At 38.8% G+C, this 72,089-nt stretch overlaps 2 protein-coding genes across 4 annotated transcripts in view; one reads left to right on the top strand and one right to left on the bottom strand.

Annotated features, from left to right (window-relative positions):
• Window positions 1-35,898: 35,898 nt before the first annotated feature.
• Window positions 35,899-58,881, bottom strand: LOC143710646 (apoptosis regulator BAX). The gene is made up of 6 exons (XM_077201639.1): window positions 58,419-58,881; window positions 51,771-51,819; window positions 50,970-51,131; window positions 48,605-48,737; window positions 42,912-43,016; window positions 35,899-36,643 (listed from the first exon to the last, which is right to left on the bottom strand). The coding sequence occupies exons 1-6, from the start codon at window positions 58,483-58,485 to the stop codon at window positions 36,545-36,547; spliced, it is 615 nt and encodes a 204-aa protein (XP_077057754.1). The 5' UTR covers window positions 58,486-58,881; the 3' UTR covers window positions 35,899-36,544.
• Window positions 58,882-66,397: 7,516 nt separating this feature from the next.
• ano1a (anoctamin 1, calcium activated chloride channel a) overlaps window positions 66,398-72,089 on the top strand; it is a 60,739-nt gene continuing 55,047 nt past the window's right edge. Inside the window, exon 1 of one of the 3 annotated variants that reach the window (XM_077201718.1) lies at window positions 66,398-66,536. In XM_077201718.1, coding sequence (XP_077057833.1) covers window positions 66,524-66,536 — 13 coding nt within the window. In that variant the 5' untranslated portion in view covers window positions 66,398-66,523. Of the gene's footprint in view, window positions 66,537-70,227; window positions 70,507-72,089 lie in introns of those variants that run through there. The other 2 variants (XM_077201719.1, XM_077201717.1) reach the window with 2 other exon arrangements.

Raw genomic sequence — 72,089 nt, 5'->3', positions numbered from 1 at the left:
TGTTGGGGGTAAACTCATTACAAGTAACTTGAGTTACGTAATCAGATTACTTTTTCAAGTAACTAGTAAAGTAATGCATTACTTTTAAAATTTACATAAAAATATCGGAGTTGTTTTCCAATTTACTGACTGCCAGCTCTCTTGTCCCCATGTTGAGACAAATCGAAGTGCAGAGGCGTTGTGTAAACATGATGGTTATTGTAGTTCTAGATGTGAGAGTGCCTTTACTCATCTCGCAAGCACAAATAAAAAGATTCAATATTCCTCAAACTGAATAAAATCTGTGAAATGCAGAATCAGAATACTATTGTTACGAACTGCTCTGAGACACAAAGGTTGAGGATCCAAATGCAGTTTATTTGAGTAATCCAGAATCATAATCAAACACAGGCAAAGGGTCAAGCACAGGAAGGCAGTCCAAATAAACAAACAAACAAACAAACAAACAAGGGACAGAGGCAGAAAGGGAGTCAAAGAAACTGGCAAAAATCCAAGAACAAAGAGACAATGAAACCAGGGAGAATGCTCAGAAATGCAGTATAAACACTAAACAAGACTTTGCAGATAATGAACAAGAAAACCAGGCTTATATGGGGTGAGCTAAACAAGATAATGAGACGCAGGTGAATGTGATAATGGTTAAAGAGTCCGGGCAGTGAATTATGGGAGATGTAGTTTGTGAGGGAATGACAATAGTCTGATGTGGAGTGCCCTCTGGTGGCTTTCAAGGGCACTCCAGCTTCATGCAAACCTCCTATAATTAAATATGTTAAATAAAACATAATTTTTTATGCATTTAATCTAACTTTATTGGCCAATGTACTTGCGTCTAACCTTCGATGATTCAGTTAAACCATAAGTAAAAATTACTTTAGATTGTTTTTGTTCTTCTGTTATCCATAATGGCAGCAAAGCTGAAAGGTTTGCTTGAGCTGCGCCCTCTACTATACACACATGAATTTGCATTTCTTTTAGCCTGAGGTTTATTATTTTACTTTTGGTGTGAAAGGGTCTTTACATTTGCCCAAAAATATAACTTTTTTGTTATAAAAATAAAGTGGAAAAAAAGTAATGTAAAAGTAACGTAACGCATTACTTTTTTAAAAAAAAGTATCTAAGTAACGCAGGTTGGTAACTTTTTAAGGGAGTAACGCAATTGTAATGCATTACTTTTCAAAAGTAACTTTCGCCCACACTGTTGGCGAATACACTTCTGAAAACATGCACAGATTGTTCTATAGAGTTGGTGGTTTCTTCCTGGACAATATTGACGATAGGCACTTACTTAGAAATCAAGAAATCCATTTTTTTCCTACATGCCTTATCTCAATGAGAATCTACATATTTGAATAAGTATTTGCAAGGCCTGAATCTTTAAGTACAGTTTTAGAAAGCAATTTTTACTTTAGTATTCTGCATAATTTATGCATTTTATATCAAATTCTCTAGACCCTGTGAACCATTAATCACTTGTTGCAATGCTAAATACACTCTATGCAGACACATAGCGAGGGGCAACAGCAGAGCAGAGGTTTTGTCTCCACACCGGCCTGAATGCTGGCTTTGAAGAGGGGGATTAGGATTAACATTGAATTCACTTTTTTTTTAACAAAGACTTGACCTAGAACTCTTGTAGGAGACATAACCACTTGTCAAAACTATAAGAATGGCTAATGCTGCTGCAATAACTCGCTAATTTACTGGCAAAACAGGAGCTTAATTACAGAAAATAAATGACTGTATAATGTGATAGTGAAGAAACTGTTCTCGTAACATTCAGGTACCCAGACAGAGACAACCTGTGTGATACAGTACGCCTTACCCCTCCTGCCTGATCACCATTACTTCCTTGGACACGGCCCTTAACCCCAGGTTGCTCCAGGTCATTGTCCCTTCACTTTGTGCACTTCAATCTATTTCAGGAAAAAGTATTTGCTTAAATACTTTGCCATTTATAAATTAGGAAACGATAACGTTTGAGGAAAATAAAGCATCTTACTGACTTTTAATTGCACTGCATGATGATAAATTGAGAAAATGTGAATACAAAAATGCATCTAAATTTGCAACGCCCACAGATTACTTGCTTTGTTGTATGTTCACAGTAGATGTCATTTCTACTAAGTAGATTTAATATTCTACGACTCTTTGCAGAACTAGACACGTTAGAGCCGACTAAATAAACAAACAGAGCTGGTAAACTCGGCCGGTGTCACCTCGCTTTGGCCTAAGTGGTGCTGAGGGCATGGGAGCTGGATGCAGTCAAGCTGTCTTTTTGGGCAGTGAATAATGACACAATTGTTTGTCAGTCAGACTAAGAACAGGTGTTATGGAGCTGTAGACTGTAAAGCTAGAGGCCAGTGGCCTTGCTCTCTGGTTTCGAGACAAGGGGGGGGTTTAAAATCCTCTGATACCTTTGACATGCTGGGTGGTAACCTTAGAGAATGTGTTTGTGAGTGCTAACTTGCAATCCGCCCATTTTGAAATGGACCGCAAAGCTAGTTTTTCTATTGCTACTTTTACTGTTGAAGAATCTGGAAACCAGGTTTAACTAAAATTTCATTTTAAGCTTCTGGAAAAAGTATTATATAATCTTTTCCCATGCAGGGTTTTAGTATGAATAGCCTGATTTCACCAAGTGCAACATGTTCCCGGATCAAGATCTTTGCTGAACAACATTCCAATCAAACAATCAGATTTGAGCGTCAAGTTTACAGTTTATGTCAAGTTTAGGTTTACAACAGTGTTGTTCACGTAGCGTTTCCCTCTGATTTTAGGGATAACTTATGGGAAGGGTTATCTTTAGGGTTTAAGATTAAATTGCAGGATCAACAAAATCTGTTGACCCAGGAACGTGTCAAACTCAGCAAAATCAGGATGTGCATCAGAAACAGCACATAAAGAGTTAAACTGATCGGCTTTTATAATGACTTTGGAAATAGTATTGAACTCTGTTAACCACAGGAATGCAAATGTTTTCCAACCCCAGCTCTCATTAATTATTTGTCACCAAACATTGGGTTATTCCCCCATATGCCTCTTGGAGAGGTGTCTGGATGTTTGAGTAATTAAATGTGACATTGCAGTCATGGCAGAGTTTGACACGAGAGAGAGAGAGAAACGCAGAGCCGGACATGTTGGAGGAGGCTTTACTTATTGCTCTTTTCCGCTTTGCGTGACACCACGACTGAGAGGAGGCAGGGAACCGTTGTCGACATCAGCAAAGGTGAAGGGTTAAGTGTTGTTGGTTCACCCCAAAAATAGAGTCTGGGACGGAGCCTTTGTATGGTATGAGACTGCCTCTTACTTTCAGCACAATGCTCTATTTTTCTTTCTTTGCCACAACCACAACAACTTGTTAGCCTTGTAGCTTGTCTTGCTAGCCCTGCGCAATTGTGTGCTTTTTTATATTCATTTGGGTATTGCTTTCTGGTACATCTTTGAGTGTGTCCATTATACAAACAGTGTCAGTTTTCCTCAACCTTAGACATCAAAAGACTTTGACGGTGCCATACTTGTTGAAACCGTTTTCACATGCTTTGTTCTCTGTGAGAAAAAAATACTTGGGTTTCCACAAGACATTTTGCATTACAATGGTGTTAGTGTGTGAAGTGCCCCAAAGAAAAACCCGATGCCATTTTATTGAATTTAATATTCCCATATATCAACAATTGGACTGTATGAGCATCAAAATCACACATTTACTTTTGGAAAAAGAATGGATATATAAACCAAAACCAGATTTCCCTCCTATTACTCGACCCCCACATCACCAAAACAGACCCTCTCACACACACAGGGACCAACACACACATACACACACACATATGTGGAATGCTTTTTTTTTTTTTTTCACAGACAGAAATGAGTTGAGTTGAAGGGTTGGATGATGCTGGGTGGTGGGGTTAGCTAATGAAAAGCAGAGCTCTTGTTCAATGAGCCATATGCTACTAATCCGTTTTTCAAACTCCCAGTGAGGAAGTGTGATGCTGTAATGCTTAGCATACTCCAATAAAGTCCAGGACATCCTGTTTGAAGACTCTATTCCCATATCAAACTGAGCTTGGAGCACCGTCTACACCTCCATGAAGGGGTGCTTGCCGGCAGGAGCCATCATCCATGTTTGTCTTGTGTTGATTAGTGTCTCTGGGAACTGGTGGTTTTTAGCTAGTAACTATTATAATGGGGTTACAGTGAGAGCAGTAGGAGCAACAGAAAATCCAGACGTGGCCTTCGAAGGTCCAACGTGGCACGCAGAATACATTTGGTGTGATAAACAAAATGCTAACCTTGCTAAAGAGATCAGCATAGCGGGATCCTGCATGTGATTTGTATGCTTGTGTGTGTCAGTACTCCTACCTCGCTTCTTAACTAGCTCATGTTTATCACTATTAGTATTGCTCATACTTAGGGTTAAAGATTTGAACAAACTCCTATTACTAAGTATTTAACTTTGGTATGGCAAATGATAAAATTAACGAACAATTCCCTTAAGGCAGGAACACACCAAGCCGACGGTCGGCTGTCGGGCAGTTTTTGTGCGTCGGCCGACTAAGTTTTCTCAGTGTGTTCCGCACCGTCGGCTGAAATTGTTCCTCGTCGGCTTTGTTTCATTCGATTCGACATGTTGAATCGGTGTCGGGCCGTCGGTGAGAGAGAGAACTCCGATTGGCTGTTCAGCTTAGTGAACGAGTCAGTGCACGAGAATAATAGCAAAACAGAGAGCAAAGAAGTCAAAACGGTACAGATAGAACGCTGCTATTATGTTACGTCATCTTACATGAGTGTTCCTTGGCAAATATTTAAATATTAACATGAGTGGAGTGGAATAAAGAAAGTGTTTAACAGGATTGATATTCAAAACGGTAAGCACGCACTGCTTTGTTTATGGTTTGTGTAACGTTGTATGCAGCCTGCAGCGTCGGTTTCTCTTTTTGAATGTCGAATATAGATGAATATATCTGCAGAAATAGACAGTTGTCTCATTCACACGGAGGCGCAGAATGCGCATTCTAGCTAACAGTCAGCAGTAGTTCTCTCGTTGTGTTCAAATACAGCTTTTAACCCCGACGCGAGGCGACAACACAGTCGGCTTTCATCAGCGCTAGTTCGTCGGCGTCGGCTTGGTGTGTTCCTGCATTTAAACTTGTGTTGCCGGTACGCTTTTTTAACTTGACCTAGTTAGTAACCACCCTAGATACTCTAGCAGCACTCTTGCAACCACCCAAAACACCTTTATATCTTGATGGAGACTTTTGCATTTGCAAGTACTCATATTTTCTTCAGAAAATTCAAAAATCTACTGCTTGTTAAAAAGTCACCACTCTCAAAAAAATGTAAATATTGTACCTTAGGGATACTACAACAGCTTGTCAATGGGGCAGTACTCTTAAAAGGACATCTTATTTGCCTTATTTACCCCTAAAAGGTTCATAGTAGTACCGTAAGATACACTTGTAGTTCGGTTTGCTTGGATCATTTGGTCTCCGGACAAAAACAATAACAATTACTCCTGGTCTGCTAACCGTTCACATTGGTATTTTAGCACCGGACCTAAAGATACCGAACCTAAAGGCATAGGAATATGTTCACAACCTGATTGGCCGGCTTTTATATCGTATATTTCGCAACAGAACTTACCAAACTTAACAAAAACTATGCTGTGTGCTGGGATAAATGCACTCGTTGTATGTGCGTAGTCTACACATGATGGTACTTTTATCAGCTGAGAACTTGTGAAGTAAAATATAAAATGTGGAAAGGAGTCAAAACAGCGGCAGGAATCCCTCCGTCACACAAACAAACGAAGATCTGCAGCGAGGAGATGCAGTTCTGATGCCTGAACCGAACTGTGGTGGGCATCACGATTACCACGAGAATAAAACAGTATGCTTGAGCATTCTGTCCTTAGGGTCGCATCTTGTGTCATCATGTCCTGTTTTTGGGTCGTTTAGATGTCTTTGGTCTGTGTTGCGTTCATTTTTCAGTCGAGCCACTCCAGAGTTCATTTGGAGGTGGACCGAGACTCTTCTTTTCAGGGGTCTCGGTCCGCTTGTTTGGTGCACACAAGGGTTCGGATGGCAGAGTTCACATTTATTCAAATGAACCGCACTAACATAGCAATCACATTAGAGTTTGTTTTAATTCAACCAAACATGCCAAGTGTGAACACACCCTAAGATACTAATATGCACCTTTTAGGGGTAAAAAAGGTACAAAGATGTCATTCTAAGCGAACTGCCCCAGTATCAAGCTGTTTTACCCCTAAGAGTGCAACTTTTACATATTTGTCCCTGAGAGTGAACCAGAGTTTGTTTGCTTTGCACGACTGTGCCAAAATCCGGTTGCATCCACTGAGATAATAAAGTCATCTGCACATGGTAGAGAATGTTATTTGATAACCTGAATTAAATCAAACCTGTTCCTGCTGGTACAATTGTACTACATCACACCTGGGGGGCACATTTCAAATAAAAGACTGTCATCGTTGGAGAGACAACCCATAGTGAGAATGTGTCAGGGCTCCATTACCTAAACTAAATGGGCTCTTTTAGCTAAACTGTGGCATACTAAAAAAATACGCCACAGTCTGTGTTGGTGTAGTTTGTTGTCTTGTGGTCCTATGGTAAATGGACCAAAATGTCCAAATGATTGTCATGCAGAGGGCAGTAGCTGGGAGCAGCCAGGCAGGTGGGTCCGCCCCTCAGAAACCGAATAGGACTCGTGGGACAGGGCTTTCCTTTTGGGCCAGCTCTGCTCCAGAGGGCCTGGGCCATTAGCTGCCTTAATATTCTGCATTACCTTTCCAGCCATTTGTTGCCCCTTTGTTGTGATACCTACTTAAAATATCAAAGCCAGTGAGAGCCTCAATGAGACATTTGAAAACTGAGAAATGCGGGTTTTATGTGTCAGCGCTGTGTCCCCTCCCTCTGTCCCTTCTCTTTACACAGCTCCATGCAGGTAGTGCTGGATGAAAAAGGAATCAAAAGGGGAAAGAAAAAAAAGGTTTGGGTGGGACATCAATGGCTGACATGGTTGAAACAGAACAAAAACTGAAAGCTATGCAGGAGAGAACAGAATGAGGCAGCAAAAGAATCAAAACACACCAACCGAATGGGAGAAGGGAGAATTTTAAAACTCATAACAGAAATGCAAAACTTTCTTGGGGATTCAGGATGGAAAAGCTCCTATTCTGCCTTAGTTGCTTTCAGGTGATTGACCAGTTGAGAAAAAAGGAACCAGTAAAGGGTTTGAATAGTGCCCGTCGGCCATTCACAATGCCAGCCTGACTCCAGTTTCAAAGCCAAATTCATTTCCCTCCCCAAAGGCAAGTAGAACTCCTCCAGGAACCACAAGGAGATCCCAATTTTGTCTGCTTCAGCTAATTACTGTGCTACCCTGTGATTATCATCACATTATATATTGGAGCTCGAAACACAAGGGTCCAGATTACTCAACTGATCCAGCACATCAGCATTTGAAGGTGTGTTGTCTAACAGGCCTTTGTAGTGGTGACATGCCGAAATGTGTTGTACATCTGGTCTCACGTCATTTAGTGACAAAAGAGCTGAGTGGTTTCCATAGTATCGCATTCCTGGGAGACTTATGAACTTTGTGTGAGCCGCGTTAGTTTGTCCTATAATCGCTAGTATCTGATCTGCCACTGGCCTTAATTTTTGCTAGAATTTGACCCACTTCCCAATCCCGAATATCTCACTTGATTTTATGTCACAAAATTCACAGTGGAAAAACTTTTTAATACCATTTCTCCTGGAATGATCTGTAAGATGCGTTAACCTTTTTTTCCCCTCGTTTGACAGGTGGCTCAAGTTTTTGATTGTTATGTAAAGAGTCTCACCTGTGTCTCTTCGTTTGAGTCTGTAGCGGTTAATCAGCCGCTTGTTGTTTGATGATGTCTGTCTCCATTGTACGTCTGTTGACTGTTGAAATGAGCTGTGCTTGATGTGGTCAAAACACGGCCGAAGCACGCGTTCCTTGTGTCTACAGCACAGAGTGCATTATAATGCACCAGGATGTGCAAGGCTATGACTTATATCTTTGATTTTCAACATTGACATCTAAGTATGTCTCCATCAAAACATTTTTTGTCACTGCTTTGCGTGAGGCTGCTGTGGCTTACATTGGACAGATATGTGTGTGTGATGTGTGTGTGTGTGTGTGTGTGTGTGTGTGTGTGTGTGTGTGTGTGTGTGTGTGTGTGTGTGTGTGTGTGTGTGTGTGTGTGTCAAAGTGAATAGGTCCCTTTGTTAGCTGTAGCCAGTGAAGGGACATAGCAGAGGGGGCAAGGACAGAGGCTAAATATACCTCTTGGTATGGTATGGCGGGTAGCTTGCCCTTAACCCCATGCCCACATGTTACCTCCATTGTAATCCCATTTACAGGCTGCTGCTCATAACCTGATAAATGACTAAAGGCAAGGAACGCAAAGCATGCATTGTCAGTCGGTTTGATTGTATATCAATTGAAATTTCTAAATGGAGAACTACTCAAATGAAGGCCTTCACATACACAAGCCATTTTTAATTTTTCACTCGAAAATGAGGGTGTATGTGGGGGGGGGGGGGGGGGACTCAATTCAATCAATTAGAGTAAAAACATTCTTACTTCTCTCATGAATACTGATGAATTCTCATGAATACACCAAGAATACCTTGCTGTGTTTAGGTCTGTCCCTCACACAAAACATACAATTTCAGAAGACATTAAATATAGTGCCAGGCCACTTTTATGATATTTTTATGATAGTTTTTTATGCAATTTAGGAGCTTGACAGCCCTAGTCCTCATCCATTGTCATTATTTTGAAAAGAACTGCCAGGATGTTCTTCAGAAATTTAAACTTTCCATTTTCCAAAGAATAAAGCGTCACGTAGAGTTGGTGTGACATAAAGGGTGAGTAAATAATGACAGAATTGACCTTTTCCTTTCATATTTGAAAAATGAATCCATGTCTTCGCTTAAAATCATCCAGGTGTCTTAATGATGCTAGTATTCAGACTTGCAGTCTGTATGAATTAATATGTTGATGTTTGCTCAAATGCACCTGTAATCTGAAGACTGTAACATCACAAACAGATATGAAAGTGACAATTGTATCACATAAGCATATTACAAAGAACAATTTTACATCAGTCACACTGTCATATCAGTACACAGTGTCATCTTAAGCGCTGAATTCATTTAATAAACAACATTAAATATAATTTTTTCGTCAGTAGTGTCATCTTCAGGTTAAATAAGGCTTTGGGGTTCAGTGATAACCTGCCTTTACATGTAACAGCGCTACATATAGGCATCAAAAACAGTGTTTTTTTAAGCCGGGTGTGGCGGCATGAGCAGAAACCAGCCGACTGTTTGAAGTTCTGAACTTTTTTCAGGCAGCGTTGTTTCGTCTCTGTGCGGCAGGAGTGGAGAGACAGCCACTGCAAACAGCAGGTGTGGCTTTTGAACGAAGCCATGACATGGCAGGCTCTTTAGTCTCCATCGCATGATTCTTGTTTTCATCAAAAGAAGAAAGGCCCTCCTTGCTGTTGTCTTTCATCTCCAGGAGACGGCCTCTCCTTCATTTTGTCCCTTTTGTTTGTGTGTTGTCCCTGGGCTGCAGCTTTGTGGCTTTCAGCAGGTGTTACTATTTAGAAGTATGGTTGAACATAAGAGGTGGTTCAGGACTGCCACACGGCCGGGTTGAAGCACTTAATATTAAGTACCGAGACCAGGAGTGTTAAAGACATTGATCTCCCTGAGTTCTTACTCAGGTGGGCCCCATGTAGCACCATGGGAAGGGGGCGTTAGAGATGTGCAGACATGGCTATAAAGATATTGCCCATAGGAGACATTAGAGCTCTTTATCCTCTATTGTGAGAGCCTTTTGGAAAGTCTAAAGAAGACCAGCTTGGCCCTCTAGAGGAAGATTTGGAGATGGACGAGTTGTAAAAGACTGCAGGCAGATTTTATAAATGCTTTAAATGCAGTATCTCTTAGAGGAGGGCCTTACGCTGTTCAAAAACACTCCCTGGAGCAGACAACATGCATGCCTCTGTTGTGACAGTACCAGTTCTACCTGTGTGTTTAATGCTATGCAAACAAGCTGTCGTGAGAGCTACTGACAGATTTATACGCTTAAACATCAGCTATACATAGCTTTTGCACTGTTATGTTATATCAGATCCAAATAAGGCACACTCACAAATTAGAAACCAAAACCACCTCAGTCTCATAGTTTTGGTTTCCATACAGCAACTTTATTGGAAATGCAAAAACTTCAAATACTCTTCTTTATATTCTAGAAAGGTACCTTGAAACACACTAAAAGGCTCTCAACATAATTTGCACAATACGTTTAGATATTGTAAGAGTATGTTTGTTTCTGAATGTTCCCGCTGCACAATTGGTAGAACATTGTGGTCAAGGCTTTGATTCCCAGTAAACATGGTTACATATGCAAACATAATGTTCCACCTAGCTTCAGTTCAGTACACTACTCGAGGGCTTGTGATGGTTTTTAGTGGCTCTATCAACGAGTCCCCTTGCTCAAAGAGTTAGGCACAAAATACTTCTCTCGGCCACACTCAATAGAAACATTTACCAATGCTATTTATGCCAAATGGGTGCTTTTACAAGGAAACCACAGTTCACAACAACCCTTTCCAAAACAGACATACTATTTAATGTTTGCCTTCATGATGCCATGGATTCCACAGATGATTTGTGCCAGACACAACTACAAGACACGAACAACTTAAAGAACAATTCGGCATGCATGTCCAATGTGTCAAAAAGACTGTGGGCATTCATTTGGATGACTCTTTATCTTGCCTCCTATATTTTTGTGTCCTTGTTTTAATTTGGTTGTTTTACTGCAGCTTAAACAAGCTATTACTCCAAAGGGCACCCACCGAGAATAAAAGGTGTGTAGGAGACCTGAATAGCTCAGACATGTAAATGGATTCAGACGTCACAGCCTCATTGGGTATCTCGTGAGTCACTTGCAAAGAGTGTCAAAAGATCAGGACCTGCATTGTGAGAACTACTTTTTAGAGGAGATCTTTCACTGAGTAAAATGCCAGGTTGTAGATGATATGTGGGGTTACCTGTATTTTGGCTGCTTTATACTTTCCATTGCCCTACATCTAGAATTGACTTCTCTTCGTGAGCGTAAATGAGGTGGGGCTACCTTGCCTTGCAGACAGGGCTTGTCCTCGATGTGGCCCTTACCATTTCAAGCCATTCTGTAATACAGAAGAAATCAATCCACAACTTCAGACTGGATTTGGCCAGTCTAAAAGGGATAGCTGTTTCTCAGACAATTAAATCACATCCCACTCCCATCCCCCTGCTAGGACCCAAAGTGAAATGGCTGGGTTTAGATTCCACCAGTTATACTGTTCGATTCCTGAGACAGTCAACACACTGGGATCCACATTTCTCAAAGGCCCCAGAAGCAATACATTCCTGTCTGGTCCCCCTCAACCCCACCCACTCTAAGAATCACATCAGTGTGGTTAGGGTATGCTGTTTACTGTCTGCATACTGTTTCTATGCATCTGTGCCGTTATTTTCATTCCTCTTAGTTGAAGTGACGACACAGACTGTAGCTGCCTCAGGGGAAAGGGTGTCATGCTTCTCTTTTTTCGTGCACTAGGTAAAATAAAACATGACTAAAGGAAAAATAATCCCTTTTAACTACTTTTTTGTAAGCAGTCTAAATGTACAATTTTTGGATTGACATGAAATGGGACTAGGGTTCAATTCCTGATCTTACATGTAATGTTTTTTTAACTTAACAGCAAAGAGATTACCATGTATTTTTATTACATGGAAAATAGTAGGTACATTACAAATCTGAGGCAAAAAGCATGACGCTTCTTCTCGGGAGCATCAATGTGCCCAAATGACTCACTAGGTGTGCTCATATTCGACCATCACAAAACAGGTAAACTAACACACATACTTACACAATACTTTGATCTTGAGGTAGAATGTATTTTTTTCCACACAATAAAAACTATAAACTAGCCTTGTCTATGTCAAAATTAAATGCTTATAGTTCAGAATCTCTCACATGGTTGTCACATTAAGCCAAAGGTTATTTATAACCTATAAATTATATAAATGTTATAACCTACACATTTAGGTTATTCCTACTTCACATTTTCGACTTTCAGCCTTATGACATTATGTGGTAACACTTTATTTCGATAGTCCACTTTAGATATTCTACTAACTAGAAGTAACTTTGCAGCTACATGTCAACTAACTCTCATTAGAGTATTAGTAGACTGTCTGCTTAATATTTGCTAACACTTTATTTTGTTGGTCCCCCAGTAGACATTCTACTGACTATAAGTAACTTGGCAACTTCAAGTCAACTTATTCTACTAACCCGAACCCTAACACCTAACCATAACCTTACAGTCTACTGAAAGTTTACTAATACTCTAATGAGAGTTAGTTGACATTTAGTTGCAAAATTACTTATAGTATAGTTTACTATCAAAATAAAGTGGAACCCATTCGGTTGTTCAATCCTCAGAAGGTGATGGATAAAGAATCGAAATTGTTCCCATTTATTTTGTAGGTTTTATTGTCAACGTCAATGTAACAACTTAATTTATTGTGAACTTAATTAAATATTTGTTCTGCATCTCGGGGATGAAAATCTCCATGTTGGAAATCTGCTTTCAAGTTCTGTTTCAATGCACTTTTCCAAGTAAAAAGCTGGACATTCTGTCTCTCTGGGTTGAATATAACACTAGCATAATGTTTTCTCTAACTGGATATCATACATCAAGACAACACAAGCACATTGCGGGGATGTATTAGACCATAAAAACAATCTTTCTTTAAACGACTTTTTGTCCAGGACGGACACCCTTCTGAAGGTGTACTTATTTGTTTACCCTGCTGAAATAAAAGACTCATGGGTCTTTAAAAGCTAAGGGTAAGCGGGGGAGGGATCAAGGATCTTTGGAGCATCTATGGATAAATGTCTCAAGATAAGTGGACACAAAGACACAAAAGGACAAAAGCAGCCGAGGTCGGGAACGCTCCATCACCAAGAGGCAGCGTTATCTTAGCCAGTAGAAAGAGGAGAAAGACACCTCTGCGTGTCAAGCTCTTAACCCCTCTGTCACTGTTCACCCCCTTCTCTTTATTTAGGTGAGGATAAGACCGCCGACAGAAGCCTCTAGATAAGACAGCCATTCCATCCCTAGTGGAAAGTGTCGCCTGTTAGCAGGTATTCAGATCACTTGACCTCAGTCCACAAGGCTACGGGATCTTTCAGTGGGATAATTTAGACATAAGCCCTTAATAATGTTGTGATTTGTTGAACACATTGTTAATCAGGGTGAAAGAGTTTGGTTTACGGTGTCGGATCTGGGGGAATGCACATCACTCGCTTGATTCAAGGTCTAAGAAATGACATGAGGAGACAAGACAAGCCTCTTGTGTTCTCTAGGGCCCCAGTGGATTGAATGATCCTTTGGTATCCTCTTTCATTCAGTTTTTCTGAAGCTGGAGGTCTGTATTCTTAGCTCTTAATGGGTCTCGTCTCTTCACCAGTTTGTAGTCCAACATTGCAGTGCAGCATTGCGCAACAAAAATGTACAAGACTGGTCACTTAATACAAGGACATGAAAGAAAAATCACAAACAAATTGCTTTGAAGTCTCAATTGTTTCTGCTATTGAGAAGTCTCCTGCTTCTTCTGTCTCTTCTAACCAATGTCTAACACTGTGCTAAAAATTTGTCAAGAATTTTCGATAAAAAATGTCAATATGAACTAGTCGATATTCATAGTCATCAAAATGCTTCTAATACCACATTACCTAAGCTATGCTATGCACATTAATTGTAGAGCTCTATACCTTTAACTAATGTCAACAATTGTCTTAATGTCTTTTTATTTCTTTTTAGGAATGTAAGTAGTTGCTGAGAATTACATTTAAGTCTCTAGTCTAGCACAATACAAGTGAAATCTTTGAGCAATATAATTTTCCTCAGGGCGTTTTCTGAGCTTATTTGATTCCTTGTCATCTTTTGCATTTTCTCTCTCTCAATACTCTGAAAACAATGTATTATGCCACCAGAGACAAGTGGATTTAGTGCTGGCTTCTTAGATCTGCGCTACGCCACATTTGAGCTGGTACTCTGCCAAAACCAGAGAAACTACTCGACAATTTGAAAACATCCAAGTCCCTTTGGCCCCTCACCACAATCTAGAAATGTGCCTGGCACTTTCACATGCAATTAAATCAAGGGGAAAAGTCCCAAATATAACAGCCGCTAAATGGGAGGAAGGTTGCGAGGTTCTCTTATTCAGATTGCAATTATTGCTAAGTCAGTTTTCCCGTTTATGCCATGTGTCTGTTTATGCAGGCCATAGGCACACATTCTTGTTGTCAATATGTTCCATCAGAGGGTGTAATTTTGCAGGGAACTGGTTATCTACACAAATGCTGCTTGAAATGTTGCACGCAAACAAGTCTGATGGCTAAACCATTGACATCTGTTAGACCAGTGGGCTGGGATTTGATTTGCAAAACATGTTTTCTCACAAACAGCAGCCAGCAGCGCTGCTATACATATGGTAAAAGGAGAAACAAATGTTATGTTGGGAATAGCATGACTATGCAACCCATATAGTTTTTGAAGTATGTATACTATGCAAAATATTAAAAAAAATTGTGTTTGCATGGAATACCTGGATGACTTGCTACATTTGCCAAAATCTGTGGTATACATCCAAAGACACAAATTGTGTCCCAAATGATACACTATTTAAGAGGTCTCCAACGAGGTCCACAGACCTCCAGAATTTACATTCAAATCTATTTAAGCACATGAACCAGCTAATTGAGGTTTTCTGGGTTGTTCAAAATTAATCTTTTGGCTATCAAATCTTGAAAATGGGTTGTTCAACAAAATGGGTTGTTAAACAAAAAAAACAAAAAAATCTGAAATCTGATTAGATCACAAAATCCAATCTTTGTTTTGAGCTGGATCAAATGTCCTTTTGTTTTAGTACGATTGGGATACCTTTGATCCAAAAATCAGGATTATCCTAAACCCACCAGAAGAGAGGATTTCAGGAACAAAAATAATACAATTTTAAAACAAGTTTAATAATTATAGATTGTTAAAAGTGTTATCTTTAATTTTAAGTGTTGTTTATTCGCTGTATATAAACTGCATAGGCACAATCATCGGAGACCGGTCGAAAGTAGTTTTTAACAATTGCATCCCTTATTGAATGTACTGTTTTTGTTGTGGGTGACGTGAGTGGCTATGGAAACTCTAAAGGGACATGGTGATGGGAGGAAAAATTACTTTTAATGATTTTGCGTTCCTCTGAGAAACTTTGCATTCACTCTCAAAACTTGAGTTCTTTGTGAATTAACACAGAGTTTCTTGGGGGAATGCAAAACTTTTGCAAGAGAAGTCAAAAGCATTAAAAACTATATCATTTATTTTTTTTCTTGTGCTGTCCCCAGCACACCGAAAAAAACTCTTTCAAGGTGAGTAAGTGAAAGACTATGATCAACAGTGTCGAAAGCACCTCCTTCTTACACAAAATTAATTTAAAATGCAAAATAACCTTATTTATTTCCGAATACTACACACTTGCTAAGCATGATGCAACATAATAAAGTCATGGAAGAACAATGTAGCGTAGTACTATTTGAAATGTTTAATTTTAAACATACTGTTTAATATCAGCTTCTGTTTTTTACATAGGCAGTGCATAGCACATACTGCACAGACATGGTGTTGGCTCTGCAGCAGCGGGAGGCCATTTGTAGGGCTTCTGCACTGTATCGTGTGTCAGGTTGTGTTCGATGTCACAGTGTTACAGTTTTAGCCATGAGCGAGCACAGAGCAATGCTAACCAGCTAAACTTGAGAGCATGCAATGAGAACTGAGGCTATGTTCAGAATGGAATAGTCGTGCTTACAATGTATCTACTTTGTAAATAGTAGCTTTGTTGTCAAACGACCTCATCGTGATTATTTTGCATTTTCAACTTAATTTATGATTATAATAAGCCAAGAATGTTATGGTAAAAACTACAGCTTCAAATAATCAAAGGGGGGTCGGAAAAGGCAATTTGAGAGCATTGTGGGATATGGTAGAAATGCAGGATGCTCGGTTCAATACTGCACACTTTAGGGGTAGTTTGAGAGTAGTATGCTATTCTAAAAATAGTCTCAATCTGAACAGAACTCTTAACATGAAGGGAGAGCGGAAAATACGAGCCTGTTTTTCTTGATCAAAGCATTTGAAGTTAATATCTGATCACATTAAGAGCAGCTGGTATGAGCTCTCCTCCATGGGGTTTAGGAATAATACAGGGAAAGTCATCACTAAAATGTTGGTGGTCTTTTAACATTATTTGTCTCTGAGGATTGTGCATATTGTCTCACAACCCAGTTAACTTACAATGCCATCAACATCTCCCGCATTCCATTGTAAGCAACAGCCGCCTCAAGCAGCAATTGCCCATTTTCATCCGAGTCGAGCTTTATAAAGCATGAAACCTGCTCTGGTAATTGAGTCCAGCTTTAGATCTGGTGTTCATGATTTTAGAGGGTTGACCTCATGTGGGTGAGGTGTGTGTGCGCGTCAGTGTATCTTTGGTTGACTGAATGGCCTTTGCCAGCGGAGCCAGTGTGTTCCTCCTCTTGTTCCACTAATCGATCAGCAGATCGCATTAACAAGGGCTCTGAAGTGAATGGACACGGTGCTGCCCCACCTCCCAACCCCTCACCCCTGCCGCCCCTCCCTGTGTCATCAGTCTTGTCCTACAAGATGCCTCACACCCGGCAATGGCATGGGAGAGTGACTATGTCAGCCCGTGGAAAGAAAGCCCTCGCTCCCTCTCTCATTCCACCAATGGAAGAGAGAGGAAGACAACAAAGTGGGGGATTCTTCACATAGCTTCCCATTTTCATGCACTGCTGCCAGTGGAGAATCAAGTGTGTCCCCCTCCTCTGGCACCTTGCCAGATATCTCTTGGCTCCCCCAACCTTTTATCTGCATTCAAAGGTAGCCCTATACCTTCCATTCATCAAAGGAGTTCAAATGTGACCACCTTGCAACCCAATGCCATTTTTTTCAAATTTCTCATTGGCTGGGGGCAAAAAGAAAAGACCAACATGCCCTTTGGAAAGCCGTCAGTCCCAGACGCTCTTTGAAGCGGTGAAAAGGTGAAAAGCAGCTGAAACAATTGGGTATTAAATTAAATATCAGAAGTTATCTATGTTGAACATGATTGTGAACGTAAACGTTCGTTTCCAGAACAAAGATCTGTGGACATGAGGCTACATAAACAAGTTTGACTTCTCAGCTCACCGTTTCATCTCAATGAAAGTATAAGAGACAAACCTAACTCAATGAAACAATATATTTCTAATTGCATAGCAAGTTTAGAGAGAAATACCAGTTAGACCACAAACTCATCCTGAGACTGAATTTATTACAGGTTATAAGGCACAAAATAATTGTGTTATGACTAATATTTTAATAAGAGTTTGTTTGTTGATTTTCAAAAATGGTGACACTGTTCCCAATAGGCTTCTATTCATTGTTCTAAGCACAAACGTGTTACTGACTGTACTGAATAAGTTAATGATGCCAATATTGTCGATATGGTGATTCAACAAGTTGTAAAGTTCAGCTGATTCAAAAGTAACCATGTTCTGTTGAGACTGGCTTTACTTTCTATTTGGGTCTCAGTGACTCCAAAGCTACACATTTAAAAAAAATAATATTAGTAATTTTGACATTAATCTATTATTTTACTGAAATCTTCCCCTGTTCTAATCAAACCCAAATTGATAAACATTACTGAGGCTTCAACTCTTCATTTAACCTGTTTAACATTGTTTTTGGTCAATTTGACCGCAAAAAAAACAAATACTAAAATGTACTTATACGGTGTGAAAATCTTATCAGGCAAAAATGCATATTTCATGTTTTAATACAAAATACAATTGTTTATAGCTAGTGGGCATTTTCATGTGAAGTTTTTTCATGATTTCATATTCCAAATTTGTTTAGTCAACCTGCTTCTTCAATGTTAAGTATATCTTTTTAGCTAGTCTTAGACCCCAAACACAAAATGAGGCTTAAGAGGAGTAATGAAGCAAGCGATGGAGGAAGAGAGGAAGAATGAGCGAGTGATGTAGCAGCTGATCAGACAGCTGATAATGTATATGCTCTTTGATGGCAGCGGCCACCAGTTCACCCGCTGCACGTGTGAAGTGGTCCGTTTCATTCTGAGTGCACTTGTTCCTCACGGGTGCATCAGCATATTGTTTTAGGAAGTTGACACATTGATCTTTGGAGCTACCCGTTGGATTGAGAGCTTCTCTTTTCCCGGAAACTCTTTGAGGGTGCTTTACACACACAATAGGTGGTAATTAATAAAAACCTGATGTTTTCACAACAATTGCATGCTGGTACTTTGTTCCCCACTCACCCTATAACCGCTGCGATATCAACCGAGTCTTCTTCCGGTCCTATGTGTTAAAGCAGCAAACAAGGAGCAGCTTGATTGAGCTTCGATGTTTGCCAATGCGGATGTGGTCATAATTACTATACTATTTACAAATTACAATAATTACTAAGCTGGATTATACATAATTATGTGTTATTAGAATGAGTGCACACAAAAAATAAATTAATCAATCAATACTGAGTGAAGGCCCTGATATACTCACAGCAAAGTTATTTTTCGCTCTTCGCTTAGGGGTAAAAAGAAGTTTGAAATACGTTAGCAGCTATATACTGTTGATATACGCCCACACTGATGAGAGCGGCATTTAGATGAATATGTAAATATGTGCTGCACGCTTCCCTGTCAATAACAAAATAAACACACAACAGAAATAACAGCGGTGAAAAAACAGCACTTAAAGGGATAGTTCACCCAAAAATTAAAATTCTGTCAGTATTTACTCACCCTCATGTTGTTCCAACCCCGTAAGACCTTCGTTCATCTTCGGAACACAAATTAAGATATTTTTGATTAAATCTGAGAGTTGGATCACTCCTCCATAGGCTTCTAAGGGATTGACACTTGTTCCCCGAAAAGTTATTAAAGACACCGTTAAAATAGTCCAAGTGACTACAGTGGCTCAATCTTAAGTTTATCAAGCGACTAGAATACATTTTATGCGCAAAAAAAAACAAAAATGATTCATAACAATAATAAATAACTTTATTTCAACTATTCATTTCCGTGAGACATACGAGACCGGTGCGTCGCGCAGGTGTCGCTCATCAGTAATCACGGCACAGGCCTCGCGCCGTCCTCTAACGGCCTTCGACCTCGTCCTGCTCGCCACAGTGTTGACCAACCAGAGCAAACATTTCTGGAAAGTTCACTTTGGCAAGCTGTTTCGAACTACCAAAACGAACATCAAACGAACTTCGTTTTGACCTGAAATGACTGACATCAAACCAGTTCGTTTGTCATTTTTGCTTTGGACCTTTAGCATTGTGTAATAAATCAGTAATGTGGGAAATAAATATTTCGTAGTATTGTGGCTGTAAGTGTGTAAGTTTTGGGGATGTCCACACAAGGATAGTAAAACCTGAAATATTCTACATTAATCTTACAATGGTCCCCGAGATGAAAACATCACAAAACATCATCTTAATTTAAATGCAAAAATCTTTTTTTTTAAATGACAAAAAATATTTCTTTGAGCATTAGAGGAATAAAGGACTGAATATAAGTCAATTGAAACAAACATTTCTCTCTTTCTCTCTCTCTCACTCTGTGTGTGTGTGTGTGTGTGTGTGTGTGTGTGTGTGTGTGTGTGTGTGTGTGTGTGTGTGTGTGTGTGTGTGTGTGTGTGTGTGTGTGTGTGTGTGTGTGTGTGTGTGTGTGTGTGTGTGTGTGTGTGTGTTGTACAGCTGTGAGGTTTCATACTGTAGTAAATAAGAGCTCTCAGGTGGCACATCAGATGGCCCCTATAACACCTGCTCTTCAAAGCTCAGTCATCTTCTTCACCTCCTATTAATCTGAACTTGACTGCTGCCGCCAAAATACACCAGACATCCACTTGTGTGTGTGTGTGGTTCAAGTAAACCCTACGTAATGGGGACAAAATGTCCCCACAAAGATGGCAATATCCGAAATCCTTGTCCTTGTGGGGAAATCTTTTGGTCCCCTTGAAAATCATACTGTGATGTTTTTTTTTTACAAATTAAAATAACCCTGTTACAGTACATTTGAAATCTATATACTATAATTTGAATGGACAAATGAGTAAAGTCTGATTCAGTGTGCCTTTATAATAAAGCATATTCTATTATTGCTATAACAAGAAAATAGCACTGTTTCCTTAAAATTACCTGCATACTGTACTGTCTTCATGGTTTGGTCTGGTCTGGTCTGGAATCTGCTGAGCAACATTTGACTTTAACTTTCTCATGTCAGTCCACAGCAGCTTTAAATGTATTTACGGCAGAAACAGCAGGAATAAGCCCAGGTCTTTTGTCATGCATGCTGCCCATCTCCCCCTGCCAATCACCCAGAAAGAAGGAGAAAGACAGAGACAGAGAGAGGATGAGGCAGGCCTGCGGTGCCAGACAGGTCCAGCAGTGGCAATGTGGATCCAGCTGATAATGAGGTGGCAAATTGCTGCGTTAAACCCCGACGAGAGAGACCCTACTGAAGCCTTTAGTCAGTCAATCAAAGAAAGGAGAAGCCCCTGAGGGCCTGACCTGGGATGGTTCCCCATACGTCTCCTTCTGTCCAGAGTCGGCAACAATGCTGAACAATTTTTATTGATCACCCTGGAAGACTTTTCACTGACTTGTCATTTCCTTCAAGCATTTGAAGAATTGTTGCCCTCTTTTTATGGGACAGATGTGTGGACACCACTGTCAACTCTACAGACTGAGTACTAAATTCCACACATTGGCTCTAGAAGAGGGTGCGAGGTCATTAATCATTCACACCCTATTAAAAAACTGATCTTCGATGATCACTCTAAACAAAAATGGCTGTAGACTTGGTTAGAAGAATCCTTCCATTCAAAACGAATTAATTGAAAATGTCTCAATATAAGAAGAATAGCATTATAGAAGAACAAGCCAAACATTAGACTTCAGCTCATACTGTATAACCTGGCAAACTACTATCAAGTGACCCACAAAGCATGTAAAATACCATTCTCTTTTTAGTAGCGCAAACATTTGAATGGAAACCACAGACGTTTGAGCTAGATCCCGCTTAATCATAAAAATGCTTTATGATGCCCAAACCGTGTTATTATCGCATTACTCCAGCCGTCCCCTCAAATGCTCAATCAACGGCAATTGCATTGTGCACGCACAATAAACAAGTCAGCCTTGCAATTAGTGCAACACAGCGTGGTTAAGGAATACACATATTTAACAGCTAAAACAAAGCCAGGGCTATGTGTTTTGTGTATTATGAGCTCACCAAAGGCACTTGAATCTTTCATTATGTGATTAAGGGGCCTGCCTTGATCCCTCTCCAATTGAGTTGTCTCTTTCATTCTGGAGGCCTAATTGAAGTCAGAGTGATTTAAGCAGGTTTAACAAGGTCACAATTTAACATTGTAGATTTGCGTCCATACATAAGAACATAAGGACGCAAGCTGTGCTTGTGACGACCTGGGTATGAATTTCTGGTAAAGCATTGGCCTCTATTCGAGACAAATCCCCCCATCATTCATCTGGTTTCTTGTAAATGAAAAATTTCTGCTTTAACTGCATTTTCCTAATTGTAAGCAGACATTTTATGAGCCAGCAGTGTCAGGCGCAGTGATATGAGTTGCTTTTCAACTATGCGCGTTGCATTGTTGCAAGGAGCACGATCGCAGAACAGTCATCATCATGACAGCGAAATATTTATGGGAACGACTTTAAAAGAAGAAGAAATACTTTCAGTTGCAATACCCTGGAATAAGCAAACCCTTAATAGAGGCTTCACAGACTAATCTAATCCCAGTCGCCCTTTATTTAGGTGGAGAGCGGCAAATCTGTGTGGGGGCGTCTGTGGGCTGGAGCAGAGGTGGCCAACTCCTGCCTCTTCTGATTAAAAAATGTTGTCATTAAGAATAGAGGACTCCCTAATTGTTATTATCTTTCAATGGGGCCATTAAAGCAGGAGAAATCAAAGGGGTCGGGCGCTGGGGGAATGCAAGGTGCTCACATCAATGGGAGCGCGTTCAGCGCCTGTAGAGGTGGGTGCAAAAGGGGCACCCTATGATGTCACTCAGCCCCCAGTGAGCTTTCTCATGGGAAAAGTAACACTTCGCTCGGCTCGCCATAAAAGAGGAGAGCGAGCCATAACAGTAACAAGTGCAACCGGTGTGGCCGTTTGATGTGAACATGTTATCTGTCCCCTTGGCTTTTTTGTTTTCTATTCAGAGCATAAACGTGATCATTGAAGTGGTCTGCTCCATCTTCTCCAGGCACAAAAGTCTTTCACTAATTGCTGCCACATCAAATAAGTAGGAACAAGAACGAATGGGAGCCTCGCAACTGCCAGGGGGGAAAAAAACGGAGCGTTCCTTAAAGCTGGTTGGACTTTTTTGTGTGATCTCTCATCAAAGATTGCGCTGCTGGTTCGAGGAGGTGGTGGAGGGCAGCCGAAGGGTAGGGGGTGGTTATCACACAGGAAAGACCTCTTCACAGATTAGTTCTGCATCGGCAGCCATTTGCTATTCGAATCGGGAGCAACCAATCCAGTGGCTGCCCTCTCATTGTCTTCTTGCGACGAGCAAGAACAGTGGCCTGCGAGCCGAGGAACAAAAGCTAGGACCAATGGAACCCTGTGTGTTTTCAAAGTGTAACTCCTCTCCTTGCCGTCACGGCCCAGTGATATGAGTGTCTTGGGGCCCTGGCCCGCACCACACAGAGCAAGAAAAAGCTGTCAATTCAGGGGCCCTTTCAAAGGCGCATCACTTTTGTGCAAACAGGCCCTGAAAGTCACAGTCCATATACTTCCCAAAGCATGCTCCCAGTTAAAGAGCCATTGACTATCTTTGGATCAAATGTGATTTGTCTCGACCCCATACCCCCCCCCCTCCCCTCCCCACCCTCCATCTCTTTCTCCTTCTCTTTTTGACCCTCGGCATTCTTGTTTCCCAATTGTGTCGTCTTTGTTGAAGTTCTGTTGGAAGTGGAGATTGATGGGGGAAGGGGAGAAGGAGCCATCTCTGGCCAGGAAACTGGTTACGATCACCATTCTGGATCTCTCATTGGATCTTGTCAAGGTCACGACCTGCCGGTATGCGGTATCGAATAGTGCCACGTTTATACGTGCTGGCGGGTTAGGGAGGCCGTCGCTTTGAAAGTGGGAAGATAAACGTATCTGATGAACACAATCCATTTCTTTACCACAGCCTGTATTATATCAGAGCGCCATGCATCGTTGTCACTCACAGATAAGTAAGCTTTTGAGTTGTAGGGACAGAGCTGTATGTGTGTGGAAGGGAGCTGCCGTAAATTACTTCTTGGGAACTTTACCCCATCCACATTAGTTCTCAAATCAAGGCACTATTGATAAAAGATATCTCAGATGACCACATCAGATCTGCATATGTTCTAAGAAAGTTGGAGTGTACGTCCATGGTGTTACAATGATCAGAGGGCCACTAGCAGCCACTCAGACATGATGATACACTGTTAGCTTGAGCAAGACTTTGAACTCTAGTCTCTAAATATAAACTCTGTAAATATTCCACTGATGTGACCCAGTGTTTAAAATTTCTGACAGCCGTTACGACCAATATTTCAATGAGCGAGGGAATATAATATTAAGTTTGATTATTAAGTCTTTTACAATGGGCAGCTTCTACTGTTTCACTTCATCTAGAGACTGTGAATCTTGTATGCTTGTGAGTTTCTAGATGGGCTATCTGCTGCTTTAAGATTCATCCTAATCTTGCAAATCCGTCTGCTGTGCATGAGACCGACTGTGAGCATGCGGGCAGGCCCCTTACTGCTAAAAATATTTGATGGAGGCTTCGTAGGCCCTGTCAAAAGGGCATGGTGTTTGTGCATGGACGATGGCAGGTCTAAAAATACTTATTATACCCCTGGGGATCTTATCCTTAGCTTGCAGAGGCAAGATTGAAAGGCTGGCCTCTTAAGAGGAAATGAGCCAGGTGTATAGCAAGAAATGCCACTTAATTTTGTTAGGGTTGTTGCTAGGGCATTTCTGAAGTATGCTTAGTTTTTATCCATTTTAAGTATACTCCACTGATCATCAAATAGTATGGATGTTTTCAACACCTGCACATAACAACTGATTTGTGATACTTCACCTGACCTGCAGAGGACCAGAACAGTGTTGTATCATCTTTATACTCTTTCAAACTGAGCTGTACAAATGCGGGGACCTTCTGACCTCCTCACGTATTCGTTTTGTGTTATTTCCACCTTTGTCTTCTGTTGTTTTTATTGCCATTTTTCATATTCTCCTTTGAGTGGTTCTTAAAAGCAGCATCCCAACTGATAGTTATTTAAAAATTTTCAGAGGCTGTGTCCAAAAGCTTATAAATGCTGCTTTTGGAGGATGCATTAGAAGGTAGGAAAGCATCAAGACAAATCTAAATCCAATGAAGTTTCCCTTCTTGTCTCCTAAGATACTTTCATCTTATACATTTTTGAATGCTGAATTTGAAATCCCACAATCCTGACATTTGAGCTAAAAAATAAAGATGGTATCTGAAAGTTGTGGTTGGTAGTCAGTTTGTGTGTAAATGTATATTTTTGACCAACGTTTTCCACTTCTCATGTCATTTCTAGCAGGAAATTACCAATTGCAGAATTGGTTATCACCAATGCTCGCTCTATTTTGCTGTAGATCTTTAAACTGTTACGCTGCCTCAGAAGTCTGTCCAAAATTAGTTTTGTGAGATACCTTCATGTGCAAAACTGCCTACAAAGTCATTGTCTGAAAAGGCAGCGAGGCGAGTTCACAACCATAGTGAAGGGGTGTCCATTATCCAATCCTGCTCCTTTAGGGCCACTGCCCTGCAGAGTTTAGATCCAACCCCAATTAAACACACCTGAACCAGCTAATCATGGTTTCCAGGATAATTAGAAATTTCCATGCAGGTGTGTTGGGATAAACTCTGCACGACGTTGTCCCTCCAGTAGCAGGTTTGGATATCCTTGATCTAGTGGATTGCTCATTTAGTGCAGTCAATTCCAAACACATGTACAACTGAAAATTCAGACTATACGCCACTACTTTCGTCTTATATATTTAAGTCACTAGATATGGGTCAGGTCCTTCATTCAATGTAAACCTATGGGAAATTTTCACATTTTATCGCCTGCTAGTTGAAAATCAGAAGTTTAATTCAACACAATCACAATGAGGTTTGTAACTATTTTACATTTTGGTGAATTGGTGGCTAATTCATATGAATTCCTACAATACAACTTATACATTTTCATGTGATCGGTTTATGCCCCGACGACGGTTAGGTTTAGGGATGGAGCTTTGTGCTTACTTTTTTCTTAAAAATTTTATGTTTCACCTTGTAAAAATGAAAAGATCATCAAGTCGTAAAATAGTTATGTTTTCTCATTTGATCACGTTGGTTTATTTGCTTATAAAAGTAACAGCGCACCTTTTATCCACAAGTCACACAATTTGAGGTATCATTCATGTCTGTGTGGGTTATGTTACATGCCAAAGTTTAATACATAAGGTTCAAATGAGCATTAATGATAGTTTCCTTAAGTGATGATCAGATAGCCAGCATATATATTGTGCAATATCTTATTTCTTGCTTAATTTAATGCCTAACATGGTAAATAATGGTAAAGTAAATCCAAAGCAGCATATCCAACCTTAGCATATCCAACCTTTGACGGGAGTCAGGAAACTTCATAATCACCCACTGGAGATTCTAATCTGCCCCGGCGCAATTCCTTTACATTTTCTAGTGATCCCTAAAATCTGTTATTCTTTTGTAACTCATGAGAACATGGACATGGGCTTCTTTATTATGTCATGGCCTCAACGAGGCATAGTATATGTCTCCTGGGTCTGCAGTCGGGATTAGGTGTGTGATAATCTCTTTGTTTAGAACAGGCTTTGTCATTTGATTTGGGATTTTCTGGGACAAAAAGCAACAAGGACGAGGGGATGAGGTGAGTGGCCTTTTGTCAAAATAATGGGAAAATCCAGATTTGCTTAGTGCTGTAAAAATGTTTACTCAGCGGAATTAAGGGTATATCCCTGTGTTTGCGCTTGTCAAGTGAAAAGCATACAGGGATTGGCATTATAAGGTCGAGACGACGACAAACACCCTCAAGCTGTGAATTATGAATGGAATAGATTTCATTAATTTGTTATTCATCATTTATTCAAAATCAAATGCGTTTTCCAGGGTCAAGTGATATTGCTATTGTTATAGCCTTATTCTTCCCATCTGAAAATATAAGAAACATTGTTGCTCCCCTACAGAGCATAAGCGTTGCTCCTATTTGAGAAAGAGGCTCTGAACTCAATTTAAGGACCTTTTGTTGGTATTACCTGAGAAAGCAGTGGAGGGTCTGTTGGGCAAGACCACCATGCAGCATATCGCCTCCCAGCAGTCGGCTGGGGGACTATTGGTGGGAGGCAGGGGGTCATATTCTCTTTTAGTCTGGGAGTTAGCGCTCTGCCACCAGGAGGGAGGCCTGGCCACAGTGGGGAAAAAATATCCCAAATCCCTGAACACTAACTCGCACAGCTGGGTAGAGGCAGAGAGACAGTGGCTGAAAAGCAGATTCAGTCAGCCTACAGCAACTCCCCCAATCACTCAGCCCACCTCCCAAGGCCTATTCAGGGCAGAGAGAGAGAGACAGACACGGCGAGCACAGGATAACGGGTCACACAAGATCATTCCCTTTGAATCTAACCACACCAAACATTATCAAGCAAGGCAATGCAACACACCATTAATGTTGCTGCAGGAGCTGTCTGCGCACCTGTACCTGTTTGAACTCCAAACTATATGTATAATCTGACGGGACGTCCCATTGTGTACATTTATTAAGGGCTACGGAGACAAAGGGTTAAAAGTTCCCCTTCAGAGGACATCCGAGTTGAAGGGTTTCTCAGTGTCGATAATTTGTCTAGAATAACTGCTGTGAACCACTTGCCTTTAAAAGGAGAAAAAGCAAGCAAAAGAAAACCTTTTGCCCAAACCCACATTGCTGTAGGTCTATGCTGAATGAGCACTTCAGAGTTCTTAAAGAGCTCTTGCTGTCAGAATGGAATTTGGAGTGACCACAGAACAGTCGTCCATTCTGTTTCATATTCTGTTTCATCTGTTTATACACTTTTTTCAGAGAAATTCAAACAGTTGTCAAATAAAATCACATGAATAACTATCTGCTAAGGCTGCAATGTGATAATGACTTTTTAATTCTTTTTGGCATTGTAAATCGTAAAGTTTGTCCTAAAATTGTAAATCCTAAAAATGTATATTGTTTAATATAATAATGAATTACGTTCTACTAGAGAACTACCACCGACAATGTCCAATATGCATCATTAACTTGTCAAGTAGCCTTGATTTTAAAATATATTCTCATTTTTGGCAATAAAGGTCATTGTCGTTATTAGTTTAGATGAGTTTATGATATAATGAAGTGCATTTTAAACTTCACAGGTTTTAAATCTCTGCATCTTGCTTTGCTTTAGGCTTAAGTCAGAAAGTATCTGATCTCTGAACCCAGTTTTTCACCACTAACAGGTTGTCCAGTGATCATTTCGCTTTGGCGGATGGTGACATCTAGTGGTTCAGGACTTTTATTTGGAGGCACTGAGAGTGGATCACTTGATGTAAAGCTATTTTAGACCAACTTTAAATGGACTCAGAAGTGTTGTATTGTTTATATGGAAATGTAGATGAGTGTACATTACACAATAGGGCACATACTTCGAACTTCAGATGTTATGGTTAGAAAAAGTAATTATTTGGAAAAGTTATATTATGATTTGAGACGATATTATGCTAATGATAGACCTTATAAGTACATTTTGATTGATTACATTCATGATACTCTTATATTTACACGCAGTTTAATACCTGAGAAGGCTGGGGTTGTTCTAAGTAACCCAATTCCAGTCAACATATATAATTTTTATTCTGTTTTCTTGTTTTTCAACATGCCTACACATTGAAAATATTGAACATATTAACCCTGGTTCACATTGAACCAGGGTTAGGTGGTTCTACATCAGGGTTATTCTATCATTTCCCTATGTTATTAGGGATCTTTTAGGGTTAGGTTTAAGGGGAAGGATATGGTTAGGACTAAAGGAACATGACTTCCTTGACAAAATCACAGTGACCAACATTTATTGCTTCGGATAGTTTGATAAGAATATAGTTTCAACAAAGCATATATCAACAAATATGTTCTACTTGGGTAAATCACGTCAACTGGCTTAAATCCTACGATAGGCATCTGTCTGCTGTTTCATGGCTAAATGTATATATCTAGAGGGCTTTTCAGCAGCGCTCTGCTGTCAGCAATGACGTCACTCCAATTGTCAAGTGCGTCACAGCTCCTTTAGCGTATATGAATTAAATATAACAGTCTTATATAAGAGAATTTTGCCACCCTGTGTGACATTAGATGTTGTTGCCCAAGGGTCAATTCAGTTTTTCCCTGTTTTTTTCAGACCGCATGCTGGTTTTCCAGGTCATTCTGATGTCATAAAAACTGGAGCGCTCCTCCACTGAAGTTCACACATGACCCTGTGTTGAGGCCAGCACTCGAATGCTCTCTGCCCTGTACAACCTACACCTGTGTAGTTGCAGTTCCACATGTGGATGATTCAAATGTGATAATGTGAATATACACTGCCCGGCCAAAACTGTTTGGATTTAAACAGGCAAATGCTTAAGAATCTATGATTGGATGATTATTGCAGTGATTATTATGTTTCTAGCATGTTATATGTTTGGCAACAGTTCTTCTGACCGTAATTGATGGAGTGTGTAACTTTTCATTTCTTAAACATCCATCCAGGATGACAATGTCAAGATTCATCAGGCTCAAACTGTGAAAGAATGGTTGTGAGGAGAATGAATAATCATCACACTTGAATCGGCTCCTCTGAGTCCAGAGCTTAAACTCATTGAAAGTCTTTGGGACGTGCTGGAGGAGACTTTACAGAGTGATGGACTCTTGCATTGACAATACAAGATCTTCAACTGAATAACATCAAAATATTTATTTTAAAGTCTGGTCCACTTAAGATTGGCGGTATGGTTCTGTTCTGGGCAAGAACTTCCTACGCATCCATGCAGCCTAGCATAGATAAGAGGAGGGAGAGCAGCAATAACCGCCCTTAGGTTAAACAGAACAGAACCAACATGAATGTATTGCAGATATCATTAATTTAAGATTTCAAAGCACAGCATGATTCGAGAATTTATTGCCATACTAACTGACGAGAGGTGGAGCTGGGGAGGGAGGAGGGTAATTAGCTCCTGAGAAACGCGATAGCTGCTGATAATACTGAAGGAGCTTATATATGTATACAGTGATAGGCGTTGTATTCCTATAGATGGACGTGGATCAGCTGAGAGTCACTGATGCGAGCTTGACTAACGTGACCTGCCAGAACTGATGCTACGCGTAATCACTATGGCAATAGCTTTCTTACCTGTACGTAAGTACAGTACGTAAGTTTCCCTTCGTGGTCATCCAGTTCTAAATGTTGACTACAAACACAGAGGTTTTGCGGATTTTCCGTGGCGCCGTTCTCTCCATATTTACGATTCTCTGCCTGCTTTAGCCGCTGCCTATAACGTACTGGATCCTTCATTGGAAACCAGAAGTAACTCACTCCCGCTAAACGTTCAATTAGTGTTGTCAAAAGTATCGACTTCAGTACCAAGTCAATACTGAAATTTTAAAAATGTGTTGCTTTGAGCGGAATTGTAAACACCTCTGATTATGCTCACAAGCTCATCAAATATGTCTGTGATTGGCTACAATGATCAGTGCTTCAAAAACATGTTGTAAATGTACATCAATGACGCTCTTTAGCGAGCGCTTACACCGATACACACGGGAGCGTTTGAAATCAGGTGTCTATCAGCGGATTGGGCCGCTGGCGCTGATATACGCCTTTTTGTGCTTTCAAACGCTCCTGCTTTTAAAATACTTTCAAACACTTCCGTGTGCTCTCAAACGCTCCCGTGCGTTGATCATTGTAGCCAAACACAGACATATCCGATGAGCTCGTGAACAGAGTGACCAATCAGAGGTGTTTATGATTCTGCTCAACAGCTCTCAAAGCGTCACATTTTTTAAATTTCAGAAACCGACTTGGTACCGAAGTCGGTACTTTTGACAACACTACGCTCAATTTTTAAACTTGCACCCGGGAACAATACAAGTCGACACCATTATGACTAGTTTGCTAAGAAGTGTTTCCTACTAAAGTAAGGTGGTGTTTGACTCTGGTAAGCGTATCCAGACTGGTGGGTGTGGCCTCTGACGGCAACATGCCCAGTGCATTATGGGTGTTAAAGTTTTCCTTTTTGGCAAAAGGGAAGACAGTGGCCTTTTTTCTTTGTTTTCTCTTGTCAGATAACACAAATTTCAAAATTATTTTCCCCTTTCTATTCCATAGGCAGCCAAGTTTTATTGAAAGCCCATTTTTCCAGCGTTGAAGTAAAGATTTTTAGAAAAATGATCTATTTCTGCGAGTGTTTGGGACCTCCGAAGTTGACGCTTCAAAAACTACATAAAGTGAACACGACGGTAATTCATACAATCCCAGTTGATGAATCAATATATTCTGAAGCGTGTGAGAAAAATACCAAATTGTTTTTACTTTTTAAACTGTAAACCATCGCTTCTGGCCAACTGCTATACATCCGTTCGCATGACGTAAAGGTAAGCACGTTGTGAAAAAGCGAGTTTTATAATGCGCTTACATCACTCTTTATAATGTGCTGATGTTTAAGTGTGAACTCATGAACCCACATGTGAAATAATACAAATAAAAATTTCTTACACTTATCATTTCGCTTCAAGACATTGATTCATCATCTGGGGTTGTATGGATTACCGTCATGTTCACTCTGTGTGGTTTTTGAAGCGTCAAATTTGGAAATCCTGTACAATTGCATTAAACACTAGGGACTCTCAGAGATAGCTTTTTTTTATATATTTCCTAATTTGTGTTCATTTAAAACAAAAAACTTCATGAGTATAAGTTTCATTGAGAGATTAATTTTTTGAATCATTCACTATTTTCATTCACCATTTCATATCATTCATTCACATTCACTATAAAGTCTCACATTTGAGATTTCATTCACTAATTACGAGCTTTTCATCAAGCTTGCCATTATTGTTTGCAATATGGACGTGCCATCTATGTCTGAGACTGAGATCACATGATTACACTGAACTTTGAATGCAGAATAAATAAATCATGAGTGACATAATAATGAAGTTCTTTCTACAATAGCAATGGTTACCAAAACCTTTTGGTATAAGTACAATAGGTGTCAGTATAAAGTCTAAGGTCAATGTCATATCCGCCAGTGAAATAAATACAAAAAGTTACTAAGTGCAGTTTTAAGTCAATACAAGTTGTCGTAAACAACTTTGAAGTTGCTCTACTCATTAGCACTGACTCATTTGTTTACTGTTGGATTTGAAATAATCCACAATAGCAGCCAGGTTAACTTGAACAGGGATGACCTGTTGCTAAATAAGTGTAAAAGATGATGCATTGCACAGCGGGCCCTACATATGAGGTCGACCCCCAACAGCAATGTTTACAACTCTGTGTGGGTGGAGAGAAAGATGCACACAAGATCTTTCCATTAACAACCGGAGACAGAGGAACCTGCTACGGCCAGGCCGTGTGGTTTGTCTAGATGGGTTCCCAGCACTGTGGAGATCCACAGCTGGGGTTCCTCAGTCTCCCCTTCGCTTTTCCCAGTAGGCGCTCCTTTGCGTCAGAGATGGTCCATGGGGATTCAGCTCCATAAGGACAGTGACAACTACAGAGGTCGCTCTCGACGGGGGCCTTACACTGAGTCATTGCTAAGTATAAACTTTGACCAACGACTAGCGCTTCACCCAGACAATAGAAAGGTTACTGCTCTCAAAGTAGTTCCCTCCACTGAGACCTGACCATAACAAATCATGACAGTTTCCTCAAGGAAATAACTACGTAACACTACTGACTACGCTCAAGTGACGCAGGGGCTTACGGTGGCTTGTTTAAGCATTAATGTCTGTTTATGTGCTTATATCTCTATATATGATTTATAAATGCTGATAAGGGCTGTGTATTTGACTCTGATGCTGATTACATTTAAATATGATTCTTTACTAAACGGTATACATGTTCATTACTCGGATTCGCCGTGTTGACCAACAGAAATCAACTTCTGTGTAAATCTGTGGTTCATACATCGCTAGACTATATTAACGACAGACAATTGACCTTTTTGTACAAGAAATTTCACTAATGTGACCACACCTTTAGACCAAAGATGATAAGTGGGTGGGAGATACAGAGATGTAGTCACATTTATGAGAAATAAAGAAATGATTATGTAAATTTAGGTGCGGTCACAATTATCGTTATTCAACTAATTTCCCTGGCAATATCCAATCATTTCACTGGGAATCTATGTGGGCGAAAGCAGATTCAAGTTCATCACATGGATTTGCCGCATTGACCTACAAAAATCTGCTTGGTTTGAAAGTGACTTCTGTGTGAGCTGTGCTTCATACATCGATAAACAATGGACCTTTCCTTTAGTCCAGTCCTGATCCTAGTCCCAACATCCGGCAGCGTTTGGCTCCAACCTCACCAAACACACTTGCCTGGAAGTTTCTAGTAATCCTGGCGACCTTGATTAGCTGGTTCAGGTGTGTTTAATTCACAAAATTGAAATAAAATTTAAAAAATAATATAAAACCAAATCCATTAAATGATCCCATGATGGGAACCCCTAAAATGTTGTATATATGAAGCGCCTGAAAGAACCCTTTAAGGACCTTTTCTTAAAAGAATGGATTTTTTTGTGTGCATCTTTTCTCTTATTTTGTGTATATGGACACTGTGTTGTATTGTACAACATTTGTAATTCTTCGTGTAACTATTTCTCCTTCAACTAAAAAAGTTAAGTATACAAGTCATTATTCGTTTCAGGATGAATAGCCATGCCATTATGAAGTGATTGTGCCAAGCAAGACAAGTTCCTGGGTCAACATCTTTAGTTGATCCTGGAACATATCCCTGTCCAAAAACATAGTCCGAACCCAATCCCTGCCCTAAAACTAACCCTTTCCCTAACTTATCCTTGACATCAGAGGGAAATTATATGATATTATATGATATGAATATGGTGTAGAAGCTCCTAACCCTTGTTTTAAGCCTAAAGTTGACATTAACTGTAAACTGATTGGTTGATTGGAATGTCGTTCCAGGATTGACAAGAACGTTGATTCAGGAACATGTTCTACTTGGTGAAATCCCGTTTCAGCACTGACTGAATGCAGACATGTTACGGAAAACAAAATCTACATCTGCATAAAGCACCACTCACGAATGGCATGATCAACCAGGTGGATTCGCTCAAAAGGGTCTCCTCCAATTCAACACGTACCCAGACACACGCAAACACATTGCATAATTGGAAACAGTATTTCCAGATATGTGTTGCTGCATGATAGGAGCCACCTGTTCATTCATCTGAAGCAAGAGCTCAGGTGCAGGCCTCATTTGAACAGCTGTGTGTGCTGGAGATACGCCAGTGACCTGTGTTCATCTGTGACCGTCTGTACTCATCACACGTGAGTATTACACCGACCTCTCCACAAGAGGATTCAGCCGTGACCTTCTATGCCAGCGGAGATGGCTCAATATAATCATAAAAAAACAATGTGTTTGCCAAATGAGGACAGATTATAATTCAACTAAGAAAATTAGATTATTATTTTTAGTCTAATTTACAGGTGCACTGTTTATTTTCCCCTCTTACCTCTGAAATCTGTGACTTTTCTAATTCACAATGTGAGTTTATATCTTTCAGAGTAATTTCTCAGAACAATAATAATACTTAATAAAATAAATGAAGTTGAAATTGCAAGATATAGAGTCACAACTAGGAGATGTCACAATTACCTTTTTTTTTACTATATAAAGTGAAAGCAGGCTTCAATATTAAAGAAATCAATCATGTAGGCTACACAGTCATATCAGTATAGCCTAATAAAAGCTGCATTGAGACCACACATATAAATGCTGTTTATATTGCACACTGAATTATGAACAGCATGAGTTATCAAGGCAGTTTTTATAATCCTGTTCTTACACCGTCAGATCAAAACTAAGTGACTCTTTTTTTACCCAGCTGTTTACTGCGTCTAAAACCCTCCAGCTGACCACACAAGGTTTATAGCTGGCAAAGGTTCATAACGACACGTGAAATCTGAGTTCTGAAAACTTTGGTCATTGTCCTGCTGGAGATGTGGTGTGTAACGGTGTGTAGGAGTCTTCGAACAGCTGAGCTAACACAGACACGGGCCGGACGCTGCTGGCTCTTCAGAAACCTGGCGTCATCGGGTTCAAATCCTGCGGGATTCTAGGAAGCATTGACGACATTTCTAAAAAGGGACGAGTACTGTAGCCTAGTAGCACAATGATAAACAGTATAATACAGAGAATATTTCTGTATGCGTGCCCTAACTGTCCCTATAAAATTTTGACATCTAAAAATATGGATAAGACGGCCGATATTTTGACTGATGGACTTTGAGAAAATGGCACAAAAATTGTAGGCTACTGCAGTAATATACAAACAACACGGCTAATGTTTTTTTTTTTATGTTTTATCTTTTTGTCAATACTGATATTTTAATCACTACCGAATTGGAATCTTTAGTTCCATCAAACAATTTCTCCACTGTACACCATTATTTATGTCACCCACGTGAATCTGAGTCTGGAGGAACTGCTTACCTCAGTCGGACACATGGGTCTTCTTTCTAGTGGTTTGAGAGACGACAGACCTGTGGATCCCATTGCAGAGATGATTCAGGATGAATATGCATGCTTCCAATTACATCAGGAAATAATAAAACAATAGCACCGACTGTTATTCAGTCATACACTCCTTTAGTAAGCTGTGCTGTTGAGAACACTGAGATCGGGCCAGACAAGATATTGGCTGCATCCAAAATTACATACTTCCCTACTATATAGTATGCGAAAAACAGTATGTAACATTAGAGGTATGTCTGAATTCACAGTACTTAAAAGAGTAAAGTACCCAGATGAAGTGTGAAGTTTGCAAATGATGGACACTTTATTATCCCACGAGGCCACAGGAGAGGATTTGTGAATGGTGCTGGTAGGTCACATGATAATGACAACATGCCGAATCCAAATTACATTTATACTGCACACATTCATACCATACAGAACATACTTTTTTAGAGCTCGAAGTAGGCTAATTATTTATTTAAAAAAAAAAAAAGCACCTACTTAAGACAGTGTGTGATTTGAGACACAGCCAAAGACTTTACTGGTCATATAAGAGTACTGTGACACTACTTATACATTGCAGTGTTATTTTAGTTGTATTAATATTGTGAATTAGCTTTTATTTTTATGTAAATTTTGGTTAAAAAAAATTGTCATTTTGCTGTCCCTTTGTCATTTTAAATGATGGTATCTGTACTGAATACATTTCAAAGAATACCACAGCATTCCCATGGTAAATGTAAAAAAAAAAGCACGTGGTTTGGTAAAGAGAAACAATACAACGTGCATTTCCAGCAACGAATATACATATCAATTTATATGAAAAAATATACATAGACAAATCTCAGTAATTCATCATCATATTTATTTCAAGGTGTGCTAGAATTGTCCACATTAACTGTATTCAACAATAAAATACTAAACCTTTCAATCATTTAGATCACATAAAATGCATTTTACGGGTTTAGCGTTCTTAAAACATTTAATTATTTAATTCTACCTGTTTTTCAGCCCTGTCCCTGTATTCCTAATGATATACTTAGAAAAACAATGATTTGGTAAACAGTTGGTCTCATGTGTAGCTGATCTGAGGTAGGGCTGGTATGTTTTGTGGCACATTACAAATTTGATACCTGAGCCAGAAAGTAAAAAGGCACTGGTGGAGGAAAAAGTGCAGTGTCTTAAAAACCTTTAAGTAGAGCAACACATCCCTTTAAATAAATAAATCAAGGCGAAAGATGTCCCTTGACTCAAGTGAAATAGAAAAAATAAAGAGAACAACAGCAGACAGGGAATAAAAAACAAAATCACAATAAAAGGCTACAGTGTCTGTCGAAGTGGCTGTTTCCATTTAAGTCTTTAACCATAGCAGGGCTACATGAACCATGATTGGTCCACTTGATTGCACCACTTAGACATTATATTGCTTTTGATATGAGTTTCCACATTTGTGAGAATTAAGAATCTGGCACTAGACTTTCACTTTTATCTTAGCGAGTTCTTTTCCAGTAAACAGCAGCTACAATGAACGCCACTGCAGCGATGCACGACACGGTGCGCCATCTTGACACGCTGCGGAAAATGCCCTCCTGCAACACAGACCAGAGAAAGCATTAGATACACACTGCATATGAACACAAGACCTTTAAAGGTTGTATCAGTGATTTCTGGCCCAAAAATAAATGTCTAATCTTTCCTAACGATCCGCTAGCTGCCCGCCCCATAAGCGTGCCGTCCAAAAACCTCGTCTCTGTAGGCAGCCTAGGCTCTGAGATCTGCACACAAAAACAAATGGGTACAACCACCACTCAAAACCAAAATAAACAGTGTTCCAACCAATCATTGACAGGGGCGGGTGTTGCTCCGATTTCGCGTCCAGCCGTGCACGAGCGCAAAACCTCACAACACCCGCCCCTGTCAGTGATTGGTTGGAACACTGTTTATTTTGGTTTTGAGTGGTGGTTGTACCCATTTGTTTTTGTGTGCAGATCTCAGAGCCTAGGCTGCCTACAGAGACGAGGTTTTTGGACGGCACGCTTATGGGGCGGGCAGCTAGCGGATCGTTAGGAAAGATTAGACATTTATTTTTGGGCCTGAAATCACTGATACAACCTTTAATGACATCCATCAAATGAAGATTTTTTTTTTTTTTTTTTCATTGCATGGATATCGAAATGCTAAAGAGGTTTGAGAGTGACACTTGTGAATAATGACTTATATTAAGGGATGGGAATTGTAATGAATATAAAGGTTAAGTACTGCATGTATAGTTTCTGTGACGCTAGGTATTACAAAGATACAGCATATTTTACAGACGCCCCTTTTGCGCATCACGTGAACACTGATCTTACGGGTGCTTTTTGAAGGAATGTCTCAACAGGTAAAATTAGACTACTTTCAATAAAACATCCAACATTTTAGGAATACTTTTAGCTGTGTTGCTATGTGTCATCATGAGCAGTGTTGGGTAAGTTACTCAAAAAAAGTAATCCACTACTAATTACTACTTTAAAATTGTAATTTGATTACATTACTGATTACTGCATGTACAAAAGTAAACAGATTACTAATTACTTTCAAGTTACTTTGAAAACCTATTAAAACTACAAGAAAACACTACAAAGTGAAATTCAGTTCACGGCGGAGAGGGAGAGAGCGGGAGACCTTGCGTGTGTGTGTGTGTGTATGTGTGTGTGCCTCATGAAGCGTGTTCTCCGGTAATTCATTAAAGCACATGCTAATTAACTGACGCAGACGGCCAAACGTGATTAGAAGTGCATTTTACTAAACATCATTCAATAACTGTAATCAAATACATACATTTTAAATGTAATGAGTTACATTACAGCGGTATCACGAAAAGTAATTAGAATACAGTTATACCCAACTCTGGTCATGAGTAAGTAATTGAATATACAAACACTGTTTAGAGCGAAGGTGAGCTTCTCGCTTATAATAAACCCATCCAACGTATCTGCATTACGGGTTGCACAGACTAGTCGACTTCAATGCTCTCCCATGATGCTTTAAGCTTGACGTCGACTAGTTGCTGATCGTGGCCTATAGAGGGCGCAACAGCATAAGAAATCTATGAATTACACTTTTACGCTCCGTTTCCAACAGTTACCATGATAAATAAATGCATACTCTGAAAGCGCTCTACAATATATGTTTGATTATACCATCTGGCTGCTCAATATTTATCGGGTGAATGCACGCATTAAACAGCTTTTTGTACGAGTAAGTTAATCACTGTTCTAAACTAATATGCTGCTGCATTGTAACACACACACACACACACACACACACACAGTAAGAAGCTCACACATCACACGTACATAGAGCGAGCGCAGAAATGAATTTCTTAGTAACTAAAACCCACAGCTTCACTATTAGTAGAGAGATGCTGTCAGAAAGAATTCATTCACATGCAATCGCTCTCTCATTAATACATTCATATTTTTACTGTTTTACTGAACAAGCAGAAATCTGTGAGATATATAACAATCCAAACACAAAAGAATGGATTAAAATAAGCTGTTATGTAGGAGCACTGTGTCATACGCCATAGCTGTGAACAAGAAAACCTGCGTTCGAGTCTCAGATCGAGGTTCAGGATTATTTGTACATTAATGACGTCATCACCGACTAGCTGATGTCAACTTTAATCACATAAATGTCGACTTAAAATAATCTAAAGTCGTTAAACCCCTAATCGTCACTAGCGCATTTTTGACATGACGATATGACATAACACCAGTTAGTCTGCCTACACTGGACACAAAGTAAACATTATAAACTGGAACATTTGTCAGTCTGAATGGGTGCATGATGGTATTGAATGCACCGTTTGCTTTGACATGTTCATGACCTGTATAATCTTTGAAGGTTTAAATGCAGCAAATTTTGTCTTGCACTCCAGTAACCGAAATTGAACGTCTTTTCCCGTGTAACCATCAAACGCCTTCTGGCTCCGCCTGCTACAGAAGCCACACCCCCAAACTCACACTATAGGTTAAGCTGGAAAAGTGATTGACATCTGAGTGGACCGCTCTCAATGATTTGATGGTGCCTGGGAGACTCGATTTTTACACTTTGGGGGGAGATAAACCCATGAAGGGCATACTAATAGTAGTCAATAAACAATTAACTGGGTTAAGAGAATGTATTTAAAAATAAAATAAAAATCTTACATACCTCACCTATTCTGTTAACCTTTTAGTAATAATTTTTGTCTATGCAGTCCATTCTATATCTTTCATTCAATGTAAATACATATACACATTTCAATCTATAGGCCTATATTTTAACGTGTCAAAATCAGTGCACATGTGTGTAAACCTCTGAGTGTAATGTAAAAGAAAACATGGGATGAAAAATAGTGTAGTGCTGCTCATGTACATCAGCAGCATTTCAGAGAACTTAGGTTGTGGAGAAAGCTGAAGACTGAATGAACCGCATATATACTGGAGAAAAGTGTACGCCAATTACATACAGCATTATAACGTGATTTTAAAAAAGAATGGCTTTTCGTTGTTTGTGTAAAATAGCAATAATAATCTAATATTAATTGCAATCTCGAATCTATTAGCAGTTATTACTCTGAGATTTGCTATGTAGTACAGTTCCTTCTCAAAAAATTAGTTCATTATTTTCCATAATGTAATGATAAAAATTATTCAGCACACCAACTGAAATATTTCAGGTCTTTTATTGTTTTAATACTGATGATTTTGGCATACAGCTCATGAAAATCTCAAAAAATTAGCATATTTCATCCGACCAATAAAAGAAGTGTTTTTAATTCTTAACTCAACCTTCAAATAATTATGTTCAGTTATACACTCAATACTTGGTCGGGAATTCTTTTGCATAAATGACTGCTTCAATACGGCGTGGCATGGAGGCAATCAGCCTGTGGCACTGCTGAGGTGTTACGGAGGCCCAGGATGCTTCGATAGCGGCCTTAAGCTCATCCAGAGTGTTGGATCTTGCGTCTCTCAACTTTCTCTTCACAATATCCCACAGATTCTCTATGGGGTTCAGGTCAGGAGAGTTGGCAGGCCAATTGAGCACAGTAATACCATGGTCAGTAAACCATTTACCAGTGGTTTTGGCACTGTGAGCAGGTGCCAGGTCGTGCTGAAAAATGAAATCTTCATCTCCATAAAGCTTTTCAGCAGATGGAAGCATGAAGTGCTCCAAAATCTCCTGATAGCTAGCTGCATTGACCCTGCCCTTGATAAAACACAGTGCACTAACACCAGCAGCTGACATGGCACCCCAGACCATCACTGACTGTGGGTACTTGACAATGGACTTCAGGCATTTTGGCATTTCCTTCTCCCCAGTCTTCCTCCAGACTCTGGCACCTTGATTTCAAAATGACATGCAAAATTTGCTTTCATCCGAAAAAAGTACTTTGGACCACCGAGCAACAGTCCAGTGCTGCTTCTCTGTAGCCCAGGTCAGGCGCTTCTGCCGCTGTTTCTGGTTCAAAAGTGGCTTGACCTGGGGAATGCGGCACCTGTAGCCCATTTCCTGCACACGCCTGTGCACGGTGGCTCTGGATGTTTCTACTCCAGACTCAGTCCACTGCTTCCGCAGGTCCCCCAAGGTATGGAATCGGTCCTTCTCCACAATATTCCTCAGGGTCCGGTCACCTCTTCTCGTTGTGCAGCGTTTTTTGCCACACTTTTTCCTTCCCACAGACTTCCCACTGAGGTGCCTTGATACAGCACTCTGGGAACAGCCTGTTTGTTCAGAAATTTCTTTCTGTGTCTTACCCTCTTGCTTGAGGGTGTCAATGATGGCCTTCTGGACAGCAGTCAGGTCGGCAGTCTTACCCATGATTGCGGTTTTGAGTAATGAAACAGGCTGGGAGTTTTTAAAAGCCTCAGGAATCTTTTGCAGGTGTTTAGAGTTAATTAGTTGATTCAGATGATTAGGTTAATAGCTCGTTTAGAGACCCTTTTCATGATATGCTAATTTTTTGAGATAGGAGTTTTGGGTTTTCATGAGCTGTATGCCAAAATCATCAGTATTAAAACAATAAAAGACCTGAAATATTTCAGTTGGTGTGCAATGAATCTAAAATATATGAAAGTTTAATTTTTATTATTACATTATGGAAAATAATGAACTTTATCACAATATGCAAATTTATGAGAAGGACCTGTATATATTGCTTTATGTGAGTGTACTGTATGTATGCTATATACCCAACTTACAAATATATTTTTTATATTTATATATACTGGCCGATAATATAGTATAAATTATGCAACGATATAAGCAATTAAGCAGTTGAGATTTGTTACATAGCATATATCACTTTACCTAACTGTATTTATGCAGGTAAAGCTGGAAATACTTTCAGGAGTTGTAGGTTGGAATTATTTATTTGTTATGTGGTGATATTGAGGATTATGAAATCTTTAACGCTTTGGAATAATTTATAGCAATTTGGTGTATTGACAAGCCTAATGCCTGTTTCACACATACTCCGTGTACAGTGTGTGTATGCGGTACAGGAGCAGCACACGCTATAGTGATTTCACATATGCTGCGTTTGCATTGCGAAAACTTATCCGCGGCTGTCCCACAAACACAACTATTTCATTGCAAACAAAATCACTATTTTATTATCAGGATCTTTTATAAAAAATAAAAATAAAAAGTTGCCAGCATTGCGATTCTATTTGTACACAGTAGTTATAGGTCTACACTTTTTCACAGATGTATTCACGTTTAAACTTGATAAAAAAAATAAAAAAACGTATTATTCAATGCATTACTTCGATATAGATTTATATATTAAGTTGCAAAACATTTAAACGTACTTATGTTAATATCGCAAACATTTTAAAATTGAAACTTACAATTGACAAAAACAGCCGTCTCTCATACCTTTTATTTTGTATTTAACTCTTTATACAAGAAATATTCACAAAGAACTTGATTTCCACCTCCACGAAGAAACGAGTACCATCCATCATGTCGGTACCGTGTAGTTTTTCTTGCTTAAACCCGGGCTTAAAGTAAAAAAAAAAAAAAATGACTGACTGTTAGGAACACAGTTCCCTAATGTGCAAGCCATAGTGGCAAGGAAAGAAACACTCCTCCGCCGGCTATAGTCAGTAATTAAGTAGATATGTTACTACACTGATTGAATTGTAATATTGGTGGCATATTCCCCTGCAGTTCAATTACTAAAATGCTAAACAGCAGGTGCCTGAACCTCCTCAAATCCCCAAAATAGAGGGTCAAGCACACAAGCGCCACATCTCCTCCCTCACTGGGTTTGCATTCTTCAGGCTCATGCTGCTTAGTGCACTGTAAATATTGTCACATGTTTAGTATATGGCAGTTTCTCAGGGCCACGGTACGCTCCCTAACTCCCGAGTGTTTGAAGTCTGAACCCAGCACCCCACATTCTGCTTCCTTTATGATCATATGTGTGCTATTAAACTTGAGTGGCCCCGGGAAATGCAGCCAGCCCAGTGGAGGCTCTGCAGAGCACATGTAAACCACATCTTACTGATGTATGAGAGATTAAATGCAAAAATAGGCATTCTTGATATATATTTTCAAGATAAAGAGGTGTAAGAATCAAATCATTACTATCTAGCCGTGTGCCACTCTGGGTCAGTGGGTTTGTGTGTCTGGGTATTTCTAGACGGGATGTGTCTGGGTTTGTGCTCATGTACTTCCAGGCTCGAGTGGGTGCGTTTCTCTCCATTAGTGTGTGTGTGTGTGTGTGTGTGTGTGTGTGTGCGTGTGTGGTGGATTTGTCTGGCTCGACCTGTGTGGCTCCACATGGGTGGCCAGACAACACATACAAAAACAGCAACTTACCCATCCTCCTTGCTGTCTGATCCAGGCAGAAATGTTTTCCTTCATAAACCGTAAAACCCAGCTAATGATCGTCCTGACGATTTCAAAGTGGTTCTGAGTCAGGGCCTAGAGGAATGAAAAGTAATCAGGTTGTAATACATCTGTATTATCGAAAAAAGTAGAGCCATCCTTAAAGGGATAGTTAAAAAAAAATCTGTCATCAATTATTCACTCTCATATGTTCCAAAACCATAAGACTTTTGTTCATCGTTGAATCACAAATAAAGATATTTTTTAAGGAAATCTGAGATATTTCTGTCCCTCCACTGAAAGTCTATTCACCCAATTTGCTGACGGTCGTAAAATATATCCATATTAATCAAGTGGTTTAATGCAAGTCTTCTGAAGAGACACAATCGCTTTATATGATGAACGGATTTAATTAAGGCTTTTATTATCATACACTGATCAGCGAACATGCATAAAGCCCTAAAATATGGTTAATGGAAGCTCAAGAACACTTGCTTGATGCGTGAAAATAAACCTCATTGGTTCTTGCTGAAGCTCAAACGTGCTGCGTAACACGAAAATGAACCTCATTGGTTCTTGCTGAAGCTCAAACGTGCTGCGTAACACGAGAATGAACCTCACTGTTCTCGCTGAAGCTCAAACGTGCTGCGTAACACGAGAATGAACCTCATTGTTCTCGCTGAAGCTCAAACGTGCAGCGTAACACGAGAATGAACCTCATTGGTTCTTGCTGAAGCTCAAACGTGCTGCGTAACACGAGAATGAACCTCATTGTTCTCGCTGAAGCTCAAACGTGCAGCGTAACACGAGAATGAACCTTATTGGTTCTTGCTGAAGCTCAAACGTGATGCGTAACACGAGAATGAACCTCATTGGTTCTTGCTGAAGCTCAAACGTGATGCGTAACACGAGAATGAACCTCATTGGTTCTTGCTGAAGCTCAAACGTGCTGCGTAACACGAGAATGAACCTCATTGGTTCTTGCTGAAGCTCAAACGTGATGCGTAACACGAGAATGAACCTCATTGGTTCTTGCTGAAGCTCAAACGTGCAGCGTAACACGAGAATGAACCTCATTGTTCTCGCTGAAGCTCAAACGTGCTGCGTAACACGAGAATGAACCTCATTGTTCTCGCTGAAGCTCAAACGTGCAGCGTAACACGAGAATGAACCTCATTGGTTCTTGCTGAAGCTCAAACGTGATGCGTAACACGAGAATGAACCTCACTGTTCTCGCTGAAGCTCAAACGTGATGCGTAACACGAGGATGAACCTCATTGGTTCTTGCTGAAGCTCAAACGTGCTGCGTAACATGAGAATGAACCTTATTGGTTCTTGCTGAAGCTCAAACGTGATGCGTAACACGAGAATGAACCTCATTGGTTCTTGCTGAAGCTCAAACGTGATGCGTAACACGAGAATGAACCTCATTGGTTCTTGCTGAAGCTCAAACGTGCTGCGTAACACGAGAATGAACCTTATTGGTTCTTGCTGAAGCTCAAACGTGATGCATAAAACGAGAATGAACCTCATTGGTTCTTGCTGAAGCTCAAACGTGATGCGTAACACGAGAATGAACCTCATTGGTTCTTGCTGAAGCTCAAACGTGATGCGTAACACGAGAATGAACCTCATTGGTTCTTGCTGAAGCTCAAACGTGATGAGTAACAGGAGAATGAACCTCATTGGTTCTTGCTGAAGCTCAAACGTGCTGCGTAACACGAAAATGAACCTCATTGGTTCTTGCTGAAGCTCAAACGTGCTGCGTAACACGAGAATGAACCTCACTGTTCTCGCTGAAGCTCAAACGTGCTGCGTAACACGAGAATGAACCTCATTGTTCTCGCTGAAGCTCAAACGTGCAGCGTAACACGAGAATGAACCTCATTGGTTCTTGCTGAAGCTCAAACGTGCTGCGTAACACGAGAATGAACCTCATTGTTCTCGCTGAAGCTCAAACGTGCAGCGTAACACGAGAATGAACCTTATTGGTTCTTGCTGAAGCTCAAACGTGATGCGTAACACGAGGATGAACCTCATTGGTTCTTGCTGAAGCTCAAACGTGATGCGTAACACGAGAATGAACCTCATTGGTTCTTGCTGAAGCTCAAACGTGCTGCGTAACACGAGAATGAACCTCATTGGTTCTTGCTGAAGCTCAAACGTGATGCGTAACACGAGAATGAACCTCATTGGTTCTTGCTGAAGCTCAAACGTGCAGCGTAACACGAGAATGAACCTCATTGTTCTCGCTGAAGCTCAAACGTGCTGCGTAACACGAGAATGAACCTCATTGTTCTCGCTGAAGCTCAAACGTGCAGCGTAACACGAGAATGAACCTCATTGGTTCTTGCTGAAGCTCAAACGTGATGCGTAACACGAGAATGAACCTCACTGTTCTCGCTGAAGCTCAAACGTGATGCGTAACACGAGGATGAACCTCATTGGTTCTTGCTGAAGCTCAAACGTGCTGCGTAACATGAGAATGAACCTTATTGGTTCTTGCTGAAGCTCAAACGTGATGCGTAACACGAGAATGAACCTCATTGGTTCTTGCTGAAGCTCAAACGTGATGCGTAACACGAGAATGAACCTCATTGGTTCTTGCTGAAGCTCAAACGTGCTGCGTAACACGAGAATGAACCTTATTGGTTCTTGCTGAAGCTCAAACGTGATGCATAAAACGAGAATGAACCTCATTGGTTCTTGCTGAAGCTCAAACGTGATGCGTAACACGAGAATGAACCTCATTGGTTCTTGCTGAAGCTCAAACGTGATGCGTAACACGAGAATGAACCTCATTGGTTCTTGCTGAAGCTCAAACGTGATGAGTAACAGGAGAATGAACCTCATTGGTTCTTGCTGAAGCTCAAACGTGCTGCGTAACACGAGAATGAACCTCATTGTTCTCGCTGAAGCTCAAACGTGATGAGTAACAGGAGAATGAACCTCATTGGTTCTTGCTGAAGCTCAAACGTGATGCGTAACACGAGAATGAACCTCATTGTTCTCGTTGAAGCTCAAACGTGATGCGTAACACGAGGATGAACCTCATTGGTTCTGCTGAAGCTCAAACGTGCTGCGTAACACGAGAATGAACCTCATTGTTCTCGCTGAAGCTCAAACGTGATGCGTAACACGAGGATGAACCTCATTGGTTCTCGCTGAAGCTCAAACGTGATGCGTAACACGAGAATGAACCTCATTGGTTCTTGCTGAAGCTCAAACGTGCTGCGTAACACGAGAATGATCCTCATTGGTTCTCGCTGAAGCTCAAACGTGATGCGTAACACGAGAATGAACCTCATTGGTTCTTGCTGAAGCTCAAACGTGCTGCGTAACACGAGAATGTTCACACGCATCAAACAAGTACGGTTGTGCTTCGGTTTACCAGATTTGAGTGCTCTATGCACATTCACTTATCAATGTTTATTCATGAATAAAAGCCTAAATTAAATCGGCTCATATTAAGCAATCACGTCTCTTTAAAAGACTTAAAGGATTAATCCGCTTAATTCATATGGATTTATTTTACGATCTGAAAGCGTTCACATATGCTGCATTTGCATTGCGAAACTTATTCGCAGCTGTCCCACAAACACAAGAGTTACTCACTATTTTTTTATTTTTTTTATTCAAATCACTATTTTTATTATCAGGATCTTTTATTAAAAAAAAAAAGTTGTCAATATTGCAATTCTATTTGTACGCAGTAGTTATAGGTCTACACTTTTTCACAGATGTATTCACGCTTAAACTTGATAAATAAAAAATGTATTAGTATATAGATTTATATATTAAGTTTAACATTTAAACGTACTTATGTTAATATTGCAAACATTTTAAATTAACACATACAATTGACAAAAACAGCCGTCTCTCATACCTTTTCTTTTGTATTTAACTCTTTATACAAGAAATGTTCACAAAGAATTTGATTTCCACCTCCACGATGAAACGAGTACCATCCATTACGTAGTGTTGTTGAGGTACAGTGTAGTTTTCCTTGCTTTAACCCGGGCTTAAAGTAAAAAAGAAAAAATGACTGACTGTTAGGAACACAGTTCCCTAATGTGCAAGCCATAGTGGCAAGGAAAGAAACACTCCTCCACTGGCTATAGTAAAAAAAAAAATAATAATGAATTAAAGCTGCAAGCAGCATTTATCGGGGTTCAAGCCTTTAAGGCCTTTAAGCACATAAGCATTAGAGACATTAAGTCTATAAAATGATATGCATTACGTGATTACCAAGCCGTAAAACTCGTTAGCGTCAAGTAGTGGCCGATTTCTTTCAAAATTCTTACAGACCTCTAGGGCCATGAGTCGAACATGCCCATCGAGTTTCGTTCCGATCGGCCTTCGTTAACCTTGTCTTATAGGTGCTCAAACTTCATTGGCCGATGGACATGGCACCTTGGACCAAGACACTGTATACCAATTTTCAAGTCAATTGGACTAACTGTCAGGTGGTCATAGCCCTTTTTATGGTTTTTTATGTTATAGCGCCACCTACTGGTCAGTCGCCATTGATTTTTTCACTTGACCAAAGATTAAGCTTGAGCAATTTTGTCCTGCCTAAATCGAAATTGGAGATATACATTTAGTCCAACCTGAGCCAAGGATCACAGTGGTGTAAAGAACCTTGATGCTAAAGGCTGATTTATACTTCTGCGTCGGACCTACGCCGGAGCCTCTACGCTATACACTACGCGTTGGTTTTCATTTATACGTTGTCCGCGTTGACGCGCAATTACACATGCAGAGGGAACATGTGAAACCCGAGGGAGGAGTTCTAGCAGAACAATCACAGCGCTTGCGTCCGCGTAGAATTGACGCGTTGTTACATTTTTGGAGAGGTGCACGTCAGGGTAAGCCGAAGGGTACGCCGAAGGGTACGCGCGATACGCACAGCCTACGGTGTAGGTACGGCGTAAGTTCGACGCAGAAGTATAAATTGGGCTTAAGTCAAACGGTCTAGGAGTTATGAGCAATTTTGTACTTTTGGTTGCTGTAGCGCCACCTATGGGCCAATCGGTGTCATACTCTGATAGGTTGTCCCCAAATTGAGGCCTACCATCTGGCCAGGTTTCACGTCTCTAGCACTTATGGTTTGGTCTGCACGATGCGTTTTACAAATCCTTACAAATACAATAGGGTTTCAGCACTAAAGTGCTTGAACCCCTAATAAAAGCCTAAATTAAATCGGTTCATATTAAGCAAACATGTCTCTTTAAAAGACTTGGATTAAACCGCTTAATTCATATGGATTTATTTTACAATCTCTTTATGAAAGCTTTGAACCTTGGGTGAATAGACTTTCAATGGAGGAACAGAAATCTCTCCAATTTAATGAAAACTATTTTCATTTGTGTTTTGAAGATTGGCAAAATCTTACGGGTTTGAAACGAAGTGATGGTGAGTAAATGATGCCAAGTTTCTTTTTTGGGTGAACTATCCCTTTAATAAATCATGAAGATTGCAGTGATGGAGTTTTTTTTTATTATTATTTCCTTTTCCTAATTAATAATCCAATGCCATTGACACTTTGATTGAAGAACAAATGGTGAGTTAATTGTTTCACATTTTCAATTGAAATATTTAAAAGGTAACAAAATAAATCATGAATACCACAATGCCGTAAAAAAAAAAAAAAAAAAAAAGAGTTTTAGAAATGGGAGTTTTACCATGTAAATGAGCTTGTACGCGAGGTGAAACAGAGCCACCACGCGTCCCCAGTTGATGCCATCATCAAAGATGCTCCTGGCCACCGTCATGAAGACGTCCGGAGCGCAGTTTGCTTGAACAGTGCTGATCAGACTGTAGGGGAAGAGAAGTGTACTGTATGTTATGGGGTTCCCAAACTCTACTGCCCTACTTTTTTGAATAAAATACCATCCGTATGGTAAATGGAGGAATCAAATGGAAATCATTTGGTTATGACAAAAGATCGTTATCTTGTTCTATATTGCACACTGTTCTTTCTTCCTCCTGGTTTAGTAACCAATCCTAGATTGTGAAATTTCAAAACCTGACTCTGTAAACACCATACAACTAAAATATTGGGGCTTTTTCTGCACACCAGTTAATGTGTTCGTTGTGACACTGAAACTAAACCCAGCCTGAAAGTTTCTGCTACTGTATAGCTGTATTTATTTTTCCACTGTAATTTGGGTTTAACCCTTCAAAAGGTTTGGTTTGAAGCATGGCTTCCTAACCCAGCGTTAAAACTGCCCTTGACCCAGGGTTTAAAATTATGTAAAACAAGGATTAAGTGGAGCGCAAAAAAAAAAAAACCTGTCTGCTGAAATTCCAAGGAAAAAGATTTCCCCTGAAAAGAGAGAACACAATAAGAACATCATCACTAAACATAAATTAAGCATAAAAAAAACAAAAAAATTTTGATGTTCTACTTTCAGACGAATGTTGCTAAAAGATCGGTGTGTATGATGGCTTCTGTAACTTTTATGACTAGCCTAAAACATTCACAGATTTCTGCAATCTTTAAAGTGCCGTCATTCAGTCTTTTGTTCCTCATTAAGTGGTTTCACTCTTAAAGAAAATTGTACTTTAGAATTTTTTTTTTTTAATGATCTACACCCACATGTGATGAAGACACCTAATAAAAGCCATTTCAGATGTTCAAGATCACATGACCAGTCAAATACTTTTTCCTTTTATCCTGATAACATACTGTAAGGAATCAATTAATCATAGCTGGCTGTAAATAGAGCATTTCTACAAAAGTCTGAAACTGAAAACGTTTGCTTAGGCGTCAGCTTAAGTCGCAGACGGCACTGCAACATACAAAAATGAATGAGTGCATCTTTTAAGCAAAATCGAAACTATTGGTTTAAATACTTAATATTTCAGTTTCTATTGCACAAGAAAAAGATACAGCAGAAGATACATTCATACTGTGCATTTCATTTCCGGGCCAACTTTAAAGTCAAAAGTATATAATGCCATTTACAGAATTGTGAGATAAAAAGACGCAATTACCTTTTGCCATTTTTGGAGACAAACCTTCATATAAAACTGCAAAATTCTCAGAATGATCTCTTTTAAGAGAAAATGCTATGCGTGTAAAATTACTAATATTACTATGTGTAGTCATTATAATTGAACTGGACAAGTGACTATTAGCGCCACAGTTCACTCCGTCTCTCACAGAAAAAGCACACAAGTTGTGAGAAATCAAGATTAACAAAAGCGTGACAATAAATACAATGTCTAGCAATCACACAAAAAAGTATCCGTGTTTTTGTTAAATGATATATTGATTTTTTTTATTTATTATTATTCTTTTGTGGCCCATAAAAGAAAGAAGGGCATACAGGTGAAACTCGTAAACTTGGAATATCCTGCAAAACTTCATGCATTTCATAATTTTAAGATTAAAAGGTGAAACTAATACATTTAGTATATATAACTATATTATGCATGATTCAACTTTTCAGAGGGCCGACATTTCTGTATTTAAAATCCTTTTTTTTAATTGATTTCATGTAATATTCTATTTTTTGAGATTTTGAATTTGGGGTTTTCATAAGCTGTAAGCCATAATCATCCAAATTATAACTTTTGCACGATATTCTAATTTTTCGAGTTTCACCTGTATAGCGATAGAACAACACCAGAGTAATTTATGACATCATTTTCATTTTAGGGAGGACTATCCCTTTGAAGAATTATCAACAGCTATTATTTTAGTAAAGAACAGTTCATGAAAACTCTGGAATCAAAAAAATTGTTTAATTGCATATATTAAAGCCAGTTTCTGTTAATAAAAAGAAGTTTGAACAGCAGAACATGCCAAAAGATAAACTGCATTATAAATGTCTGTTGCAATGTTTAATATGACAATAAACATCATTTGGTTATATTATCCAGGACCGGAATCAAGAACCACTGTTATAGCTTATAAGACAGGCTTTTGAATATGTTGATGGCCTTCAAAATTTTTGAGGACCACTGGATTAGATACTTAAATTGTGAAACCTCATATATTCACAAAAAGACAAATGAGCTGAAACAAAACGAAAAACTTACTGTTGAAGCTCAGCATTCTGGTTAAGGCCATCGGCTATCTTCAAAAGTTGACCTACAACCTCTTTGATATGAGGATCATCTCCCTCCTGATGTCTTCCTCCTAGATCCTCGTGGCTCACATGCATAGATGGATCATCTACAGTAACTCGCTCAATAATATACCTACAAGTTAAAAACCAAAGCGCAGTAACAGTGAGAGAGATGCATTCATTCACACAAATGCATGAGCATATAATACATAACATATACAGTCAAACCAAAATGCATTCAGACACCTTCAACATTTCTCACATTATCACAGTTTATTCGCTATAGTGTAATAAAATATGACAAGAAGTCAAGAGTTATCAAATCAGTTGATATTTCACTGGTTTTGTCCATACTACTATTAGACTGTCTCACAAATTAATTATGTTGAATATCTGTCAGCTGTTAAATTTAACTACACTATTAGATAATGCCAATTTAGCTCAACCAATTACCAAGCAATGCTTCATTTTGTTCAGTCTGTGGTGTGAAACATCACATTAGCAATTAAAGAAAAAACACTTCAGCAAAACATGTTCAGGTCAAAGTGTCTCAATAATTTTTGGTCACCAAATTTTTATAAATGTTACTGGTAGTCACTGACTGTATGAATAATTTTGGGGTATAATATGTCACAGTTTACTTTATTTTGCTATCCTCACTTACATAAATGAACTATAGTGTCATTTTTTTTTTTTTTATCAAAAATGATACTGGTGTCTGAATAATATTTGGTGGCGACTGTATATGAAATTGAGGATTGCATGAGTTTACCCTCTTAGCAGAACAGCACCCTGCTCAAGGATTACATCATCCACGACATCTGCAAATAAAGAATATTAAATTGAGTTCATGTGAACAATAATCTTCATAACACTGTATGATAAAAAGGAAACACGGTCAAAGTACAGGAAGCAATCTTTGTATTCCTGGGCGTGATAATGGGGTGAGCTGGTATTATAAATGTGGTGAACCCTGACCTCCCAACTTCCTTTTTTGATACTGGCTGGTTGTGCCACTGGCCACACCACAAACATTCTCATAAACCTAAGTTCCTGTCTTCTTGTCAACATCTTGTTTTAAAGTTTGGTGGTTACATCTCATCTCAAATAGCTTTAAAACATACATTTTAATTTAAAGAATAGCCCTTATTTAAAGGCATATTGACCCTTATGCTTGATGTCCTTAGTTTCTGAATATTATTAAAGTGTCTGAATGTGAATTCGTTGTAGTGTGCGTTTTGCTCACAAAGGACTAGAACGATTCTTTAAAGTAGGGGTTTTCAATCTTAGATGCCACAGACCTCAAAATATGATCAATCTTCCTTAAATGTACTATAGTACTGCACTATAGTTTCTACTAAATGACTGTAATGTTAGATGTATTATTTATTTATATCAATTCATCTATATTTTAATAATTTATTTATAATTTAATGTCTAAAAAGAACAAAAGATAGGCTTGACTCTGACTGGTTGAGCCTTACTCTACAATCATACACCTGTGACATTATTACATCAGTATTGTGTGTCGCTGCAGTTATGCATTTCAGCAAAAATTAACTGTTTATTATTTATATAATGAAGTATGAGTGGCCCCTGCTGGAGTTATGTTGCATCATTCACCTTTAATTCTGAGACTTCATTCATCATTCACCTTTAATTCTAAAATGACCTTCATTATAGGATGAGCCAATAGCATTCGAGTGCGAGATGTGAAGGAGAATCTGATTGATACCAATGCCTCCTTTTCATGAATTTTTTACAAGATCTGGTTTTTGGGTAAAAATGCTTATGATGCCTCAACAGTATTTCTAGTATCTTTGGCCCTGTTTACACCTGGTATTAAGATGCGTTTTGGTCGATCGGATCACAAGTAGACGAGGGTCCGAGGGAGACACATTCCCGTTTACACCTGTTTTTTTTTTAATCCGCCTCTTTTTTAACCACTTCTGTCCTGATTTCTTCAAGGGGAGGGTCTGTGTGAGTAAATGTAGGGGCTTTTTCAGATCCTTCGATCTAATGGACAAAATAAGCTTACGCAATTTACGTATGAACGCGACCAGAGACGACAGAAAAACACACAGAGAGCATCAGCTTTAGTTTCTGCTCTGACTGACGCAAGACCAGCCGAACGCTGTGAGTGTGTGTTAGAAATCAGGAATGGTGGGAGAACATTGTGTTTGGTACGTTTTTCATCTTCAAACCAAACTTGGGTCTTCACTCGACAAAGTTGAAATCCCGTCTGGCTAGAGCGCATCCCATAATGTTCAGGCATTGCAAGCCCGTAGGCAGGGGGGGTTCGGGTGGTTCGAACGAACCCCCCCCCCACGCTGCCAAAGGTACAGAAATTAAGTCGGGTTTTTTTCATGTGATAATTGTCATCGTTTTAATCAATGCTTGTGACAGATATTCTGGGTTGCTGTTTCAAATTAATATGATTGTAGCTGAACGTCTGTGTGTGCCGCGCGTGCAGTTCAGAGAGAGTTCTCGCCAGGGGCGGAGTGGCAATCGGGAGAGTGGGGACTTTTCCCGGTGGGCCGGTAGTGTTTTTCAAGGCCACGAGGGACGGTCTGATATTAGTTATACATTGCAGGTTCTGAGAAACACCATCCGGCGGCCTGGTGTGCGGCCGCTACTCGCTTGTCAAACTGTGCAGCATCTCTTACTTAACGCGTAAATAAATGCATCGATCCACCTATTTTTGAGGTCTTAACCCTCTACCGCACGCATTATGATAGACCTATAGAAAAAAATATTTGACTCTTTTTATTTTCTTAGAATGGCTTAACTTGTGCTGTAAGCTTAACAAGTGCTGTAAAAAAATGTTTTACTTTTTTTTAATTTTAAGGTCCTTTATGATATGTTCCCATACGGCGACAACGTACAACAGTGGAATTTTTAGAGAAAAAAAGCCATTTAAATTAGTGTTTTTTTCCGTAATAGCCTACAAATGCATTGGCAGTATGACAAGCCGTTTTAACTTTAATTAATTTCCAGGATACTAATTTTTAATATCAACAATTAAATTTTTACTAGGTAAAATGATAGTTATTGATAAGGAATTAGATTTCTACTATAACAATGGCAATTTTTGATATCAATAATTTAATTTTCACTAGTGACAATGTTAATTTCTGATATCATGAATGTGAATTTTAGACATTTTAGATATCTAAAATAATATTGATATCAGATTTTCAGATATCAAAAATGATTTTTTTTACTGGTAGCAATTCAATTGTTGATATCAAGAATAGACATTTCAACTAGTGACATTTGAATTATTGATATCAGGAATTAACATATTTACTAACAAAGAAATGATTGATATCAAAATTATATTTCTACTAGTAAGAATCAATTATTGATATCAACAATTGATTTTGAATGGCAGCCTATGGTGACATTTTAGTGAAAATACAATTATAGATATCAATAATTCATATCCTGGAAATGAATAAAAGTTCAAACAGCTTTCCATATTGGCAGTCCTTAACCTATGACTAATCAACATTATATCACTAGCTAGCATTAATGTTGTTATTGCTACAGCTTAACAGATTGCAGCTGACCTGTCTAGCTAGCTAAACTATTGCAATAATGTCATTCCACTATTGTACAGTGTTGCCGCTTGGCAACACAGACATTTGATCGATTTACCAAAAACTGATTTCATAAAAACTTTTTTTTTTGGTGAATATGTCATCATAACTTAACTGAGGTGATGTTTTGATTTTTTTATGTATGTGATATGGGATGGTCCTTGTTTGTTACTGACGTTCTGGATTGCTTTCAGCAACTACAGACAAGAGACGGCAGTCTGTCAAAAATCGCGCCACAGAAAAAAATTGCATGTCATGTGACTTGACCAAAGCACATCATTTGCTAAACTAAGGTCTTCTCATTCCAACAAAAAAAACATTAGAATGTTTTCTTAAAGGAACATTGGCAATGAAATGAACACAAAGAGTATGTTGTGGTAGAGGGTTAAGTGGTCTAGTGGTAGATCTTTTGCCAAGCGTGTCAGAGGTTACGGGTTCTAATCCACACTCGTATAGTTTTTTTTCTTTTCCTTTCATCAAAACTGAATATGTTCATCAGTGGTTATATACAGTCTATATCAAGCAGGGACACGTTTGTGTGCATTTTATTTTGTGATTTCACCGGAATGAATAGAGAGTCCCCGCAACGGCGATAGATTGAAGCGAGCGTCTGAGTGAAGACTTCATACAAGAGAACACTGTATCCATGCAACCGATCGCCACGGCAACGAGTGCTCAGCTCGAGTTAAAAAACAACACATTTTTGCGCTAGATCTCTTATTGAATTGATATTAAATATTCAATTAAATATTTAATTGATATTAAATAATATCAATCCTGAGAAAAAGTGGTGGGACACTACACTGGATCTAAACAAATCAATCTAACCATAGATGTGACCAGTAGTGGTGGCTTTCTTAGTCTATTGAAAATATTTTTGCAAGGGTTCTTGCACATTTTTTATTTTATTTTTTCCCAAAAAATACCGGCCAGTGGTCTGCGAAATTTCCCGGTAGATTTTTTGGTCCGACTCCGCCCCCTGACAAGAATGCAGTAAATATTTTAGGTGCATCAAAAAGCGTGCTCGTTAACCAGCAGGCAAGCTAATCCAGCACAAATTAGTAGGGCTGCACAATTAATCCAATTTCTAATTGCGATTTCGATTACGGATGCCACGATTACGTAATCGTTCAAAGGCGCGATTACAAAAGAAAATCCACTCTGCGTGTGTGTGTTAAGAGCCTAATTAAGTTATGAGCTATTCACCAGGAATATCGCCATTTTGTTACATTTCGAGTAAATTTTCTACTCAAAATGACACATTCAAACACAAAACCGATCCATCAAATGTTACCGTCATTGTGTATTGTCTACCAAGTATTGAGGTCTTTGCATTTTCACATCATGCTTAACATCTGACATGATGAAGTATAAATTTCTTAGATGCTCTAAGTAAAACACATACTATAAATGACTGGTATAATTCAATAAAATTGTTTGAGTGAAATGTAATGCAAAGGAAATTTCAACTAAATTGATATTACTCAACCTTTTACAAGCCAAGTTAAAATTACTTATTTTCTTTGTTACTTTCACTTAACTAGGTTAAGTAAAGTTTACTTAATTCCATATTCCAAGTAAAATTTAACTTAAAGATTTCTAATTAAAGCTACTGATGAATATGTTTAGGTTTTTACTTGGCAAATCTTTGTAAATTTACTAGCATTTTCTGAGTGGAAAAAGTTGCCTAGCTTTTTTCAAGTAAATCCTACTCCAAACTTTTTTCAGGTTATCAACATTGTATTAACAAAAACTAGTTTGGGACTGCTATTTAATTGCTTTAGCATAGTCCAAATGTTTTTCTTTACTATGAGTCATTCTTACAATTAATGTGTATGTTAAGTAAAGGGGGACAGTACTTGTGTGCGTGTTAACAATTTTTGTGTAAACATGTATTATAATATGCCTATATATATTCAATGTAAATTGTGATAATCGTAATTAATAATCGCAATTACAATTTCAAGGGAATAATCGGCAATTATGATTTTTCTCATAATCGTGCAGCTCTACAAATTAGTGCATAAAAGGTCAACAAAATGAAGTATTTGAACCTCATAATTAAATACAAAAGGACGAGAAAAACTGCAAAAAGGTCGACTTTTTGAAAAAAAGAACCCCCCCTTTTAAAAGGCTGGCTACGGACCTGCGCATTAGATCAGTAGACGGTCTTTTGTGGCTGTTTGAACACATTCGATCACATGAGCGTTTACACTACGAAAACAATCTGGTTGAAAGTGGACAAGCTAAAAAACGATTAAGACCGTGTTTACACCTGAATAACATTGCCTACTTGTGACCCGATTGACTAAAATTAATCTTAATATCCGGTGTAAACAGGGCTTTAGTGCAGGCTCACACGGACATTGAGTGGGACAAGTCCCCTGCTATTACATATGGCCAAATTGCACTCCAGACACACACCGCTCTGTTAGTTGTCTTCCTAATTGTGCTTGAGACAATCAAATCAAAGAAGGAGCGCTTCAGTTTTAAAAGTGAGAAAGTGTGAGGATAGTCACAAGTAAACCTAATATTTATTTGACAACTGTTAAACAACTGGCAGAAAACAACCTATTTTTAAATTGAAAATACAGGTTTTAGTTTGCGTGATTTATGTTATTCATATCTAATGTGACGAGACATGAACATATTAGACCAGTGGTTCTCAACCTTTTTGAGGCCATGTGACTTTTCCAGTCGTTCATGATTAACCAGATAAAATATTTTAAAACTTGACATAACTAGATTTTTTTTTTGGTAATAAAACTGCTTCGAGTTATAGGAATTACATTTTTTTTTCATTAACGTTATGTCTCCAAGTCTAGAAGGTCTAGGCTTATTTCTAGACAGTGGAAATCCTGGTTCTTTTATTTTATGTTCATTTTAAATAGGAAAAAAGCTTTTGTTGAAGTGTTGAATTAAAATTTGAATATATATTTTTGCTTATTTTAATGCTCGTTTTGTCTTGCATTTGTGGATCATCTAAGTCCTCTTGAATGTTTGCTAAAACCCCCTGCTTTAGGAAACCAAAAAATAAATCAAAGAACTATAATCCCAGCCTCTTACTCATCCATCTTTGGTGTCTCTGACTGTTTTCACTGGTTTAGATCTTATCTCTCTGATCGCTTCCAGTTTGTAGTTTCAGGTCTGAGATAGTCTCTGTTCCCACTGGTGTCCCTCAGGGTTCAATTGTAGGCCTCTTACTTTTTAGCATTTATATAGGCCCTGTTTCCTCTTGGATTGCTCTTAACATCACTCTGGCTTAATTATCACTTCTATGCAGCTGATAATCCGATGAACACTACTTGCCTAATGGTGTAAAAAACGAGGGTCACTGCACAAATGAAAACAAAACTATTATGACAGGCCAGAAAACCCCAAACACGCCCCGATATACGTCAGACACTATTTAGGCAAGTATGACATCAGAGGAAGTTCCATAAAACAAAATGAATTATATTTTAATATGCAAGCGATAATTGTCTGTTTCTTGCTCATTATGTTTATTGCTCATAATCTGACTGGTAATAAAAACATAAATCTAAATAGGAAGTTGCATAATAATTTAAACGAACCGTCAGAAGCGGATTATAAGGCTAAACACGAAATACAATGAACTCATTTAACTGAAAATCACCATATATCATCAATATTAAATTAGTCAGTCTAGTATTCATCCTTATTAAGATTCAGAGTCTTCAGTTCTAGTCAGGTCACCGTCGAAGAAAACTGTGACGTCACGTCGTTCAAAAGCTGAAAATGCATGGCTAGTTCACAAAACTCACTCTAATTCGTTTAAAAGTTGTACCTAGTCTTACCTTCACCACCTGTTGCCCCCCTTAGCTCGTTTTCGTCTGTCCTCTCCCCATTGTTGGCATCTGCCATGGTTTTATTCCGCGCAAACACCGCCCGGCTCAACTAATAGCTTTGCTAACTAGCCGGAGCAGCCTAACAATGTCTGAATCCGCTAAATTCACAGTTTCCAACAAAACACAACATAATCTAGTCGCGTTATCGACGCTGGTGTTTATATGTCCTCTTCGGGAGTACCATTAGAATGATAAAAACATGATGTGAAAGTTTTTAGAAAAGTGGTCGAAAGGCTTTAAGAAGAGCTCCGCCAATCCATAGGAACGCGTTAAAGCCGTGGGAACAACGCGGAAATGGAGATGGTGATAATAATGCGATAATGCGAGCTTGTGCCAATACTAAACGACAAGCATTCATCCTCCCGTTATATTACTTGTGTTACACATCAGTCAAGATGATGTAATTCTGTCTAATCACTCATTGTGTAAGTTGTATTTTCTTGAGTTAGAAAAAAATTCAGAACATTATAAAGCCCACAGAAAATAAACAGGGTAATTTTATTAGAATCAGGATGATATTCAATGTCATGGTGAATCTTCAAGTTAACAGAAAAAAAAATCAAATAAAGATAATAAAATTACAGAGATAAATCATAATACAATATACATAGCCTACGACAAGATAACATGCATACCCTAGCCTATACAAAAATTATATATAGGCCTACAGATACAATTATGCAAGGGAATATGAATAATAGTGTGCTGTCCTATTGTATGTTGGGTTTTTTAAGCATAGATTAACATAACTGAGTCTTTATTTATTAATTCATTCATAAAACAGGGTGTGAGATCCATCTATCCATCTATCTATCTATCTATCATCCATCAATGCATCCATCTTTTTTATTTATTTATTTTGGTTGGTTGGTTGGAGATTCATCTTTATTAACCCCCTGTGTTTTGCATAAGTAGCCGATGCTGGACCACATGTTTCCTCTTCTGAAACAGTGAATGTTTTTCAAATGTGATCTGCTATTAGAGTCTATAGACTGTAACGAAAATATGCACCACCAGATGTCACTATCAGACTGAGTAAAGGCGAGCATCAGCGTCCGTTTTCTAAAATAAACCGATAGCCTTTAGCAATCTGAGCAAGGGGATAGGTCAATTACAAAAATATATGCACGTATTGTTGCCAAATTGCATGTTTTTATTTGTGAGAGGCCGTTCCCATTTTCCCTTAACATTACAGAAAGTAAGACAGTAGCTTTCCACTTTGGAATAGTAGGCCTAATTCATCCCATGTCATGACAATTTCTTCCTCGCCTCTACAGGACCAGCGCTCTCATAATAAACCTCAAGCTCCTTTTTGAACAAAACCAGCCCTGCCAACTATGGATTCATTAGCCAAACCAATGCACTCAGTTTGAGTAGAGGCCTGGATGGGTGTGTCTAACCGCTAGATTACCAACACAAAAGAAAGATGATAGCAGTGAAGGAAAAGAATCCAGCCTTCCCACAACCTGTATGCTGTAAGAACATCACCTTTCATTTAGACTGGCCACATTCCTGGTCAGCTTTGTTTTTTATTTGTAACATTTAAAATGTAAAGGCCTACTTATTCTAACCTTGTCTAGTTATATGGCAATCACGTAGCCTATGTGTTTAGTTCTTCTACAGACATGGTATAGTGACCTGTAGTAGGCTAAATGCCAGATGTCTACATTTCGTGGTGAATGTTATTGAAAGTGGTGCCATCATGTAGTGTTTTTTGAACAGCATGTTTAACCTTTTCTGACTCCCAAACCTGAAAATGATTGTGATTATGTAAAATGCGTGTGTAATGTTTTCAATTAAAACAGCTTAATTATACAATTTCAGACCCTGAAAATACAATGCATCAAACTTCAAGTACTGTTAATGTAATGGATTTTTTTATTTCGTATTATTTCGTATAGTATTATTCAACATGTTTTTTTTTTCTTCTTTTTCTTCATATATTACATTGAAATTTGTCAGTAAAAGTGCTTGCAGGGCCCTTGTCCAATTCATGCAAGATGCGGGCTGGCTCATACAGCGACTAGATGCTTATTTAAAATGCATTCTGTGTTAGCCTATATATATCTTGTGTATTATCTGCTAATATCTTTTATAAATGCATGCCTGATGGGCAACATCTCGACTATGATGAGAAAAAAACGGTATGTTCAGCACTCTGCCCTTTTTAGGGTTGCATTTTGAGACATCATGTCCTGTTTTTGGTTCGTTTAGATGTCTTTGGTCCGTGTTGTGTTCATATTTCAGTCGAACCGCACCAGAGTTTGTTTGGATGCGGATCAAGACTCATCTTTTCAGCGTCTCGGTCCGCTTGTTTGGTGCGACCAGGGTTCAGATGGCAGCGTTCTCGCTATTCAAATGAAACGCATTAACAGAGCAATCACACCAGAGTTTGTGTTAATCGAATTAAACCTGCCAATTGTGAACACACTGTAAAATCCCACTGTGGAAGATCTGATCTGCACAAGCATCATATTATCCCTTAATATTTCAGAAAGCAATTAACAAATGTAAGGATTTTTTTTTAAAATGATTATTTATCGGCTTTGGATTATAAATAAATTCATGATACAGGAATAGAACATTAAAAAAATAAAAAGATTAATTGAATAAGAGGGCAGTTAGATCAATGATGTCCATTATTGGAGTGTTTTTTTCTTCTGAGAAACACATCCTCCCCAGCACACAGGATGTACAAGCTCTCCCTACAAAAATTCCAAACTTAGTCCCACGACGGCCAGTCTTCAGCATTGCCATAACCATAACTGTTACCATCACACACACACACAGCCTTGAGCCAAAGTTAGAAACGATGCTGTTGGTCCTGAGATTTATGGGGGGGGTGTTCTGGACAGTTAATGGAAAGGATGTTTCTCTTTGTTCTTGGTGTAGACCCTTCATCTTCAAATGATCTGGAGTCTCCAAATGACCCTCAGTTTACTTGACTTGATTGAGCCTGTGAGAAAATATTCAGACCATCCTAAGAACAACTAGGCTGCGTGACAAGCCTTTACTTTGACTGTTTTGGGATGGATTGCAAGCTGATCCTCCAGCCTGTTTCAATTTAAGCTGAGAATTGTGACAGGAAATAAGGGGATAAGAGGAAGTGGTCAGTGTATGGGAACTTGTTAATGGAACTGTTTTAGATTGGGGTGAGTAATGGACATATTTCCCATGAAGAGTGCATTACTACTATCACAATGTTTATAGTTCATAATTAATTAGGGGTCAACAACCATTTCTGAGATCTCATTCTCAGGTCACAGTATCTTATATAATAACAATCAGAAGTTTGATACTTTTTCCACACAAATTCGAACAACTTAAAAGAATGTTTAGGATTCAATACATTTGTAAAATGTTGATTAGTGCAGGACAAATCATGTTATTGCACTTATACGAAGCATGTCTGGTATATTTGTTTTTAAATATGAGGGAAATATTTTATATTTTTTAATATTTTAAATATGAGTGAAGAACAAAACATTAAACTTGGTTAAGGTACTTGTATGAGAAAATGATTTGCCTTAACAGGCAAACAGGAAAAATAAAAAAGCTCACATGTTAAAAGCATACGTTGACTACAACATAATCAGTTATTAATATTTTGTTGGTTCTCTCTTGTTTTTACATGTGTTCATAATTTCTTTGTATGTCAGCTTAATGATGTCCGAACAATTTGACATGTTTCATTGTTATTATCAAAAATAAAATGATTGACTCCAAGCACAGCTGCGCAATATGCTCACAACATCTTTAACTATTTTTTAATAATACTAGAATTAAGGGTGAAGATGTCGATTTTCCTAGGCCGGACATCACTTTTGGCCACTACTGTAAGTCCCCTGAGGCTATTTTCACAATTCACAATTTTCACAGCTAACAGCTATACACAAAGGATGTAGGCGTTAGTTGGCCATTGGCTGGTCTTTATTACAGTGTGTAACTGCAACATTTTGGGGCACATTGAGGCTTGATTTGCAGGCAGACCCATTTCTTCACGACATCATTGTCATGTGACCGCCAGGTCAAGATATTGACCAATCAGAATCAAGTTCTATTCCTGAGAGCCGTGATATAAAATTCGAAATCATCATTTGGGAAGCCAATGTCCTACATACTTCTACATTAATGTCTCCTGTGTCTCTCGGTTTATCTCTTTTCATACATAACTGACATCTTGACTATAAAGAGATTGCCTCTGACGACTGCAGTTCTTTTATGGTGGACATAAAACTCTCAATATTAGAAGCTTAGGAGTCTCATGTCCTGTTAAAGCCCGGAAATGAAAACACTACTTGGAAGAACAACTGGTAAGTGACACAAGGAGCTTAACATGGAAAAAGATTTACGTTTAGGTTCTTACTTTTCTGGGTGAACCAGACGCATGATTTATGCAGAAATACATTAGAATGCGTTCTAGAGACTAGATTATATAGAGCATCAGAGACTTTTGAATCGGGACAGTGAGCAATCACCTATCAACCTTGTTTTGAATCGGCAAGCATCCCTCAAAATTAAATTGTCTTGGTTAAATGCGAGTATAAAAGATATATTTAGGTATCCGGTTATTCTGGGCTCAAAGAAGCTAAGCCAAATGTTTAAGTGTCTTTGTATAGGGCGGAAATAAACATGGGGTTAGATTGAACCCTCGTAGGTTCAAAGGTCAGGACAAAGTTTCTGACAAACGGGAAATGGTGGTGGAGCTTTACAGCCATGTTGTTAGTGAATTCCCAGTGGTTTTCTAAAACATCATCAGCTTCCCTGCTTTATCTAATGCTGCATCATGCAGCAGAGATTCTGACCACAAATGTGTCATTTACTGTGAGAACAGGATTAGAAGTTTAAATATAGCATCACTTGTACAGACAAAAACAAAATCATGTTTTTTTGGCTTGGTCAGAGTGCAAGATAAAGTTTGCATACTGTCAGGTCCAGTGGCATCAAGCTGTCACTGAAAGTGACACGAATCTTTTGCATTTTAAAACTCAGTGGCCCTAGCGTGGGTTCATTTAAATGGACTTTTGTTGATAAGTAGAATGACAAACATTTGTGATGTAAGCTTTTCGTTGTTTCTCATCAATTTTAACGTAACATTTATTGGATGTTTAAACTTAATCTCATTTGGCATGTTATATTTTGTATGAGACTTACAGAGGTTGGAAAATGAAACTGAAACACCTGGTTTTAGACCACCATACTTAATTAGTATTGTGTTGGGCAGGGGTGCAAAACTCTCAGCCCTGCAGAGTTCAGCTTTAACCCTATTAAATGCACCTAATCCAGATAATCAGGCTTATGTGTCCTTCATTATAGTCCGACTCCTTCAGGCTTATTTGAAAACTTCAGGTGTGTGTGTTGGTGCAGGGTTGGAACTAAACTCTGCATGACTGTGGCCCAATACAGCATCAATTCGTTTTGGAGATGACAGATACAAGTCCTGCAAAGTGCAATGAATGAGTTGAATACAGTCAGTCACAGGCGATACACACTCCGATCCAAAAGAGGGCGCATGCAGTAATGCAATGCTGTTTGCTAACCGCCAAAACAGGAAAGGAAAAAGAGCAGAAGGAGAAGAGACAATCTACACACCAACCCAAAATGCACACAAGAGCTTGCTAGTAGCCTATATGCTTTGTTTTGATTCATCTTGTGACTGCGGAAAGCTGCATTATGTTTGTTTTCTTTATTTTACAAAAACACCATGTTTTGTTTTAATTGTGAGTTTTTTACAGTTCTTTACAATTTCAAATGATGTCTTACTCTTATCTGTATGACCATAAATGTCGGAGTATTTTAAGTGGTTCCCACTGTTATAATGAGACGAAATCATTTGGCATTGTGGCGATTTGTGTCGTGGAAGTGTCACTACAGTCCGTGAAATATACAAACCGAACTCCTATTGAAACGTGACCCCAAAACCGAGGAACGTACCGAACCGTGATTTCTGTGTACACCCGTTACACCCCTGGTCAACAGTCTTGCTGTGTGTGATGGTGCATGGGTACAATCTTTGAACCATTATAGGTGCACATGGTCCACCAGAAGGGTTCGGTAGTCCTTGCCAATGATGTGCCCATCAAGCCCAAACCATCACTGATCCACCGTCGAGATTCACTCTGGGAATCACCAGTCCAGCTGATAAGCTTCTTTAGGGCTTCAACACACTGTAACTCTCCCGGATGTGAGAAAGACAGTGAAGGTGGATTCATCAGAGCTGACGTTTGGCATTGGCAGCATGAGTGACCAAAGGTTTGACCTCCTGACCAACAGTTTTGATGGAAACAAGAGAGTTGAGGTGTGCATTTAAAGGGATAGTTCACCCGAAAATGACAACTCTGTCAGTAATTACTCACCCTCATGTTGTTCCAACCCCGTAAGACTTTCGTTCATCTTCAGAACACAAATTAAAGTATTTTTGATTAAATCTGAGAGCTGGATCACTCCTCCATAGGTTTCTATGTAATTGAAACTTGTTAGTAAAGTTATTAAAGACAATGTTTAAAAGAGTCCAAGTGACTACAGTGGCTCAACCATAAGTTTATCAAGTGACGAGATACTTTTTGTGTGCAAAAAACACAAAAATAACGACTTTATTCAACTATTAATTTTCTTCTGTGTGGGCCTCTGAGTGAGTTCATGTAGTGTAACAGCGCAGCGTTTCTGGGTTGCACGCAGAACGTAGGCTCACTATTGGCCAGCATCGCACGCATCACACACATGACCAGCGTCGGCCAATAATGAGCTTACGTTCTGACGTGCAACCCAGAAGCGCTGCGCTGCTACACTACGTGAACTCACTTATGGTTGAGCCACTGTAGTCACTTGGACTAAACATTGTCTTTACTAACTTTCTACACTCAAAAAATAAGCTGTTGAACGAACTTAATTAAATTAAGGAAAACATTTCCACGAAATTTAATTACATTTCTCCAACAAAATCTAATTTGTTTGAAATGATTTGTTGTAATATTGTTGTATGAACTTAAATTAATTTAGTCAAGACTACTAAAAAAAATTGTCATTCCTATTAGATAAAGTTTAGTCAAGTTGACTAGATTTAATTTTTGTCCTGCCTAAAATCGCCAACATTATAATTTTAGCTAACTTGACTCTACAGTTATTTCCGATGATAGAAGCTACTTGCATTCAATTTAATAAAAGAACTTTTTACATAGTAATATTAGATATGACTTAAGCAGGTCTGTGAGTGAGGTTTAATGCATATGTAGTGTATGTATACTGTGGGCCCACAGCCTAAACAGTCGTCACTCTTCTGCATATAGGCCGGCAAGTTTCAATTACATAAAAGCCTATGGAGGAGTGAGACAGCTCTCAAATTTAATCAAAAATATCTTAATGTATGTTCTGAAGATGAACGAAGGTCTTACGGGGCTGGAACAACATGAGGGCGAGTAATTACTGACAGAATTTTCCTTTTTGGGTGAACTATCCCTTTAACACTGCAGTGAGTTGGGCAGCTGTGGTTTTATGTTTTTTGGATACAAACTGGGTTAGTAAGAACATCCCTTTTCAGACAGCTTTAGCTTCCTCTTGTGTCGACAGTTACTTCTGCTGGATGTGATTCGACCTTCGTGGAGGTAGCCAGTTTTCCCTGCTACCGTGGCTTTCGATACACCACCAAGAGTTACAATCCTGGTCTCAGATGAGCCAGCGAGACGTGCACCATCAATTTATATTATTTTAAACTTTGATATGTCTCCCATTATGCTGTGTGGCTTCTAGTATGTCATGTATACAGCTCTTCAAGGAAGCAACTTTGTGTGTTTCTGAGAACTGTAAAGCCTTAATGGTAAATGGTACCAGTTTAATGATCTTTTTGTGGTGGGACTTGGGAGGTACTTCCAGACCAGTGAAAATGAGAATCTGAGACGGCCCACTCAGGCGGAGGGCTTCTTTAGCAGTCCAGCCTTCACTCATTTACACAGATACACTGCATCTTTCTGTATACACGCTACATTTTCAGCGAGTTGAGGAAGTTTTAAACAGAAGGGGAGGACGAAAGAGACAGAGACAGACACATTGTTGGGACAATGCAACCTGCAGGTACACATATATCTAAAACACTTTATGCATGTGTTTTGCATCAAATAATTGTAAGCTGAATCTAAAAATGTATGCATGTCATTGCAATAGAAACAAAACACTGCACTAACTGGCATTTATTTTTCACAAGCATTATCATAAGCAAGATATTTCACAAACATGTTGTCGTTTAAACTAACAATAGATTTGCAGTAGAAAATGTACTTGGACACTTGTCAAACTTGTCAAACTAGTCTATATTTAATGTGAGGAACCTGTAGATACTCTGATAGGAACTTGAGGGTAATTGTCTTCATTGACTAAAAATGTCCTTGGATTTGGTTTGCCTGAAATGTAATAGCAAATATGATTCAGAACAAATGCTGTTATGATTTTATGCGGTAATCATCGTTTTCATTATGTGCACATGAATAACCAAGAAAAGTTGCATTTGCCAGTATGAAACTCTGAATTGTCAACAACACTCGATCTTAACAGTGACACCTGATGTGAGCCAATGTCAGATATGGTGGGCATGAAACTCTACAGTAGATGGATATGAATGATTAGTTCAACTATCAGTGTATAATTCAGTAACATTAATGTGTATAGTCAGCTAATGTCAACATAATAACTCACTCTTTGTGGTTTGCTTTATGCAAATCAGTGTTTTTTGTGTGTTTTTTTGGTACTATATCATATAAGCTGTGCAAAAGTGACCCATTTTAATCAGTTTTATCTACTGATAAAAAAAACTGGTTCTGGCTACTTTCTGTATTTTGTTTCCAACTTGCCTAATTAAAAGTAGGAGGTTACCAATGGCCGGTTGCATAAACTGCTTAGACTACTTAAGTTAGTCATCTCTTTTCTTTTTTCTTTTTTCAAGACTGGTCCTAATTTTACAGTAAGTTACATAAAAAGGCAGATCGGTCTAATTTGAGACTTAAGTCACAGTCTTAACATAGTGGCTAATTTTCTGCAACTGGCCCCTATAAAAAGGCAGTATTATATTTCCAAGAAAAAGTCTAGCATCATCCGTTCGCAGAGAGACTTTGCGTGATATTTTGTTATCTAGTGCAGTGACATGCTACAACAGAGGCCACAGAAAAAGTCACACGAATGTTTTAACTATATGGAGCAGACAAAAAGAGAGACTGAAAGAGAGAGTGTGTAATAGAGATAAGAGAGGGGACTACTGTTTTTAGAGGTTACATTATAAACTGATGTGTTAAAATCATCTACTAGTAGTTAAAAAGAGCTATGAATTGCATTCTGTTAGGTCAAACTAATATTTAGTTAGTCAACTTCACACTGAGGGCAACAATTAGCATAAAATCTTGTAACACAAGAGGAAGCACATTTTTCCCACATGCACTGTCTGAAGTCGTCTGAAACCAAGCCACAACACAATAGAGTATAGTGGCTAGCAAAGACCAGACACACAAGAGGTAGTACACACTAAACCCCTTTGCTTAGCTGCAGGCAGTTTAGGTGTATTGAATGACTCTTGAATGTGAGGTTAGGTCTTTTGAAAGACAAAGAAATCACATATTATTAAAGGTCTCTGGCATATCTGTTAATATAGCCTCATCAGAAAGCCAGCATATCACTGTATTACATACTGGAACGTGTTATCTATAACTGAAGTGTGCAGTGCTCCAGTGTGCAGCGTTGCGTGGCAGTTATGGAAGAGTCAATGGAGGGAAACCCTAGAGAATCAATGTAATGTGACATCGCTCTCAGAAAAGCCTGAGGCGTTTTGGTGGCTTGATTGCTATTAAAGGTGAACATCTTGCCAACTGTAAGACAATGGGGAGGATCAATAAAAGGAAAAAGGATTTAACAATGTGTTCTGTAATCAAAGCAAACCACATACTTACCTCAAGATATGAACTTTAGTGTGCACTTGTGAAGATCAACCCATATGGTATGATGTTGCCTACAGTCTATTTTAGTTTATTTTTAATAAAATGAGACACCCATTTATTGGTCAAACCTACATCTGAGGGGAGAAGAACTCAAGGAAAGTTGAGTCACATGACCCAGGGGTCCATTTTGTGTCCTGTTTCAGCACATGTGCATGCAGGTCACATCACATGCTCCATATTTTCCTCAGTGAAAGGTTTTTCACTAATTTGCGAATGCGAATCACCCACAAAAAAAAATGAGTCCCCTTCACTGGTAAGTAAAGAAGTATTGTCAAGAACTTTATCATCAAATGTTTTAGAGGACATAACAAAAAACTGTGTTGCCACAAGGCAACATTATAATGAAAATGCATAAGGCCATACCAGGCATAAGTTGGAATACAAATATTATATTATGTTATAGTTGTAAAGAAAAGAGTTAGAATTATCTAAATATATTAGCATTTTTGCATGATTTTGTAATGCACTTATAAGAATAGTAATTCACATACTATATCTGCACATGTTATGATCTGCACATTTCATAGCAGCTAAGAAAGGTATAAAACACAACTGTTGATGAGGTGAGGATGAGGTGTCATACTGTGATGAGGAAGGTGAGGTCTGAATAGTGAATCCTGTAGGGAGAGATTGTAGATGGAGATGAGGATGAATGAATGAATATGATAACGATGATATGATGGTTTGGTAATGTTGCCTGAGAGCAACAGCTGAATATGAAATGTTATTTTTTTATTAAATATGAAATTTGTAATACGTTTAAAACTGGATAAATGTGTTTGTTCAAGGTTATGGTTACAGAAATGTATGTTTTCAATAAATATATTTCATTTTTTTACGTGAAAATGTCAAATGTTTCAATTTGTCCATTGTGGTACAATGTTGCTTTGATGCAACAAACATTAAAAAAATTAAATAAATTAAAAATGTATCAAAATGTTTATTGATATTGTTATAGTGTCCAATTTTAAGCATGCAGGAAAAAACACCACACCAAAAAAAATCCTCATTGATATCATAGTTTGTACCATAGATGGTTAATAAATTAGGGGTAGAAGGAAGAAATCGTTCACGAAAATTAGAGATTTCTATTCCTAAAGCAGGAATAGAGGTTACAAGTGACATTCAAAGATAGATAGATAGATAGATAGATAGATAGATAGATAGATAGATAGATAGATAGATAGATAGATAGATAGATAGATAGATAGATAGATAGATAGATAGATAGATAGATAGATAGATAGATAGATAGATAGATAGACAGACAGACAGACAGACAGACAGACAGACAGACAGACAGACAGACAGACAGACAGACAGACAGACAGACAGACAGACAGACAGATAGATAGATAGATAGATAGATAGATAGATAGATAGATAGATAGATAGATAGATAGATAATTATTTTGTAATTACTGGATAGAGATTTTGTTATACTACTACAAAAAGCAATTGGTAACACAATGTTTCATATATTAACATGAGAAAAGTACATTAGTTATCAATCTACCAATGAAAAATAATTCCAAAGCATTTACTAACGTTACAAATGGGACCTTGTTGTGCTAAGAATGCGTCCCAATCCCAACTTCCGTCCGAGACCTGTAGTTAATGTGATAAACTTCACCTGCATATCTTCGTAACACGTAGCCATTACTCGAGTCGATGTTCAAACAGTGTGTGCGTGTTTACTTCAGATAAAGCATTGATTTAGCCATTAATTCAATAATAATTTATTCATGTAAATATAACTATTAGTCAGTCTCCTTCCTGCCCACATTCCTGAACAGGTTTAATAGTGAGGGAACACCTATGAATACGTCATAGCAGTGCCGTGCACGCGCTGTCCACATATCGCGCATATACGTTGCGTTACTCCGAGTTAGTAGGCTACGAAAGGTATAGTGGGTTACTTTAATTGTTAAGACTTCGCTCTTTGTAAGGCGTGAGGCGGAAAGATGTGTTCATGTTCTTGAGTGGTTAAGAGATAAAGTGCTTGAGCAGGTGAGCAGGAGTCAAGAGCTGAAGCGCTGGAGTGAGTTCCTCTCTGAGCACAAGTAAGATTTGACATTTTCATTCTTCTCAGGTTCTAAAGTTGCCGGTTCCAGCGTTTAATCAAAGCTGACTTTTAAACGTTAAGACATTAGGCTGCTCTCTTTCGGGAAGTATGGACTAGCCTTTTAATGATTCGACTGCCGATTCATTAGTGTGTGTTTGTGTGTGTGTGTGTGTGTGTGTGCGCGCGCGCTCTCAGCTGATCTCTGTAAAGTTTAATTAGTCACCCGTACGACAGTTGACATACAGCCAGGTGGTAATTGTCTTGAAATAATCTCAAAATGATACCGCACATGGTGGTTATGTGGCTATATAGTAAACTTTTAACATCGCACTATATTCAATAAGAATTGAATCGGACCAATCCTTGGAAAATAAATGTCCATGGGATCCGAAAAAAATATCACTAGTTCCTAGGCTACTTAAAAGACATAGCCTACGCTAATAATAATAATAAAAAAAACATTGATTATTAACCATTTGATTCATTTAACAAAATTGATATAAAAAAATAACAAAAATAGTATTCAATACAAGCATATGATAATTTCTATCATGACAACTCTCGGTAGATTTTTAACATGGTAATGGATATGGCAAAGTTAATGTAGCCTATTTGGTCTTGGCGGAATAGATGTCGTGCCGCTGCAGAGCTATGGAATGCCAAAGCTGACATAATAATAAATAAATATACTTAAAGAAATGTAAAATAAATACATATATAAATATAGGCCTACAAAGAAATGTTAAAAATAAATGAGTATTTATATTTTTATTTCCTTATGTGTGTATAATTGTATAATTGATTGTAATTGTGTGTATGATGAATAATATTTTTTCCACATTTATTTATTTATGCATTTTATTTCCACTTTATTTTCACATTTATTTATGCGTATATGTATTTGTCTACATTTTTTATATCTACATTTCTTCCTCTGTATGCTAATGAGGGGGGCGTGTTTTACCTCAGACATAGCAATCGAGCTCAGAGTGCAGTGCTGCACAGCGACACCTGTGGTGTGACCAAACGAAACACAAGAGGTTTTTGGATGTGCCTTTGCAAGAAGTCGCACAGGGAATGAATGACTTAGAGATGGGCAATACATCCACAGTCTTATACCATGGTTTAAGTCATTTAATATCACCTTAACGTATATGGTTACCATCTTTATTCTGGACATGGAACAAACTGTTCCAAATCCGGTCAGGATTTCTAAAATGTTTTGGCACACATGAAAAGAAACCGCATCTTACACAGATCAGGTAACAGACACATTGACATGGAAGTGTGTGAAAATGTCCACTTTTAATCACATTTAATGTAAATGCGCTGGGTGGGTTGATGGCTTGCGTTTGTTGTCGATGAGACTCGCATCCGCTCAGAACGCGAAACCAGCACACATTTCACTGAAGTATATATTGATCAATTCGTTTGAAATGCGACCGCAAGTTTACTTTCGCGTCTCCTAATTTTCCATGCATAACATGTCAAATCAAGTGCTTGAAAATAACGCATATTTCATAGATGCTGCTCTTAGATGCTGATTAATCACGAGTAGGGCTGCACGATTAATCGCTATTT

This window comes from Siphateles boraxobius, unplaced genomic scaffold (assembly GCF_051911475.1).
Source record: "Siphateles boraxobius isolate OS27281-9 unplaced genomic scaffold, OSU_SipBor_1 48, whole genome shotgun sequence".
Classification (NCBI taxonomy): Eukaryota; Metazoa; Chordata; class Actinopteri; order Cypriniformes; family Leuciscidae; genus Siphateles; species Siphateles boraxobius.
This window is presented reverse-complemented; position numbering and strand designations above follow the sequence as displayed.

Excerpts from the sequence above, each read along its gene's own strand:
- LOC143710646 (XM_077201639.1), bottom strand. The coding sequence starts at position 58,485 with ATGGCAGATGCCAACAATGGGGAGAGGACAGACGAAAACGAGCTAAGG. Across the intron at positions 51,132-51,770 it reads GGTGCTGTTCTGCTAAGAGG|GTATATTATTGAGCGAGTTA; the intron begins GTAAACTCATGC and ends TTTAACTTGTAG. Across the intron at positions 36,644-42,911 it reads TCAGACAGCAAGGAGGATGG|GAGGGCATTTTCCGCAGCGT; the intron begins GTAAGTTGCTGT and ends TCTGTGTTGCAG.